General features: G+C 34.9%; 5 protein-coding genes across 5 annotated transcripts; 4 read left to right on the top strand and 1 right to left on the bottom strand.

Moving 5' to 3' along the window:
- Positions 1 to 6,751: 6,751 nt before the first annotated feature.
- On the top strand, positions 6,752 to 8,095 carry LOC132553057 (phosphatidate cytidylyltransferase, mitochondrial-like). Its single transcript, XM_060217263.1, has one exon. The coding sequence runs from the start codon at positions 6,881 to 6,883 to the stop codon at positions 7,871 to 7,873; it is 993 nt and encodes a 330-aa protein (XP_060073246.1). The 5' UTR covers positions 6,752 to 6,880; the 3' UTR covers positions 7,874 to 8,095.
- Positions 8,096 to 12,131: 4,036 nt separating this feature from the next.
- Positions 12,132 to 14,540, top strand: LOC132553076 (phosphatidate cytidylyltransferase, mitochondrial-like). Its single transcript, XM_060217285.1, has 2 exons — positions 12,132 to 12,199; positions 13,107 to 14,540. Exon 2 carries the CDS (start codon positions 13,433 to 13,435, stop codon positions 14,402 to 14,404), a length of 972 nt encoding a protein of 323 aa, XP_060073268.1. The 5' UTR covers positions 12,132 to 12,199; positions 13,107 to 13,432; the 3' UTR covers positions 14,405 to 14,540.
- A 7,383-nt stretch (positions 14,541 to 21,923) lies between these two features.
- Positions 21,924 to 23,854, bottom strand: LOC132553048 (uncharacterized). The gene is made up of 3 exons (XM_060217252.1): positions 23,660 to 23,854; positions 22,822 to 23,191; positions 21,924 to 22,504 (listed from the first exon to the last, which is right to left on the bottom strand). The coding sequence occupies exons 1-3, from the start codon at positions 23,852 to 23,854 to the stop codon at positions 21,924 to 21,926; spliced, it is 1,146 nt and encodes a 381-aa protein (XP_060073235.1).
- Positions 23,855 to 41,651: 17,797 nt separating this feature from the next.
- On the top strand, positions 41,652 to 42,788 carry LOC132553049 (uncharacterized). The gene has a single exon (XM_060217253.1). It carries the CDS (start codon positions 41,652 to 41,654, stop codon positions 42,786 to 42,788), a length of 1,137 nt encoding a protein of 378 aa, XP_060073236.1.
- A 4,784-nt stretch (positions 42,789 to 47,572) lies between these two features.
- On the top strand, positions 47,573 to 48,691 carry LOC132553050 (uncharacterized). The gene has a single exon (XM_060217254.1). It carries the CDS (start codon positions 47,573 to 47,575, stop codon positions 48,689 to 48,691), a length of 1,119 nt encoding a protein of 372 aa, XP_060073237.1.
- Positions 48,692 to 61,734: the final 13,043 nt, after the last annotated feature.

Genomic DNA, 61,734 nt, shown 5'->3' with positions numbered 1-61,734 from the left:
ATTGAATTAATTTATTGAGGTACACATATCATGTTGATGTATTTATGTTTAAGTATCATGATGTTGATCTTCATTATGAAACGATGGTAGGAATAAGTGGTGTTTTTGTGGATCCTTCTCTGTTAAATTAGTCATAGGATCTGCTTTCTGCTAGACTTATATAATTATCTCCCACATTTATAGTTAAGGAGTTACCAGTTGTAATCACTTGCCTTTTTTGATATTTGATGAAAGTTTCTAATGTTCATTCGGTAGTGCTTGATGTAGTAATATGAATATCACAACTCTGCTAATATCAACACAAAAGAATGCAATACCAGTAGTATATATATATATATATATGCATTTTAGAGATGTTGATTCACAAACGAAACTGATCAGAATTCATTGTAAAATGATAATGAATTTTCTTTACGGATGAAATATATTAGGTCAGATCTAGAACTTACTGACAGATTTATCTCAAAGTGAGATTAATTTTAGAACTACTTCCACATTCCTGTGCTTACACCAGGAAATATTTTTTGTCTGACTAGAGTATGAATTGCACTTAATTTAGCGATCATTGAAATCTTGATGATACATGTATTTATACTTTGTTCCAGTTGTTTGCATTGTTTTGGTATAAATGCGTTTTAGGTTGCAAAACATCTGAAGTATGAAAAAAATTTCTTTATTGAAGACATATTAATATTTTTCAATACCAAGCTTATTATTCTTCAACTCTCCTGTTTTAATACAGTTTTGTTTATGATCAATCATTAAAGGTTTTGAAGAAATGTCAGTTTTCGTTAGTGGTGTATTTTTTTAGTTGAATGTGGTCACCTTCTTTGAAGTTGGTCATCGCATTAATTACTTGAAATATTTATAAAATGCTAGTAATATCATTTTGTTTGATGCAAATTGTCTTTTGTCAGATACTGGAAAGAAAATGAACTTTTATCATTTCTAATTAAATGTAAAATTTAAATGAGAAGATGATACTGTAAATTCATTGAATTGGGTAATTATGTGAAAATGTGAATTTTTGAGAACCCATGATGTTACTACTTGTATAATTAATGTATATGTGAATAAATGTTTTATGTGCACTACTCTTTTTTTATGTAAATAAATAATGATATGTGTTTACAAGGTGATGCCACTATCTACACTAATCAGAAAGACGTGTGGTTAAAGGTACCGTAAATGACAATCATTGCATGGCTTTTCAGTATATCAATGTCAGTATCAATATGGGCATAGAAACAGCATGACATTTAGAGTCGTTATAAATGACAGCTCTTTAGGTAGTACTGCTGTAAATACAAACAACAGTATAAATGCAATGTTGAAACAAAATTTAAAGATCAGCAAATGTATTGTTGATGTATGTTTCAACTACTCTTGTACCTGGAATAAAATGCTTATCTGAAAAATCCTCGATATTAATGGTACAAACTCTCCAAGCTTTGTCTTATTATAAGGAAAGACTAAAGTAGCATTTCATGTATAATTTCCATTAAAAAAGGCAGGAAACACCCTGAATTATAACGAACATATATGCACGTAAAACAATGAACATTTCATGCATTCATACATTTTATGTATTAACTGACTTTCATTGTCATATTGTAATGTTTTTTTATATGGTATTACCACAGTTATTTTGAAAACAGTCTGTAACTACTTTAAAACAATATTTTGTGTTTTAATCATATTTGTTTATTACCAATACTTACTCAGAACTAGTACAATTACATACACTGAACAAGAAAAGAGTGGAAAACCAAAACCAGCTGGAAGCATATAGTAATCCCTCTGCTTGTCTTCTTTTAAGTTTAGAAGGAAATGAACGCTGAATATGTCTACATTTGGCGTGAATCCAGGATTATGGGTTAGATAGGGTGCACACGATTAAACTGAGCCATGATTTTTTTTGTTTCGAATATCTGTATGCAAAGACATGAAGTCCCTTATGTATGTCGCCTTCTTCTGAAGCCAGGGGTGTAGATGTAGGCAAACAGGGTTGCAAGGGCAGAAGCCATCCTATGAGGGCGTAGGCCAAAAAAACTATAAAGAAATTACCGGTATGATGATTTGGCAAATAATTTTGCTATATAAAGATGATATGCAGCAGCATATTTGCATTAAGGCAGCTTTGCTTCCAGAGGCTCGTCGTCTGCCTATGATTTTCTTCAAATAATTCTTATTGCTATTTCTTGGGAAAAGCTGTAAAAGGCCTCTCTTTCATATATAGATTTTCTCAATCCATTCAGTTCTAGGACTGGAGCATCAATGAAATAAAGATCGCCATTTTGAATTTTGACTGAAAAGCTTCTAACCACTGTATCTTGAGAAGAAATGACATGGACATTTTTGAAAGTTTTGTACGTGTATGTGTCGGTTTTCCTTGATTTTTGGTGTTTGATGTTCAGTTTTGGGCAAAACCAAACATAATATCTACAAAAGAATACATGTATGTTTTAACAAATCTGACCAAAATTTTTATGTAAGTTTTTGTTGATGCTGTCTTATCCATGTCTAGGTTTGAGACTGATAGAAAAGGTAATTCATGCTCGCTATTTCAAATTTAAACAAGATTTCCATGGGGCCTGTATCGCTCGTCTGAAATTGCTCCACCCAAACTGAATGAAAAGCAAGCAAAAGATTTATTTCTGTTTCCCTTATGAGGCACTATCTCTTTGTAACTGGGGAATCAGACCCATCGTTTAAACAAACTTCAGTTTTTCTTTACCGTAGGATGCTTCAAACTAAATAAGGACAAAACTCAAAAACATTCTTGAAGAACAAGAGCAATTAAATGTTTTAATGCGATTGGTCACAGTTTACACAAAACTGAATCCCTTCATCCAAGCATGGTTCAAACTCAATTTGAACAAAACCTTGGCATTCCTATAGACAAAGAAAAGTTTCCAGGAATTTGCCCAAGATCTATTTCCCCAATTTTGTTTTCACCACTTTGTGCATGGGCCATTCTTCATGCAGAGCTACTTTCAATTAATCAGAATGCATTTTGATGTAGGCCTAATGTATTTTTTTCAAATATACTGACACTGACTCCAAATTATCAAAGTAATATACAATAAATTTGACTGCGTTATGTACAACATGTCATTTCTTCTACTGAAACTAACCTTTCAGATGTATGAGGTAAATCTTTGGTCTGAGCAATGATGGTGGTTTTTTTCTTCATTTGCTGTAGAGATGAAGCCATTTAAAAGAAACAAGAATTTTATGTTTTATTGTAAATAAAGAACATGATCCATAAGCCCTGAACAGCTGATTAGATATCAAAATAAAACATTTCCTAGAAGTTATTAACTACACTGAAAACATTTACTATCAAATTCCAAGTTAACAAATGTGCTGACTGATGTGAAGTTTTATTTTGGATTTTTGAAATGGACATTTCAATGGAATAATTTACATACATGTACATAAAAGATACACATGTATATAGCCTAAATTAACTATAATAAGATTTAATTAACGTTTCAATTTCAGATATTTATTTTAAATTGGATTGCTTCTACGCCATTGGACCAGTTAAATATAACTCAAAATGAACATTTGTAATTGTATTGGATTTAGACATGTTATGTAACACTTCAGAGCAGATATAAAATGTTTGATTTTTTTAGAAATTTAATTTACGGTATAAATAATTCGTAATCAATGCTAACAAATGGCAAACTCGGTAAACCAGTTACACGATAAAAATAACACTTAAAATATATATTCACAAACTTGTCATCGCCTGTACACTGGTCCAGAAGATACGAAACTAAAGAGAAGATTAGAGTTACCTCCCATAGCAAAAACACGGGGTTGAAAAACGCAGCAGACACTCGGTACCGACATCAAACAAAAAGTCAACGTTGTGAGTCATAGCCCTTTCTAATTTGTTCATAACTCATCTGGAATGATTGTGTTATCAGTAATGATTTTACCATTAGAATAGGAAATGATGACATATAGAAATTAAGTTCTATCAAGTGTTTTTGTTCCTTCGAACTGGTGACCTTTGCAAGAGGTTTACACAGGAATCGGACATTCTTTATGTGAAATATAGCTATTATGAAACTAAAATATCAGGCTGTTTCTGTGAATCGATTTAAGCAGAGATACTTCACATAAGGAGTGGCCAATTGCTGCACAGTCGACACAATAACGTCACATAATAAATCGGTTGTTGTATAAGTAAAAGTTGCCAGCGTATGATTCAGCATATATGTTTTTTAAAGATAAAAAAATCCTTCATGTATGCCACCTAGCTATTTATTTTGTTGCTGAGATGTCATTGGGACCTACTTGACATTTCAAATAAGAGAGGTGCGTGTCGAAATGAAATGATTATTGCTTTTTACCTCTTCACTCGAACAACCACTTTAAGCAATTCAAAGATAATGTACTGGGTACAGTGAAAAAAGACAGCAAAATTCTTTTATACCTCAAATTTCCAATTCTGCCCATTAGTCTGGCATTTTACAAGTATGAAAAGTGTGTGAAAGATGGAAAAGATCCATGAGCGTGCTCTAAGATTTGTTGAAAGTGATTATGAGTCATCTTTTATTCAGCTTTTAACAAACAGTAAAACTACTCTTTTACACATCAAGAGACTTAAAGACATGAGCTGTGAAGTTTACAAAATTTTATACAAATTGTCCCCTGAATACATTCAAGATCTGGTGAAATTTAAAGAGTCTATTTATAATTTTAAGAAGGACTACACAGTCACTGTGCCAAATGTAAAGTCTACCTAGTATGGACAGAAATCGTTTAGTTTTGAGGCAGCACGGGTGTGGAACAGCCTTCAGAATGAATTACAGAAGTGTGAATACTACCCAGAATTCAGGAGGCTGATCCACACCTGGGATGGCCCGATATGTTCCTGTTCTATCTGTGCCAAAATGAAACCTTGATCTGCTTTCTGTGTGTGTTTGTCATTTGGTCTATGTTGCCAATGTTTATTTCTTACTGTTTGTTTCTATATATTTTTTATGGACTAGGGACCTGGTTTGTGGGGACTATACTGGCCCAACTTACCAGACCTCTGGGCCATCTTAATTTATAACCATTAGTGCTTTCATAACTTAAATATGCTGTGTCTTTATGTACATTTTAATCAATGGAAATACAGTAATCAAGTTACTACTCTGTGCATGTTTTATGTCCATACACGTATGTTTCACATTTTGTTTTTTATTCTTTTATATTGATATGTTTTGTCGTAATAATAGCTCCTCTGAGCTAATATTGACTTTGTTTATCATATACGACACAAAATAAAGCTTATTGTATTGTATTGTATTGTATTGTAAAGCGAGACAAATAAGTTCTTTGGGTTAGAAATTATATACTGTATATATACATGTCTATATTACTTTTGCTCGGTCTCTATTGCTATACTTTGTTATAAATATACAATTAATAGTTTCTGCTTAAATATGGTAAGGTAAAAGATCCTGTTACTTTATTTCAAAGTGCAAATGTATACGTAGTTGCATTAACTTAGTGGTTTAAACTAATGAAAAAAATTATGTCCACAAGTACATGTGTTCACTAAGGATGTGTCACAGAAGACTGGAGTACATTTCAGCTTATATTGATATGCCTCATTTTGAATGCTAAATGTTGGTGAAGTCTTCCAAAGAAATGACTAGACTGGGGCCTTAAATAAACAAATGTCCCAAAAATCTCAAAAAATTAAAAGTATGAAAGTGATCAATCCTAAAATTGAGAGTGTCTGGTATCACAGAAAAAACATGTTGAAGAAATGCTGTTGATGATTCTGTAAGATCTAAAAAAAATAATGCTAATTACCTGATCAACCATATATTTTTAGCCTAACTTTTAAATCTTTTAAGACAATATTAATGGATCCTTTTAGGTATACCGCTGATAGTATATTTCTCAAATTCTGTTGGGTTGATTCATCTCACACTTCCCCACATAATGTGTATGCTTTTGGAATGTCTTAATCCATGTCAAGAAAACATTGACTATAAAAAGAAAATAATTAATCTGATCAGCACAATTTCTTAAGATCTCTAATTTTACAGGTAGGACAGTTAATGTCCCAATTAACTAACTGGAGCTTTCAAAATGGATTGTTTTGTTCACCAAGCGAAAAGTATTGTCATTTCCATCCACGACTGCAAAATTTATATTATCATGATAAACATTTAGCAGTTCTTGCGAAGTCTTTGTATATCATGAGATAGACAAGTGTTACATTACATACTGGTCAGTATGAAATAATATGTCATAATTAAATGGTTTTGAATGTCCCTATTGAATTGTCCCAGCACTGATCGCGGGAATAGAATTGCTTTATGGTGCCTTGTTCCTCCAAAAATCCCAAGTAGTAAGACTGCCACAGTTTCAGGATATACACTAACAAAGTCTTTGTTATGTCTGATGTTTTTCAGTATCTTCACTTGTGGATGTTGGTGATAGCAGAAGTTAATGGCCGTAATCAATGGGAAGACACAGCAAGATTCAACTCCAGGTCCTTAATCTCTATAAGGAGTTCCTGAGGCTGTCTAAGCAGAAACCAGGATTAAACTCTTATATTCGCAGTGAATTCAAGAAAAACGCTCAATCCATATCCAAGACGGACATCCTCCATATAGAGCATGCTTTAAGGCGCGGTCAAAGGCAGCTCAAAATGTTTCAAGGAGAACAAGTAAAGGGTATGGACATATTTACCGGTGTCCAAGAGACTGATGAAAAATGACTTTATGCTGATAGTTTGGTTTATAGCATGTTTTCAGTGTTGTCGGGAACATTCCTTGAATCTGATCAGATTTGATTGTTATCTTGAACTCAAAAACTTGATTTGTATATTGTTTGCGGAAAATATCCATTACTCAGGATGGCTAAATTTGTATACCCTAAATTTGGAGTTACAAATCCTATCTATCAGAAAATTGTCACTAGTTTTCCAAGTGGAATGCAGATGGCATTTGCGTATGGCTCTGGTGTGTTTAAGCAACAGGGACAAACTGAAACATCACAAAAAATGATGGACTTTATTTTTGTTGTCAATGACCCAGTTTCTTGGCACAGACAAAATCTCAAAGAAAATGCACACCATTATTCATTCTTAAGAAGATATGGACCAGGTGTCATATCTGCAATACAAGAGTCCTCAGCAGGGCTGTATTTCAATCCAATGGTTCCATTTGGAGACAGACTAATTAAATATGGTGTAATAAGTAATTGGGCAATGGCTCAGGACCTGGTACAGTGGCGCCACCTGTATATTAGTGGCCGTCTTCATAAGCCAGTTGTGATGGTGAAATCTCCTGATGATGAAAAAGCTAATGATGCCCTGAAGACCAACCTTAAGAGTGCTGTCCATACCTCATTGCTGCTTCTTCCAGAAAAATTCACAGAGGTTGATCTATTTATGCAAATATCTTCTCTGTCCTATACAGGTGATATCCGCATGTCATTTGGTGAAGATCAAAATAAAGTTCGAAACATTGTTAATGGAGGTATAGACAATTTTCGAATTTTATACAAGCCCTTATTGTTAAATTCTGACTTCCTTCACTGGGATACAGAGAAGAAATGTTTTGAACAAGAATACAGCCATAGAGCCCGGCGTTATCACTTGGATTTGGTCCCAGGGAATATCCTTAGGTATATCTATAGTCGCGAAGTTGAAACCTTGGATGGTTTAAGGGATGTCCTGGCACAAGATCGTCAATGCAACAACAAATTATATGATGCTCTACAGAAAACTGTCAGTCGTTCAAGCAAGACACAGAGTGCAAAAGGAATTTTAACAGGAGGATTTTCCAGGTCTACCAAGTACGGTGCTGATAAAGTAAAGAAATGGTTTGGCAGTCGTAACAAATGATATTTTTTAAGGTACATTTCAAGAACTTGAGTTAATGTGAGTGTTAGTGGGATGAAAAATTGGTTGCATTAGTCATGTTCAGAAGTTTGTGATCCTAACATTTGAATACAAAAGAAAACCATATTTTGCTGAATGTTCAAATTTATCATTTCTGGCAGAAAGACTAACATGGCTCATTACATTGTGTTGATGTAAATGCATTAAATAAAAGATAAATAAACATTTTTTGTATGTATTCATTTAAAAGTCCCTTAGCCATGATATTGATCCAGTAGAATACTAAATGAATATCTACTATGTTGTCAGATTTTGGGGAAATGACTGTGACCTACTTTAAAGATTAACTTGACAAATGTCAAATTGACAATGTTGACTGCTTTTGTCACAGCTCATTGATCTTGACACACCTTCAAGATGACAGGGGTCAGATATGTTAACATTTTAAAATAACTTCTCCATAATCAAAAGGCCCAGGTTGTGGATATTGGACCTGTAGCACCCACTTTCAAGGTTATACGTGTCTGATATGTCGAAACCTTTAAACAATTTCTTCTCAATAACCAAAAGTCCCAAGATGGTGATATTGTATCTGTGGTATACTGGAGGTTAGGCCTAATAAGTTTATCCATATGATTGACCTTAACCACTTGTCAAGGTCGTTAGGGTCAAATGTGTTCAAACAACTTCTTCTCTAAACCAAAAGGTCCAGGCTATTGATATTGGTTCTTCAAACATAAGTTTTCTTCTTTTAAGAAGCAATAGGTCCAGACTCCTGGTATTTGTTTAGTGGCATGAATTTGGAACAGGATTTCAAGTTTGCAGAGAAAGTCTTTATGAACTGACAATGTCTTTGTAAGCTGTAATGTTGTTTAGCAATTTAGGCCTGTTTGGCCTCTTTCATAGAAATAGGTCTTTATGATCAGATGACCGTTATGGTATCGGAAAATTACAGGTCATGTTTGAGATATACTTTGTATTTATATACAGCATAACAATAACATTAATGGTAGAGAAATAAGAAAATCATTTTCAGAAATTTCACTTCCTGTAAAGCTAGTTTTTGGTGTGTAGACACAGTTTCGAAACTGCCCAAACAGTAATCTCCACCCCAGTGCAAAAATAAAATTCTGAAAAATATGAAACATTTCACCTGAGTGCTTTTACCTGTGTTTTTACATATATTACCTGTTACCAGAGATATCATACTAGATACATGTATGGTTTGTTTAAAATTGATTCTTTTAAGTTAATAAAACAACACAATACTGAATCAAATCGCCTGATATGAAATACATCTAATGATATTACATTTGACCATACACATTACATATAATTTTACATTATTTCCTTGATACACATAAAATCACAACAAGTGTACAATAAAACCACAACAAGTGCTCCACAACAAGTGTTCTTCCTGGATGTCTACAATAAATCACAACAAGTGTTCCTGGAGGTTAAAACCACAACAAGTGTTCCTGGACATAAAACCACAACAAGTGTTCCTGAAAATAAAACCAAACAAGATTTACTAAAACACAACAAGTGTTCCTGGATGTCTACAATAAAACTACAACAAGTGTTCCTGGATGTTTACAATAAAACCACAAGTGTTCCTGGATGTCTACAATAAAACCACAACAAGTGTTCCTGGATGTCTACAATAAAACCACAACAAGTAAAACCACAACAAGTGTTCCTAAAACTTCACAAGGATGTCTACAATAAAACACAACAAGTGTTCCTGGATGTCTAAAACAATAAAACCACAACAATAAAACCACAACAAGTGTTCCTGGATGTCTACAATAAAATCACAACAAGTGTTCCTGGATGTCTACAATAAAACCACAACAAGTGTTCCTGGATGTCTACAATAAAACCACAAGTGTTCCTGGATGTCTACAATAAAACCACAACAAGTGTTCCTGGATGTCTACAACAAAACCACAACAAGTGTTCCTGGATGGCTCTACAATATGTCTACAATAAAACCACAACAAGTGTTCCTGGATGTCTACAATAAAACCACAACAAGTGTTCCTGGATGTCTACAATAAAACCACAACAAGTGTTCCTGGATGTCTACAATAAAACTACAACAAGTGTTCCTGGATGTTGAGAATCCATTATTTTCGCTTTATATACAATAATATAGAATATATAGCATATATTGGTTGATATACAGGCAGAGGGCAGTTAACTGTGTCACTGTGTCATTAATATATGTTCAGGATAGGTGGGATTAAATAAAGTTACAACATTCCAATCAAACTTTGAGTTTGGGCGGTATTCTGGCTTCTCGGGCAGTCCATCCATTGTTTGCAAGTTATACGATTATTATATTATTTTGGTGTACCAGGGCATTTCCACTAGTTTATGAAATTCAAAATTTTCCCTTATTTGTTAAATTGACTGAATAAAGAAACGAAATGACATCGAGTATATCATATGCAAAATGGTAGAAAATAAGTGGACTAAGTATACACATTACAACCTCTATCTCTTTTCTCTGAAAAAATTACCTAATTGATTAAATGATAAACAAATAAAATGTAAATGGTTGAAGGAAGCCTCAATCTGTGTAGACAAATGCAAATAGCCACTGCATGATATTACATGTCTCCTAGAAACAGCCCCACCCACTCAACATCACATAACGATATTTGTATAGCGGTATGTATTTTTCGTGGTATAAATGAAATCGGACCGATAGTCTGTAACCATACAGTCTATGTAAAGTATAAAGATGGTTTACTCCAGTATACTTATTAAAGCTGTCCGATAATACGATCCACATTTTTAGCAGATTTTCAAAGCAATCCGCCAGTACAGTTTCATAATGGAAGACTTGCTAAACTGGATGTTAACTAATTCAAATAATGATAAAAAAAAAAAAAAAAAACTAGCAAAATTTAGGATATTGCATGTCTGTATGGGTGACATTAACGATTTTTAAACATATTCACCGTGATTTTAGTGAGCAAGATAGGCTTAACAAAAACATGCATGTTGTACATGTAAATAACAAAACAGTGTTTGTTGTAGTCTTGTCACGAGTTCCTTTTAGCGAAAGTCTTGATGCGAGAAATTGTCAGATTATCAATGTTATCTATTTATGCAACCATGAGCCATAACTTTATGATATATGCCTGTCGTTAAACTTACGTATACAAAAACAGTGTGTTGCCGGTTGCTTTCAACAGAAGCATTAACGTGAGAAAGACACGACGAGAATACCACCATACATGTATTGTAAGGTAGATTTCTATACAAAAACTCTGTGTGGATATTTAAACACTTTGAATTGCATAACGCATGGCTTCAATGAAGTGGTTTTTTTTTTAATTTACTTAAATTTGACAAGAATTGTAAGACACAGGCCGACATATCCACGTGTTCCGATATGTTACATCGGACTTCGATATCCGTGGTGCTACGTTATTGTCGCCCGTCCGTCTTTTTCTTCTAGACAATATTGCATATCATCATCATCATCATCCTCATCATCATCAGGTGGTGCCTGGTGGCGCAGTGGTATCATTGAGGTAACATCAAGTATATATATATATCAGACATATAGATTTATTTCATCCGTTTACATCAAACTTAAAATACATAGATAAAAGAAAGAATAAGAAAATGAAGAAAAAAATGTGCAAAACTTGAAAAACCGTAAACTTAAATGTACAGTAAGCAAACACCTATACCACTATATTTCTTTCTCTCTTCGTGTCAGAGTTTGATTAAATATATATTTTTTAAGAAAAACGTATTTCAACAAAGCAGACCAAAGGAAACGCATTGTATATGTAGACCTACAGTCACTGACGTTAAATACATGTACTGTAATATTATACTGCCTTTGAGCAAGATATATTCAGAATTTACCTGTAGTGCAAAAGCTTGTAAGCTCCAGCGCACAATCTAGTTAACTCAAGTGCATTACAATGTTAACTCCAGTGCACAAACTAGTTTACTTTTCTTGTGCACTCCAGCGCATTTGACACACAGCTTTAGTTTGCTTTCAGCTGTTGATGAAAATCCGGCAAATTGTTAGCTCAAAAATTTCTAATTGTATTTGATTTCTTCGTACAAACATACTAAATACAACGAAACCAATCATACGACGATATATAAGAGAAAATGCGTAAAATATGGCGATGTTATCCCTTGGCGAATGATTTTTAAGATATTGACATCTAAATTATTTCCGGAATTGAAAAACCGTAAGTTGTTTTTATTAGTAAAAATATAGAGTTACCTCCCATAGCAAAACCATGCACCAAGTAGCAACATAAACATGTCAATGTTCTGTGCATGCTGGTAAGTCAATAGTTACAAGGATATAGCTTAAGATCGACTCAAAATAGTTATATAATTGATACTTCAGGTACAGTTTGTATATTATCACAGCAGGATGGCAGTGCACTCTGTATTGCAGTTTCCTATATATGTTATAAGGTCCACCGTTATCAAACGGATTCGACGTTCAGCAGGGAAACATTTTTTTATATACATGTGTATGTGTAGTTATGTTTAAATATCATATTAATAAATCACATATAAAAATCCATAATTCACACAAGTAGCTGTTTTTTCCCAATCGTTTTTATTTAAAAAAAAAAAAATCACGATTCCCGGATGGCTATGGTTAGTATTGCCAACAGGCTGTTTGTTTTCTTTCGACTATCATTGATGACGAAATACTTTGATGAATGTCATTTTTTGCCTGACATAATAAACTAAAATGCATACGGAGTATTTTTTTTTAAAAAAAGAAACAGTTTCTGATGAAGACCCCTTATTATTTAATAATGTTACCGTTCCACAAAATGAGTTATCTCCCTTAATTCAGAGCAAGGTGGCTATTGGGGATTAGTTCAGTAAGACATTCATGGTTGAACATAGAAATTGATGTAACTTCTTTGAACCTGTAGTTTTCAATATGTTGATAGATAACTACATATATATATAAATGACATCTTCATGAAATTGAATATTTATATCTTTGCAGCAAAAAATGAAATAAATATCTATGGAACACATGCATAACCATTCAAGTTGCGATCAACAGCTTTCATCGACTCTTTGTAGTTTCTTTCATTTCAGTCAAAGAGTTTCTTCAATATTTGGCGATTAATAATTATTTCATAGTAATACCATTTGAAATCTGCATCAGTTTTGAAAACGAAGCGAAAGCCATGAAAGTTATGTATTTGGTGTTTTTCAGAATCTGCTACATGTGGATGTTGGCGACCCCGATCGCAAATGTGACAGTAATTGATGTTAAAACAAAGTAAGGTTGAGTTCCTTGCTCAATGGGTATCCAGGACGAACATGCTACATTTAAAGCATGTTTTGACAACGTGGTCAAAGACAGCTTATTTTTTCTAAAGAAAAAAAGGAATAGAGTACACACATATTTACTGGAATAAAACTTTTATTTCCTGCAAATTCAATTGACATCGTGAAGCGAACAGAAACGATTTTTGTTGAGTTATTCTATTGTTTTGTCGCATTCTTACTGTCTTGTTATCTTGCATATGATAATTGAAAATGGCGAAATTTCTATATCCGACGTTTGGAGCTGTAAACCCTATATATCAGAAAGTTGTGAATAGTTTTCCGAGTGGAATGCAGATGGCATTTGCGTATGGGTCTGGAGTATTTCACAATCGGGGCAAAACTAACGCAACACAAAACGTGCTGGACTTCATGATTGTTGTCGATGATCCAATTTCTTGGCACAGACAGAATATCAAACAAAATGCAAACCATTACTCATTCTTGAAAATGTTTGGACCAAATATCATATCAGGCTTGCAGGAGTCGTCAGCCGGGCTGTATTTCAGTCCTATCGTTCAGTTTGAAGACAGATTTATTAAGTATAGTGTTATTAATACCGTAAGATTAGCAGAGGATCTGGTACAGTGGCGCCATCTGTACGCCAGTGGCCGTCTCCATAAACCAGTAGTGATGGTGAAACCACCTGATGATGAGGGCATTCAAAAGGCCTTGGAAATAAACCTTCGGAGTGCTGTTCACACATCGTTGATGCTTCTTCCCGAAACATTCTCAGAGGTTGACCTGTTTATGCAAGTAGCTTCTTTATCCTACACAAACGAAATTCGGATTTCATTTAGTGACGATGAAAATAAAGTTAAAAACATCGTTAATTCAGGTATAGACAATTTTCGAGTGTTGTACAAGCCTATTTTATCAAGTACAGAATTCCTTCACTGGAATGAGAAGAAGAAAAGTTTTGAACAAGAATGCGACTCTAAAGCCAGAAGACATCATTTAAACTTCATTCCTGAAAACCTTCTCTGGGGAATTACTGTAAATGACGTCAATAACATTGAGGATTTGAAGGATAACCTAGCGAATGATAGTGAATGTGGCATTGTCGTATATGATGGCGTGGAGCAAATTGTCAGTCAGTACAGCATATCACAGAGCATGAAAGGACTTTTAACTGAGGGATGGTCGGGGGCTATTAACAAGCTGCACAGCACTCGTAACAAATAACTAGTTTTTCCAAATGTGATGATTATCATTTCATGAACTTCACGTAATTGCAATATGACTGACATTTTAGCCACTTTTGAAATTGTATGATCCGATTATCTAGAAATAAGAGGAAAAGGTTATTTTGGGTGGATATGTTTTGGTCCTTGTGTTAAGAAATTAAAAGAAATCAAATCAATCTGTATTGCTTCTTTATTATTTAGCTCTTTTTGTGTTTGGATGTTCATACGTAAAATGTGACACATACATTATTTTCTCTACTTTTGTTAAAAGGCGCTTTTCACTTGCTATTTAAAGTTACGAAATTTACATTAGTTTCTGAGAGAACTTTCAATACAATATTTTTTTTCACGAAAGCAAATTTAATATAAATGACATAGTTTGGATATATTTTATAGGAGGTAGCATTTTGAGGTTTGGTCTTATTTTAATTTGTCATTTACATGGAAATCACACAAACGTGTTACATCAAATACATGTCTTGCGTGTCATTAGCACCATTTAAGACAGTTTACCTGATAATCTGATAAAGATCTTCAGTATTGTAAAAATAATACTTCCTCGAATTTTGACAATCGGTCAATCATTGACACCACGTTATTTGGTGGTTAAAGTTAGATGGTGGGTTTTTTAAAGATAGAATTGATACTTGATGTTTTGAAAGAGTGACATTCGATGACAGTTATAACGTTGATATATGAAAATCTGGAATAACAACATGTGTTGTGTAAATTTACATTTCTTACCGCTTTACACACAATTACTATAGATTAGGTTTTAGCCCATATATATCATATGATCATTGCTGAAAAAAATGAGAGTTGGATATTTTAAGGACTTTTCTGACAATATTTCTTTGTTTCTTGTTAGTTTTAATGTCACTGCTAGTAGTTGTAATTGTTGATAAAATCTGTCACATAGACAGATGCTACTAGGATGAATTCTGCTGCATTTATTATTGAAAATATGGAATCAATTGCTTGCTCATCGAAAGGGTAGGACGATGCAAAAAGAAGTGTTGAATATTAGCTCACCTGGCCCTCCTGTAGGAATGACTGGATTTTGTCCAAATTTGGTCAGAGGCATCTTTGGGTGAAGAAAAATCAATTTTATATAAACGGTGAATCACAGACTACCTATAGTGGGAGGGGCGGGGCCCAGTAGGGGAAATAGAGCAATTTTTTTTTATAAATTCTACTCCTCCTGTAGGAATTATTGGATTTTCCCAAAATTTGGTTTGAACCATTTTAAGGTGAAGAAAAAATCAATTTTGTAAATAACAAATGGGTATAAACGATGGATCTCATCTCTCTGGGGCGGGCGAGGCTTGGCCCATTCAGAGAAATAGGGTAAATTCTTTAAAACCTTACTCCTCCTATAGGAATGGTTTGATTTTGTCCAAATTTGGTGAGAATGATGTTTTGGTGAAGGGGAATAAACTTTGTATAAATGATGGATTCCCCAGGGCAGGAAAGGAAGGGCTTAATAGAGGAAATCCAATAACCATATATAGCATTGCTGAACATAAAAGAGATAAACGCAATGACACAACGTGATGTAAGAATTGGCTCTGGGGTCTAGCCCAACCCCAGGGACTTTCTTATATCTTTGGAACCATATATGGGCAAGAATTAGCTAAGAAAAATATTCATAAGCCTACAAATTTTGTTTGAAGCATAACTGTAAATGGTGTCTTTCTATGTGTAACAAAAAACATTTTGAAACTTACTTCAGTTAAGAACAAAGAGAATTAATGAATTAAGAACATGTAACATTGACACTATTCCCAAACTGAGAAGGTTAAAGTTTAGTATTAGGTTTGTTTATCTCAAAACATTGTCCATCATCTCAACTTAAGAAATGCATTTTTCAAATTTATCATATATTCCAGATATTCTATGAAAAGAGGTTTCCTCTAATTGTTCTGTCAATGTTACATGTAATTATTAAGAGATAAATATATTCAGAATTATGTTCTTGGTAAACAAGAAAAGCCTTTTTTTTTCATTGTGCTACTGTCGTATAAAGAAAATTATTTTTGCAACCTTCTCATTTCAGTAATAAAGTAGTTACACATATGTTGCGTGTAACATGGACACAAAAAATATGAATAATAAAGCATGCCAGAAATGCTATTAAAACATATAAAAAGCTCCCCCCCTTTCTTCCCCAATACACGATCTGTATGTAAATTATAATTATACTCCCACATATCTCAAATATAATATCGTTTAAGTAGTCGCATGTAACACTGACACCGAAAACGTGCAACTATTTATTTTCGGGTCAAGGATACGTACGGGAATCGTTGCCACCAAAAAATCGCTATCGTGAGGTCAAACCTGTTTCAAATACCAGATCTACTGTTTTGTTTTTGTTTTTGTTGAAAAAAAAACATATTTTCATATTTTATATAGATCATATTTTACTTCGAATGCGTGCGTAACACTTCGTTACGTGATCAAAATTACCAGATCCGTGGTCTCCTCGAGTGCCTTTACACCGAAAGACGCTATTTTGGAAAACTGCAAAATCACGTGTTAACGTTACTGGGAGCGGGTCAAAATATCGCAAAAACATTATCGTTACGCGATCTGTTACAGAAATACAACTGTTCCAAAGAGAGGGGGTATTTTAGGGTAGTTTGGACACGGAAATTAATGATATTTTATTACCTGATATATTTTCCGAACTCCAGTTGATTGATGAAAATTACGACAATCATATCGTACCTGGTGTGGAAATTCCGTGTCGATGATGCGTTTCCAAATAAATTTACTGAGTTAAACGTGCACGTAACGTTTGTTGACACGAAAAATTACGTACATTGGTCTATTTTCAATCCTATTTTTTTTGCAGAATTAATCAAATCCTGTACAAAACAAGCGTTTTTATCGATAGACCGATCATTTTGCAGTTGATTAACAACTTTTACAGCACCACAATTCTTCAGGCATTTAATAAATACGCCTCGGAGTTTCATTCCTGTAGAAGTGTCACACTTTTTGCCTATAATTTATCCACTGGCGGCGTACAACTTGTGCTGCTTCCTTGTTATTTAATCAATTAGATCAATTTGTTTTTTCATTTGACGATAAAAAAAAACTTTAATATTTAAACAATGTTTATTCTCCATACTTGCATGATTTTGTCTGGTGTTTTTTTATTGGATAAACTACTTTGACACTAAAATGTCACTAGCGAATTCTTGCCCATATAACAGTGACAGGCATCTAGAGATAAACACAATCATGATGTTAGAATTGGCCTTTGGGTCTGGCTTTATCTCCAGGGACTTGGTTTCTTTGTTAGATCTTTGAAGCTGTTGAGATTCCCACCCAATAACCATATATAGCAATGTTGGGGATCAAGAGATAAACGCAATCATAATGTAAGAATTAGCCCTGGGGTCTGTCCCAACTCCTAGGGACTCAGTTTCATAGTAATATCTTTGAAACAGTTTAGATCCCAATACCCAGACCATATATGGCAATACTGGGCATCAAGAGATAAACACATTCACAATTTAAGAACTGGCCCTTGGATGTGGCCCACCCATGTGGACTTAATTATTGGATGCAATCCCAGTTGAAATCCCTACCCCATATATAATTTAAACCCCAGAATCGCTTGCTGCGCTTAAACCGACAGAACTTGCCAATGGTAGCATTCGTGGCAATCGTGAACCTGACATCGAATTACAGGAGTACTGAGAGAGGAAGCTACTCTTGTTCCCAACTCAAACAATGCTACTAATTCAACTGGTGCCAAAACGGAGGCATCATCTGATAACGAATCACACGAAATTTATCAGGACAACGTACATTCCATGAACATGAGTGATGCCACTTCGGCAGTCGTTATACGAAAAAATAGTGATACTAACGTGCTTTCTGTCACACTCAATGGCGACATAAGACCTGATGGAAATCGGCAAGGATATTGCGTAACTTTTCATGGTTACACCACGAAGCAACAGCTTGGGGTATATAATGACAGTTAAGATACGAGTGTCTTCATATCAGTTCCATGGTGTAAATCGTAATCAGGGCAGTGAGCAACGTTTTGATGTCTAGGATTACTGCTGACGCAACTGGTGTGAACGTCATAAGAGCAATCGTCGAATTCGCAGCTAAAGGAGGTATCAAAGTGATTTACATTATTTTCAAAAAGAAATGAACTCGTCCTTGTGGCTTTAAGGTGTCCTTGTTCTCGAAATTGGAATACGGTAATCGATTTGATGGTGTTTCATATATATTAAGCCTTGTACAGCAAGAGAGAAAGATAATTGTTTACAAATGGAAGTTGGTTTATTAGACATTTTAAAGAATAACTATACAAAATAACTTTATGTTAAAAAAAACCCATAGAACTGTTCAAAATGATTTTATGTGATTCAAAATGATTTTGTGTGAAACTTTTTAAAGTATAACTATCTAAAATCATTTTATGTTAAACATTTCAAAGAATGGTGATCCAAAATGATTTTTTGTTAAATATTTTAAAGAATAATGTCCCAAAATCATTTTTAAGCATCCTGTTAGGCGTAAGACACTGGGCATTGGGAATATTTTACGAATATTTTAAAAGCAATTTCTGGTATGTCCGTTTGTACTTACGGAAATACGGAACAACATGTTAAAGGTAATGAATGCATCAACTCTGGGTTAGATAAGGATTTTGGTTTAGATGATCTGTTGGAGCAGGTTAAGGGAAAGTCATCAGGGCTAGACGGGGTACTAAAGGATTATCTTACTGAATACAGGGATGATTTTGTACCAGTTTTATATGTATGTTATTTTTTTAAAGTTTGGTCGAAGGAATTATCAACCTTTGCATAAGGAAGGTGATAAGGTTATGTTAATAATAACAGACGCATTACAAGTCATAGCGAAATTGTCACGTTCTCAAATGAGAACAAAGTATACAACAACGGTACCAAGAGGCAAACCAACTATCATCAAACACGTCCACATCACACAAAGAAACATAATATTTCTCAAAGAGAGCACTATGATAATTGTAAAATTTTCCTATAATTCTCACTTTTAAATTAACGTTTGCTAAAGTGGAGGGAGCGAAAATGTAATATAGGATGCTCAGTCTAGTTTAAACCTAGTAAGGATACTAGAGATGCAATGTTTGTACTTTATAGCATAATTACAAATCTGTACAAAATAACAAAAGGCTGCAGTGTATATTTGTTGACTACGGAACACTTTTGGTAGTATTTTAAATGGTAAGTTTAAATTGTGGAAATCTGGTGTCAGGGGACTTTTGCTAAATGCTAAGAGATTTAGCTTCTTTTAAAGCGGTAAACACTGCGTTAGCCTTGCATGGTAAATTGTTTCCAATGTTCGACCAAGAGATCAATTTATACCAAGGAGAATCTTCATCACAGATATTTTTTTAATATACAATGACATAGATTCAAAATTGATTGACAAGGAGAATAAGATCAAGTGTTCCAGAAGAGTAAGCATCTTTTGCTTTATCGATAATACCCGCCATGAAAACCATCGTCATCCCAAGTAATGTCACGTTCTCAAATGAGAACAAAGTATACAACAACGGAACCAAAAGGCAAAGTAACGATAATTAAACACGACCAGTTTCATATTGCGCAAAGAAATCAAATATTTCTCAAAGAGATCACTATGGCTAACTTTCCCATAATTTTCATCAGCCTGCATCTTTTGAATTCCTGTAGTACGAGTTTGCCAGTCATTTGATGACTTCTTGCATGAAAATCGTGATAATGGGAATAGGTCCTTGAATATCGAATCAACTGTGACATGTAAACGTCGTGGGTTGGGAATGCACGAATGACTATCCAGAAATAGAAAGTTCACAATAGGGAAATTGAAATAATCATGCTTATCATACAGCTTGGTGGAAAGCTGTCCTTGTTGGTTTCCGTTGTAGATCGAGTAAGCGGCTGATGTAGAAATGTCTGTCGTGTCTTTGATTTCCAATTCTGGTAGGTATATACCATGGACATTGTCTATAAATTTCTTGTAATTTAAAGACGAGGCGTCATCAAGATATTTGAATGTGAAATTAAACGACTTCAAAGTTATCCTTATTTACAACTTACTTAACTTACTTAATCTGTTTTTATTTATGTATAGAATCGATTCTGTTTTGTTATCTGACGACATTATTGAGCTTCAAATATTCTTGACTTTTGATGGTTTGAATATGACTAAGAATGCTGGTAAAACAAAAATAGTGGTTTTTACTTCAGGTAAAGAATGCTTACTGGCGAATAGTGGATATTTCATAGAAACGGTTTGAATTACACTGTTCATGATATTGCTTCACATGAAACAAAGGCTTAAAACCTTCTCAATCGTATGTTGTAAGGTAAAAAAAAAATTTTAAAGACAGGACCAAATTGTCATAATTTGATACTTACATATTGGCATTTTAACATATGATTGTGACTTTTGGAGCGGCGACACTGCGCCACAGGTAGAAAAGGCAAATTTGTCAGTTTTGAAATGTTAAGAAAACTGTTAATAGTTCTATGGTTTATTTTTAATTTGGCCGTTGACGTAAACACAAAAAATTGCTTGTCCAAACTGATATGCGACAATGTTTTGAGTTTCTTTTCCAATTGATTGATTTTATCCTCGTCTACTTTTATTTATCTGGAGGATTTAGGCCTTCCTGTGAGCGTCTCAGGACTATCATTATTGAAGCGTACAGTAGACAGTTCGAGATTATATAGGGAAAAAGGGGGATCACACCCAAGGTATAAGTAAACAGACAGTAGGAGATATTACAACATGCCAAAGTCGTCAATCATTTTACCAATTCAAAATCACGAAGGCTAATCTTTTCCAACATTCAACTTATGCACAATAGCTTAAAAGACATCAACGATTATCGCCAGTAACAAACATGCTTTCTTTCGACTCTGTTTCTTAGTACATGATGCATGTGTTTACCTTTTACAATCTTCGGTCTAGTACAAGTGCATGTTCTGTGAATGCAGACTTTCGAAACCCAGTAGGAGAAAAAGCTCACCTTCACCACTTTTTAACTGTTACTTGTTACTACTATACATGTTAATTCTCTTATGATGACGTCTTAATGTTATGAAGTAGTACACTGTATCATGAACATGATTTTGAATTGTAGTGGCTGTGTTCTGCTATGATATGTATGTAAATGCTTATCCTATATAATTTGACATACGTTAAAAAGAAACTGATTCGAAATTGAATTCTCTTGTTTTTATTACGAAACTAATAATTGTGACGTCATTTACTTTTCTGACGTCATAACGCGTGTTTATACAGGTCATTTACGAAATGTGGAATGCACTAATTGAATTACAAAACTTAAAAATAGTTTTTATTAACTCTATGAATTACTATGAACATAAATTACACAAAAGCACCCACAGACGAAAAGAAATTAATGTGCATAATGGTGTTTGTTCCAAAAAGAAGGCGGATTTCCCCGAAGCACAGACAGACAATGTTTCTCATTACTCTTCAGAAGAAATATTTCATTTGCAAACACAGTGTGAACTGCATCCACTGGGTGGGGAAGAGATCCCACGGACACAGTTTTGTTCACACCATTTGTCCATGCCTTCTACAACCTTCCACATTCCTCTTCCGACACATCGGACCTTACGTTGTTTGTTAGGAGACTCAATCGTCGGTTTCCTTGCAGGGAAAGTATTAAGAGCGCGCACTTCTTCCGTTGGTCCGATCTGTAAGGCATTATTTGCCATGTCTGTTATTTCGATAATTCCCATTTTGGCCATAAGTTCTGCGTTTTCGTCCTTATAAACCTTTTTATTTAACTTAGTATATTTTGGTTTTATCCATCCTATGGTTGTGGTATCTGTAGATTGCACTTCCGGAAATGTGGTTTTCTCAAATTTTATTTTCGCTGTTGTCGTTTCGTCAGAATTATATCCCGACTTTGCACTTGATGTTTTATCTCTCTCATTTGAATCATATGATTTACTCGATGTAAGGGAATCGGTTACTATTTCTACGTCTGCACAATTATAGAACTGTTCTTGTTCGCCACATCCCATACAACAACGGAAAGACTGGTCACATCCCCAGCTGTTTCCTGAAATGTAAGAAAAAAAGAAATATTACAAAAAAGATATAAATCTGGCCATGTTTTCACGTTTTCAAAGTAAGATAGTCACCTAAAAATATTGAAGTTTTTAATGCTGGTCTTGGTTTTTTGGGAAATTATTGTTTTGAAAACAGCTCACCTACGTCACAGGTTTTTTTTCAGAAATGAAAGTTGATGAAGTTGGAAAGTTTTATGCGGAACTATTCTATTTTCTTCTGATGTTGACATGTCGGCTTTTATTAATTATTTATCTTCCAGTACATGTACGAATTGCTGTTGATATAGTAAGTACGGGAGATAAGTACCTGCATTGTATTTCCATTGAAGCACACATTGATTGCATGTTACCCCAACCGGAAGCTGCAGAGAAATCACATGACTTCTCATCGAGAACCCTGGGTAATACCTCGTTTTACCTTCAGGTGAATGAAGAAGATGACGATTAAGACACTCTTGAGTGAGGGGATCGTATTTACTGTTGCGCGCACACAGCCTAAACTCAAACCACCCACCATGATTTGCTGAAAGATCGACTTTCACTACAATCATGGAGTCTTGCAGATATGATTTAGCAATGGTCCCTGTAGCAAAGACACCGCCATCTTCATTCGCGCGTTCCCCGTTGTAGCTATCTCCACACAACCCACATTTGCCGCCATTGTAGTACCAATGAGTCTGGAAATAACATCAGAAACAGGATTACATCACATCACGCACCGATTGAAATTTGAGAACAATTTGTTTAAAAAAAAAAGAATTTAGTGACGAACTAAAAACTTAATCGCACCCGATTTTAATTTTGGAATGGTTAGAAAATGGTTAGATTGGAGGTGACTTTCTTATTATTTTCATTGGGATTCATATGGAAAAAATATTTCACCAACTCCAATGAAATATTTGATAGAAAAAAAGCAGTATTGCGTTTGCGTACAATTTTTAGAAATACAAAGTTCACAAACTGTTAAATTGTATTTGTATATCTTATAAGCAAAATTTTCAAATGCAGTAACCCGAGTTGTATGCGATACATTTAAGTGGTCTTATCAAAAGTTATTATTTAAGATTAACGAAACTTGTCAACTGAACGTTCGAAAAGATGTAACCAGGTTGAAATTAAAAGCATGTTGTATTTATCAAACTTACCACAAATCCACCGCAGTTCAAACCATTGTAGTTGTAGTTTTTCGGGGTGTTGAATCCATACGCCCACATCGCGGATCTCTGAGCCGGATTGACCATGCTTCCGTGTGCTTCAGCTTCATCAACGTATTGCGAAATCATAAACAGTGTTGACAAAATGTTTACAGCACAAACAATCGAACGTGCTTTAGCGGCCATGTTGATAGTGTGAATGGCGCTGACGTACCATCGTCTTACATTGGTGTCCAAACACTTTATCTTATAATTCAGGCGCGCAAGTGTCCGTCCAGCCCCGGGCGAAAGGTGACGGAGGAGTTATGGGGTCTCGAGGGACCCCATTTGTAATAGGCCACGAGACCAAATGATATAAACCACGGGAATACATTACAGTGCAGTCTCACCTTGGATGTATTATTCATACATCCTCACAGGTTTTATCGGAAAGTGTTGTTTGTAGCTGTTTAAAAATTATACACTTTCAAAGTGTTGACCTTACGTAAACACAACTTTACAGCCCTATTCGGTATGTGAAAACTATCGAGCTGTACAATTTTTCCCAAGCTTACCACAACATCTATTGAAAGAGACAAAGTCCACACAGGCCACTCGACTTTGAAAAAAGTAAAGTCATTTTCCTTGAAGGTATGTGATAAATTCATACTCCTGTCACCACAAGTTGCAAAACCGCTGTCATTATAGTGAACGACAGCAACGCCTTTTTGAAAGTATAAAGTTAGCTATGTCTGAAACAGTGATGAACATAGCTGCAAGTGTTTAACGCCCACGCTACTACAAAATTCAAAGGAATGAGAGCAGGACATATCAGCTTCTTGTTCTTCTCTTTGATTAGAATCAATGTTTCAGAACAGCTTTTTTTTATTGCCTTAAACACAATAATACTATGGAATATCCATTTTTTTGGTTTTATTACCTGTTCTTAATTTATGTAACATTTCGAGTCATCTAAATTAAAATAAAGATTTTTAATTATATAAATAAGATTGAAACGCAACACTATAAATAATGTTCTGCTGATACACTGATCAACTGTACCGCTGAGTATGGAGGGATTAAGAAAGCAAAAAGTTACAATAAGTGTAGACTATTCTGGTGTTATCATTGAATACGTCTTTTATGCAAACGTATACAGCATTGAAAGATAAACTTTACCTAACACCCGTGTGGTTACTGATCAATGGGTATAAGTTCACAATATTGTGTCACACCAAACTGCAGGAGTTAGCCATCGAGTGATTACATTACACCAAGTGTTAGATTTAGAGACTAAATTCCTACAGCTGGGTTTATTTTTGGAGAAGTCGAGTCTACTTTTAAATTGATCGAATTATAATTCAACGAATAAAAAATTGGATTTAATTGGACTTGGATTTAAAAAATCGTAACTAATACACATGTGTCTCATTATATCGCGGATTCAATTTTAGCGATCGCGTTAATGTATCGCGAAATAGTGAAAATACAACCCCTGTCTATAAGGAGCTTTCATATCGATCAATTGTCTCATCATACATTCGCTACTTCTTGTTTAAAACATATTTTGAAAATGTTTATGAACCATCATCTCTAAATATTTTTTCACCTGTTAGGAGAGCAGGTTTTGTAATATAGTGAAAAACAAAGCTTTGTAGTTTTACAAGTACAGTTTTTTTTAATTTAAAGCGACTATAATGTTAAAAACACTACGAGAAAGCGATATAAAACGTTCTGTTTTCCAATAGTATGTTACAAAACTAAAACTTTCTGTTAATTACTAAAATTAAAAGCCACTGCAACCATTTTTATTGATATCTAAAAAATAAAGAATGTAAACAGTGCGGTCTTGATCTAATTCATACATTAACGCTCGTAACCCTAATGCTGCGCAAGCGTATAAGCCTAGAAAGAAGCAATATGGCGGACGTAAATACGAAAAAGCGACGAGGACCTAAAAGTTACCTTACAGAAAGTACCAGAAAGCGTAAGAGGAAGGAGTCTGACCAGAAAAGAGGACAGGCAAGAATTTGTATTAGACAGGACATCGATAGATGGCGAAAGATGAAGGAGGATCTTGGACTGACTACGGATTCGGAATTTGCGAAGCTTACTGCTTGACTGGTTAGCTTAACGTTAAACCTATAATTATAACGTATCCGTTGTTATGAACAACACAACTTAAAGTGTTGTCAGAATGAAAATAGTTGTGTTATTAGCTTGAATTTACTATCGACATCGAGTGTTTGTTGTTGACTGCAAGGTGGGGCCCAATTGGGGAAATTCGTTCTAAGCGTAAAAATATGACGGTACTGGTGTTACTATAAGAATAACAACCGTGATGATAAACATAGCCTTCATAATAAACAAAGCAATATCTATTAATGTGTATAGACAAAGTATCAATTCCTGTGCGTTTCTGCACAATGCGATTTTATTCTTTTCCGATTGTAATTATCTCCATTTGGGGCCCCACTAGTTTAGCGCTCGCCATTGACATAGATAATTCTCGCACGACAAAGTCACAACAAAACGAATTACTAAGATTGATTGTTAAAGAAATATATCATAACACTATAGAATCATTAATGCAAACAAGAATTAGCAGAGAGGCGGGACAGTGGAAAAGGAAGTGTTATACATTGGGCATGTGCGTTTGTTTACCCCGTAATCCATTTTTTCTCTGCGGCGGAAGTAAATGACTTCGTCACGTGACAAGCCATGTGACCCACGGCTTTCTTCGTAATAAACCGAGTGTGAACATGTTTATAGACAATAGTCAAGATAAACATTGTTCAGATGCCGAAAATATGTACAAAAACAACAAATTTGACGTTATAGGCGCGTGTATCACTTTATCAAAGATATCTGTTATAATTCGTTGCTGAAATCTAAGGTAATAGCCGCTTTAAAATGAGAGTTTGGTGTCCTCGCTGTATGTAATACAAGTTGCTGAAGTATTGTTCATTCCTGTCTTCAATGCCAAATAAAAGGACTTGTGTAAGAATGTTAGCTGACCATGATAGAAAAAATCTATTTTTATATATAATACTATATGATAGTGATATTACGTTCTATATTCGTGTTTGAAATAATAAACTGTGGCGTTGTAATCATGTGTCATTAACAAAGTCCTTCTGATCGTCTTGATTCTCTGTAGATTTTACGAATCTTAGAAAATTGACCATTATCCATCTCAATCTCCAAAGTCTAAGACAGAAACAAAGCTAAAGCTTCATGTTCTTTCCGGCGATTTCGCTCTGATAATCTGATAACGCCGGACGCCTCTAAATCTGCAGCTGTATACGTCGTACAAAAATGGAATGAGCTATATCAGTTTGCTGAAGCGTACCAACTTGTATCCAAGATGGCGGGACTGGTATGCCTCCATTGCCTTCAAGTGCACTTCTCGTTAAAACTGGGACGCGTGAATTCGTCATTTGTTTGTTGAACTGTATGTATGTTATTTATACGCGACAAAGCTATTCAAGTGTGAATTTGAACCGATAAGGATTTTTTCTTATATACCATAATCGTTACGGAATCACTCCTTCTATAATCATATATGTATCTTGTGTCCATCATAATGATGAAAGATACAATATAGGCATAAAATTAAAATCACATAAAACTATAGATAATGCTAACGTGACTATTTCATAGGGTTTAAATAAGGGAGGTGCATTACATGGCCGTGTAAATGTTAGTTAGCTTCTACTTGCATCTATATACGGACTCTGCAGATACTGGAATAAGGGAGTGAAAGGTTGTTTGGAACACGGGTGTTATGTGTGTGATTCATAAAGTACTGGTCTAGGAATTTGAGGAAGGGCGAAAACTCTTTGCAGACTTGTAGTGATAAGCTGTCTTGAGGAACTCTTTTTTGAGGAGGAGAAATAGTATTTTAATAGGTTTTTGAAGATATACAGAGCACGTGGACCAAAACAAGAGTTGATTCAATCTGTTAATTTTATGTAATTCTGAGCTAAATTCCCCAAAACTCTGTATGGTGAAGAACCCTAACTTTGGGTCGTAAGTTTTTAAGTATGTAAGATGACTTTTAAATGTGATATATATGTGTTATTGGATTCTCGCTTCGCTGACATTCGCCGGGGCGGTTAATCCTTTCACGTTACCCGAGGATGAACACTGCTTAACCACGTGCAAAAGTTTCAACATTTTGATCATACAGGATATTTGCACATCATGTGTGTAGGCATCAATGATATTCCGATAACGACGCAGATTATTTCGAACAAAGCAAAAATACTGTGTTTGATACTATTGGTTAGACAATTTTGGAGATTGAACAACAAGTTTTCAAAACCCATATGCACACATTAATTTCGGCACCATTCTGAAGATTTGATACGTTCTATCTCTAAATCATACCTAAAACTCACACCTATATGTTATGAACATCAACGAGGGTTTGTGGCATTTGTTATGAAGTTGAACGGCTACATCTCACATTTCAACAAATCAGCGAACGAGAGTACACTTGGTCCTTTATACCGATCTACATACCACATGTCACGTGGTAGGATTTTAACATTCTCCTATTTCAAACTACATGATAGCCTTCACCCGAAACACAGTCTCCTGATTGTGTGACAGGATCAATTTTGTCTTGATTTCATAAACTAATCAATAAATAAATGAAATTATACACCCAGAGCCGACTGACTGTTTTGTTATTAGCCCGCTTCCTGAATAATCAATTAATACACAGTATTGCAAGTTACCTGTCGAAAGCCCACCAGCTGACACATTGACTAATTTCGTTCGTATGTACTATTGTGCTCATAACATTTCTATCGCGATCTAGTATTTATCACATTGCAGTAACTGGCCGAGATACAAGTATTTATCACCTTGCAGTAACTGATCGAGATCTAAATATTTATCACCTTGCAGTAACTGGCCGAGATCTAGTATTTATCACCTTGCAGTAACTGGCCGAGATCTAGTATTTATCACCTTGCAGTAACTGGTCGAGATCTAGTATTTATCACCTTGCAGTAACTGGCAGAGATCTAGTATTTATCATCTTGCAGTAACTGGCCGAGATATAGTATTTATCACCTTGCAGTAACTGGCAGAGATCTAAGTATGTATCACCTTGCAGTAACTGGCAGAGATCTAAGTATGTATCACCTTGCAATAACTGGCCGAGATCTAGTATTTATCACCTTGCAGTAACTGGCAGAGATCTTAGCATGTATCACCTTGCAGTAACTGGCCGAGATCTATATTCATATGGACCCATACCAAGTTCCCAAAGAAGAAATGCCTTCATATTTATCACATTGGACATGTTCAGAAAATATTATTTGCTCATCTTATTCCATGCAAAGTTGCTATCTCTGTCACAGAATGTTTGTAATCAACACCTACGGAGCCTGCGAGACAATAGTTTCTGACCAGGGTACGGAGTTTATGTTAACATGTACAGCCGAAGTTTATCGTTTACTTGATGTCAACTAAGACTTTACCCTTTCGCACGCCCGATTTTGTGATATGTTGAAAGAATTAGCCGAACTCTTCCAAAATGGATATCGATATACATAGTTTTAACACCCATCATATTTTCAATGAACAATACAGTGAATAGCACAGTAAGTTTTTTACCATTTGAAATAGTGTATGGATATCGATCACGTTTCCCACTGTTACAACATATTGTTGGCGCCTTGCCATTATCCGGACAGAATCCAAGGACAGCGCTATAAAAGCTGAGGTTGCCATCGAGGACAGGATAAGTGCAAAGATTAAACCTTTATATATTAGTACAGATGACTCTGTACATGGCCAATGACCCTACAGGTCAAGCACAAAAATTACAAGATCGTTATGTAGGCCCACTTGTTGATCTTAATTTGCCAAGTACACACATGGTATCTTTGTGCTCTAAGGAAACCTACAAGGTTCCATCACGACCTGTCCATATCAATAGACTTAAGATGGCTTATATCCGCACAGCGATTTGACTTCCATTGCGTGACTTTGCTTTAATCGCCAGGAAAATCTTGACACGACGCCCTCCACCACTTGTTTAGAATGGATGTTCTTGTATATCAACATTGTGTATTTACTGACGATTATTTGCATATTTAAATTTATATATTTAGTAACATGGATAACATTGTATAAGTTTTTAAACAGAATATTTAGTTGTAACATGAATGATTCGTGTGATGAACATGTTGAGCTGAAGAATGACTCATCATTCATCATTTTCTAAGAACATTTTGATGTTCAGACATCACAAATTGGATGTTGGTTCATCGATTACATACGAAGAGTTGAAGCCTCGTTTTCAGTAGATGACAATTTTAGTTAGTTAATTCAATGGACGAGATTCCACTTTTCATTTTACTGCAAGCGTGCTGTATCAGAAGATAATTACCGAAATGTTTTTATAAATGACACTGGAAATGATTTCACTGTCATAAAGATATTATCATTACTTTAGATAGTCCTCATTTGCATTTATATCTAAAATAGCTACTTAAAGATGTAAGCATTGTATGAGATTTTGATTACAAGAAGTTTTTTCCCAGTTTATCTTCTTCCCTAAATTAAGTTTTTTTTTTTGGAGGAGGGGGGATTATATTTCATTTGGATTTTAAAAAAATACAGAGCACGTGGACCAAAACAAAAGTTTATTTATTCTGTTTATTTGATCTAATTCTGAGCTAAATTTCCCCAAACTCTACAATGGAAGGAAAGTTAGTCCTGACATGAGAGGAGCAGGTAGAAGTGACAAGAGATTTTATGTATTATTCTAAAGCGACAATGTTTGTGGTGTATTTTAGAGATCACTTTTTTATTGTATTTCCTGCGTTTTTCGCGTGACATGTCAGTAATACTTGAGGTTTTCCTCTATGTACCCGTTCATTGTTTTTCATTTGGCGTTTTCATTATTCACTGTTGTTCAAGACACATGAGAGTGTTTGTGAGTCTAAGGGATTGTTCATACTGTGATATATTATACAATTGTCAGTTTTTAAAGAGGGTAGATCATAAATATAGATTTTAAAGAAATAGAAACGGGCCGCTGTCTGATCCCTGTGGCACATACTCGATACAACAATGTCTAGGGCAACTTGCTAGGTTCCGCTTTTGAAAGGTGAAACCCAGCACAAGGTACTTCCACGTATACCATAATTTCATCAGGAGAAGGTGGCGAAGTACGTTGTCAAATGCTTCAGAGAAACCGAGGATTGATATATCAGTTTGGAGGTCGATATGCAGGCTGGTGGTAAGTTTATGAATTTGAGTAGGAGGTTGTATTTCACAGCTCCTGTTTTGATCGGAATCTGTGCTGACAGTCACATCTGAATGTTATATTTGTTTTAGTGCTTTATAAAAAAAACAGTGTGTTTAAGGTTTTTGCAACTCACCTTTGTAAGAGAGACTGGTCTATAGTTGCTAGGCAAGACCTTACTGTCTTTCCTAAGGACGGGAATGATATATAATTACCTTATATCTACAAGGACATTTCAGGCATTAGGGCAAGGTCAGCACAAAACATATTCAGTATGAAGAATGAAAATCCGTTAGGACCATTTGCCTTGGAAAGGTGAATGATACTTAACAGTTTTTGCTACACCTGGAAGTGCTATTTGTTGGCAGTGTAAGGGAGTAACGGGGTTAATTTTCCTCAGTAAACTATGTCAGGTTTGTTTTTAAGATTTAAGGTCCTACTCTGACTTTCATTTCATCAGACTATTGATGCATTTCCAAAACTTTTTATTTTTGAGTGTTTTGAGTTGAATTGCGGTCAAGGCACAAAGTTTTATAGATATATCCAATAGACAGTGCGTCTTTCAATTTGGAGAGATCGTTTTGATTACATTTTTCAACATATGCAGGGATTTCTTTTTGTATCCAGAACTTCGTGTTTTTATTGAAGTTTATCATTTTGTTTGGGATAGAGAGATATATTTGAAATGATGCAGGTTGATGAAAAAAAATGTTTCACGGCCGTCATAGTGATCTCTTCGGGAATTATTCTTTATCTTTGTGCTGTATGAAGCTGGACGTTTTTGATGCTCGTTAGTTTGCGTGTTGGTACCGAATTTGTTTATCTTGTACTTATTTGAGAAAAAACATTACTTACTAATATTGACTAAGAGTTACATGAATGTCGTCGATGAAGAAGGCACTCACTCTTCCGGAACATCTGATCTTATTCTCCTTGCACTTTTTCATGAGTCTTCGTGTAAATCATTCTGTTGTTGATATTATGCCATAGTTTTATTGAATTTGGCTTTAAGTAATGATTACGTTAACATGCTGGTATTTTCTTGTTTTTCCAGTGATGGTTTTCCAGTTACCATCATATATATATATAATGCAACTCTTTTGGTACAACAAGACCTCCAACACTCACTGCACATGAAAAGCAACTATGTATTTAGAAGAACGTTGCTGATGCTAGGACCCCAAACATGATATATTCATACCCATTAGCCAAGCTATCTTTATAGGGTATACGTATCTTATAGTGAACCGTTCACTTAGATTAGATTTTCATGCTGATTTATATATGAGACGTCAATGTTAAAAGATACTATTTAAAGAGTAATGTTTTCCAACTCTATGCGAAACAGCAGGGACATCTACAAAGTCCACTATCATCCAAACAAACATTGAGCGTTACTCATTTAAAACCGTAAAACTCATCAAACACCGTGCACTAATTTAGATTTTTCTGTTGTATTTAGGTAATAAATGAAGCTATTTACCATTCAAATGTTTTGAATAGACTTATTTAAGAAGGCTGTTAAAATAGGTCGCTTTCACAAAATTTCTTCTTTTAAACAAAATATTGTAACATGCTTATACACAAAATATGTTGTTTCTCAATGAATGATTTTAAAGTTTATGTTTTTACCTTTCATATTTGGAAGAAAGAAAAAGAATATTTTGTAATTTTAAATGCGTTTATAGTTTTATTCTTAAATTACGTAAGTGGTAGTATTAGGTATTAGGCTTAAGAAACATTAAATCTTAATGAAATGAATGATCGGATGTATTTTGATAATACAAATCAAAGAATCGATCATCTGTCTCAAAAGGGTAAAAATGTAAGGTCGACCACTACGGGAAATTAAAAACCAGGTCAAACCTATGATTATTGTTTATGATGACACTATGAACGGTGCACTTTGTTTACATTGTTTAACGTCACACCCAGTACAGCCAGTACCAAAGCACAATACTCTTACTGTGCCATGATAATGCCTTAAATGATACAAAATCATGAAACAATATCACACAAATTTGCAATGGAAGATCTTTTGCGGCAGAAAAAGTGTTGCTATGAGGTCTTTTTTTAAAAAAGGAGAAATAAATCCAATTTTCATTTATTGATGATCATTGCCTTTTATCAAACGTTGATTTTTATTAAATCGTGTATATAATTCCTTAACTTTTTCCAAGAAAAGTGATTTTAGGAAAAAGGGATTACGAGTAACTGACTATACATTTAGTGTCCACAAATGAAAAATATATTTTTTTAAAAACATTGTTAGCGATAATTCATTAACACTCACCGTTAAATATTTATCAATAATGAAATTTGACAAGGGAGATAAACTATTAGATACTAGGACACAGATATTTAACTTTTAGAGCATTTGGAAATGTAATAGTGAACCCAACGTTTCCTAGTCCATTTTAAAGACATCGTATAGGCCAATAACACGATGTCCGTAGGTGGTATTCGATTTCACACTCCCGTTCAAACCAGTACAGTGTAGAAAATTTGTGTCGAAACGAGAGGTCTTTCATATACATTCTATAACATTATTGGCCGCAGGGCCTCTGTCCATGACACACATTCTTTTCCACCATTTATTATTTCAATCAGATGACAAAGCACATGTGCCCCCGAGTGGTCTCATATGAAATGAATTTCAGTGATAACATGACATGACCAAAACTGCCCCAAGTAATTTATGTATATCGGTACTGTACTCAATTACAACATTTAAGATATTGTAACGATATTGCACGAACATCAAGAAAACTGGCGATGTGTTAGTCTATTAAAGAGCTTTCTTGGTCGAGACACAATATACTCATTACGCCCCAAGAAAAGTTCTGTATGTTTGATGAACTGGAAGCAGGTGTCATTGCCGCTTATGCAAATCAAAATGAGTCACTTAATTGATAATGCAATAAATATTGATGTCAACGAGCGCAGCGACCTTCTTATGATATTTCCCGTGGAATATGAATGAAACCTAGCAGAATCAAACTGCACACGTGTTCCATCGCAGACAGGACTGAGAAGTTCCAAGTCGTTGGTTGGGTAAAACATCTTGCCTAACCAAATATAGAGTAATACATTCATGTTGGAATTAGAATATTAACGAATAAAGATAAGAACACATTTTGTTTTTTTTTCCACCTGCGAAACATTACTGTTAGTCTCCTTTTGATAATGTCGAATTGGTGCCGACTTGTGAGAGTATAGATTTGATGTCAACTTGTGAGGATGTGGAATCGATGCCGACTTGTGATGGTGTGGAATCGATGCCGACTTATGATGGTGTGGAATCGATGCCGACTTGTGATGGTGTGGAATCGATGCCGACTTATGATGGTGTGGAATCGATGCCGACTTGTGATGGTGTGGAATTGATACCGACTTGTGATGGTGTGGAATTGATGCCGACTTATGATGGTGTGGAATTGATGCCGACTAATATTAGATAATTGATTCCAATTTCATATTGTTAACACATTGTAATGCAATGCCAAAGACCTCCATCATCATAGACAACGCACAAATCAATTGAACATTACATCATTTATATATCAATAGCGGTAAACCCAAATTTTCGGTAAATTTTAATATGCTAGTTGTGTGTGAGGAAAGCCAGTCTTACGCTTTGAATATAGTCGAGTCTGAACTACCAATATGACAACATAATCATAATCCAAACTCAAAATCAATATAGCTAGGGGAAATATCAACATAAGAAAGATTTATATGGAGACTCCTGTGAAAGTACAAGGAGCATAAGACCAGGTGTTCCGGAAACGTAAGCATCTTCTGCTTCATCGACGATGCCTCCATGTAATGAATATTTGTCAATCCAAGAAATTAATGTGAATTCCTCCAGTGAGAACAAGGCATACCATAACGGAATCTCTACATCAAATTAATTCTTTGCTGTCGATTTTTTTTTCAAATTGTCGTATCTATGTAACGTGTTATCGGTGTCTATAGTAGTAAAATTAATGAAAATGTTATTTTTTGTATTTCTTTTTTAAATTAGTTTTTCTTTCTGTTTTGCCATCCTCAAAAAATAGATCAATTGAACGCAACGTCTACACAGTAATAATCCTTGCATATAATATACATCGTTGTTAGATATACACTCGTTCAACTCGACAAATCTATGGTTAAAAAAACTTACAAAGGGCATTAATGAGCCTTGAGCACAAAATAAAAATCTTCTGTATAATTCATTTTATAGTTATCACAACTCATGAGTCACAAACCCCTCTGTATTGACCTTAGAAATTGTGACATCATCTGTTGCTTCAGTTTGTATGACCTTTGGCACTGAAAATAAATCTCATAATAGTCCAAATCATCCATGCGTTTTAGCCAACACTGATGTAGAGAACACATTTTTCTTGACAAAAAACCCAACGGGAACTAAATATCCAAAGGTCCTAGGTCCGGTTTCATGAATTTTTTTAAGTGTAAGCATGTGTGTTTTTAATGTGTTAGAAAACTGCAATGCAGAAGTACGGTTGGTCATAGTTTATGTAACTTTTTGCCTGGCACGGTTTTGACATGTGAGGCCAATGACCTAGCTTCATCGCCTAAACACACCTGGAGGACAATGGACATTTGACATAAAGCCAGCTGATGAAATCATTGCTGGTAACGTCTGTAACCTTTATTTTTATAACTATTTTATAAAACCGAAAATTACTTTTAAAACATCAAAAACGATCATTATTAATTCCGCCCATGAGCTGAACATATGAGACAAAAACTTAAGAAGAAATATCTGATTGGCAGTAACATTAATCACTGTGGTGTCCCTGGTGGTGTAATTCTATTCGCATGAAAAGTGACAAGCAATGCGAAGTCATGGTGTGCACATCACTGCGGCATATTCAAAGACGAACGCCATAAATGTTATAAAAATGACAATGAAATAAACATATGTTACGCACATGTGTTTGATGATATATTTTAAATTGAAAGATACTTCAATGCATTTTAACAAATCTTATTGCGTTGAAAATTACAGACATGAAGAGACACGTGAGATGATTTCCGTAATTTGAAATATTTTTGTGACAAATTGTCATATACTCACTTGAAACATGTTAGACTTTGCATTTTTCCCAATGGACAGTTTTTTTTAAAAAATATTGTTTTATTTAATTTGAAGCATGGCAAAAACAAATTGATAGTCATAAAAATATTCATTTAATGCTAACGTTTGATGAAGGCTTTTTCATTGCAAATGGTCCGAACGCTCTAATATTAAATTCCTTGTAGGAGAAATTCATGAGACATGCATTACATATTATGAAACTTATTGAATCTGACACCAACCGCAGTTGTCATTTTAATGAGGTACCATTATCACAAATAATTAAGACATTTTTAAATATTACAAATTGTTTAAAATATTGCTTTTAGAAGCACGCTGTTCATTTTAAGACAATTTCAGGTGATATTAACAGCCAAATAAGCGTCCAAGTCTTAAATATAACGTTATATTTGTTCGGTTAAGCTCATGTGGAAGCAGACGCCGCCTGTCCTTCCGGAACGTATGGTATTATTAAGGCTTTCCCCCAATCTGATGAAAACACCTATTGTTATTGTTGTTTTTCATTCTACTTCCGAAATGTGTGGAGTCTAAATATGTTAATCGATATTTAATACTTTGCAGGCACGTATCTGAAGATGCATGATGCAATATTTTAAGTAGGTCATAAATCCAATATGGGCGCCATGACGTTATATTTCAAAAACTTGTTAATTGTACAGAGTTCATGCAATAATATTATTTGTAGATAATTCTCTCTGTTTCGCGTACATGCTAATACAAAATTTGCAAAAAAAAAAAAAAAAAAAAATAAAAAATAAAAATAGCTCGCTGTTGAGTCATTAATTTTATTTTTTCTTTTCATTTTTTCTTTTTTTTCTTTTATTTTTTTATTGAAAAATTCTTTAATAGACCAATGCAGAAAGACATTCAGATAAAGTTAATGTTTTCAGTTTTTCTTTAACGTTTACCGTTAACGTTGGACGCCATTTTGATTTTTTTTAAATGTCGACAAATTGGTAAAACTTTTTTTCGGCCTGTATCAATTACTTATATTTAACAAAACTATTATGGAACAGGTTTCCTCAGATCTTCTCTACCGGTTATGGGCATTTTCAACTTCATCAGAAAAAATGTATGGCCACCATGACGTCATGTCCGCTTTTGCCCTTAATTGCAATATTTCGTTAACGGCTGAATGTATTTAATTCATCTTAAAATATATTCTGTAAGATAACAAAAATAATATTACTCAGGAAAAAGTTTTTTTGTAAAACGTCAACTTCCGGTTTTCGGGAGGGGTAAAATCTAACTTTGAAATTTCTAAACAAATATTTAAAAACTTCTCAAATTTTCCAAGAGCTAGAGGCAAGCTATATTTTATTTAAGATGTTCAGAATAATTGCCTTTCATGTTTGTGAATATAAATGAATTTGACCTAATTTTTCGATCACAGGGGTCAATAATGTCAAAAAATTCAATACCATGTTCTCAATATCCAAGTAGCATATTGTGATGAAATTTGGCTGTAGTGTACTATGCTCAGTTACTATTAATTGTGATCATCAAAATCTGTCTAAGATTTCAACTTCCGGTTTTCGATTGGGGTAAAAGTTGTAAATTTGCTAATTTGGGTAACAAACTTTAAAAAAAACTTCTCAAGTTTCACAAGGTTGATATTTCATATACAGGAAGCTCATTGGCTTTCAAGTTTCTTAACATAAATGACTTTGACATATTTTCAAGTGATACACTTGTTGGCTGTGGTTAATGGCTTTATTGTAAATTCCTTTTACTTCCTTGCACGTAGTCATAACAAGGCATGTAGCCTTTCTGAACTGTCAGGGAATCTACGTAAATAAGTAGGCTATGTGCACGGGTCGAGTTATTTGTAACGTTATACATTTAATAGGGTACAATGCAACGCATATGAACATAAAAAATTAACGTCCTTTCAAAACCAGATAGCATGACAAATGCATAAAATAAAAACAATATTGCGTGTTTCTTCGACCTTATCAAACTACATGTCATGTTTGACAGCTTGTTTTTGTTATGATTGTGTTTTGATTTCATATCTAATTTCAGTAAATATTCTTTAAAAGCATGGAATCAATACATGTTTCCATGCTGCTTCAGATTCAGTAAAATTCAAGGATAGATAAACTCAATATTTACTGTCTTTTAGCATGTGTGATATAGCTACATTATGTACATCACTTCACCTGTAACATATTATTCGTTTAGGCTAGTTTGATATTAAAAAGTAATATTCTTAGCGCAGATGTTGCAATTATTATCTTCAAATAACACCTGATCTTGATTTTGAAAATACCATTGTGCAATGTATAATTGAATGGCAAATCAGGGTCAAGTTTGAAAATTATGATAATTTATTGTCAAATATATGGACAATTCAAATAATCATTCTCGAACCTGTGGTCTTCCCATAGCATAAAAATTTGATTCAGTGTCGAAACAGTTTATTTTTAACGTTGGAATATCAAGTAGTACAACTTACCTTGTATCAGATGGCACTTCTTTCGTTTACCTTCAAATTCAAATACCACGTTGTGTAATTTTTTACATTTGAATGTGATATTGAATGCCCAGACAGACGACATACACAAACGTTCGTACTACTGCCTTTTCATATTAGACTCATATAGCAATATACATTGTTGGCTAAATGTAGTATCAGATAAGGGCCATTTCTTCAAAATGTAATACTAGCCAGATTTCAATGATGTAAATTCAAAAGAAAAATATTTTCTTTTTAATAACAGAGTCGATTTTAACTTCTGAGAAATTGTATCCTGTGGTACTGGTAATATTTGCTGTCACCATGCTGTTCCGATGGTTCGCACTGCACGGTGAAATTGTTTTGTCCGTAGTCTCATGGGTAAAAACACTGATTTGCATATACAACGAGGTAAGAATGCTCCTTATAAAGCGGAAGATAAACGGGTTTGATATCTCGTTTGGATCGCGTTTTCCGCTCAATGTGACATGACACAACCAATTTACAATGCAGTGCAATACTGCATTTTGTGTCATGTGACTCGATGTTTGCTCTATCCTGTACATTTGCCCTCGAATTCCTAATGAGAAATGTGACCGAAACAAAGAGCTTATAACAGGCCGGAGCACATACGACAATAAGAAATAACTTTTGAGACAGCCCCCACGAATACGTTGATAGATGGTGTTGCATGGGAAAGACCCATTACAGGTAAAACCTCCAGCAAGGCAGGATATTTAGCGGACAGTGTATGGTATAGGTGAGTTGTCTTTTTGTTAGTATCACTAATAAATTATTTACCTTTTGAATTATCATGTTTGTTTAACTCAGTTAAAATGATGAAGATTTTGTGTTATTCTCACTTCTTGTCTTCGCGACTACGGTATGTCGTAATTCACTGATGTAGTAGAAATGATGCAGGTATACCCTCAGGCGAACATTACTCGTTCGCCTATGTGTGTGTGAAATGACCAACTAGTATGTGTGTGAAGCGACAATGCACATTTATACATTTAGCATCAATCGGAATTAGAAGTAAAAACAGGTTTTAATAAAATCGAATAAAGAAAACATATATATTATTCTAATTTGATAGTTTTCATGCTGTTGCCTCAATGTGCTATTAAGTTATCCGTTATTTCAGTTATCATATTTGTGATGTCTGGGTGGGTGAAAGTTTTGTATCTGCTGTCAGAGCAGGTGAAAAAGGCCAGTCTGAAAATCTACCAAGCCAATTAAAAAGCAACTAGTGAAAACACGAATAATTTACCTAAAACCGAAATGGCTTTGACGCAGTTTTTGCATAATATATTAGTTAAATTTGGTTTATATTAAATTTGAGGAATGTAAATAGATTACTGACAAGAAATTAAAGCAATTAAAACAAAATTTGGCAAAAATATAGAGTAAATGAAAGGTATGTATTTATCAACATCAGATTACATAACATTTTAGACAGGTTTACACCCTTTATTTACACTTAATGTATTTAAAATGTATTATAAAATAATATTGTTTTCTAACATGAGATCAAAGCGAACTCTCAGTGCAGTAAAGAGGAAGCTTTACCGGTGAATAATTCAGTCATTTGTAGCTGAAATGTTTAACTAGTGGGTAGATGTATAATGATTGGTGTCAGAGATCATTAGACGATACGATCGGCAAGTATTGAAGTAACAAAGCAGCTTCGGAGAACGACATGAAAACATTTTTTTTCTTCCTCTTCGAAAGCATAATAAACAAATAGATTTTTCCTTCTCTTATCTTCTCATCTCAACACATGCAAAAAAACCGGCATTAAAGTACACTGTGACGCATATACGTAAGGTAATTGACACATATATCTACCCGATGCACTTTATGCAGGTATTTGAATCAAATTCAACAAAAACCTTTAAATGTATAATTTAGAATTAGGATCTCTACAAGTAGCATTGGTAGAACGATGATCTGTAATTTATTTCAGAAGTTTGGTCAAAAGGTGAAAATAGTTAACAGCAACATCAAGATACAAGAAACATGATACAAAAGTATAATAGGACATATAGATTATAGTGTAGTCCGTGGCGTTGATTCAGGATACTGTTGGCACTAGGAACAGACTCGGAGAAGCTTGCTTCGCCTAGGATTAAACTAGGTTGTCTGACAGTATACAAAGATTGTACGAAAGACACACAATCCAACACCATATTTTAATACTGGCTTAGAATTAGATATAACCAACCTATGAATTAAATTGCATCATATAGCTGTTTTTGCCTTTTACAACTTGTCAGTGATGCACATGACCTAAAATTTATTACACCTGAATAAAGTGCATCAGGTGGAAATATGCGCCATTGAAGAATGCTACCTGGTACAACAAGGCTGGTGTCCATTACCTTATGTATACGCTTGCCAGAGTGCTGCATGATTTAAAGGCAATTGAGAAAAATCTAGATGGGAAGGTCCAGTATCCCCATGATTAAAAAATAGTAAATTTCATATCTCAGATATTTTTAGAACAACGTCTAGTACTTGTGTATATTCTAAACCGTGCCACTATTCGTATGAATTAAAACATGGCAGGTTACGATAATATCGGTGTTCTACCCCTCGCAATCTCGAAGATTTTATACAAGACACAAATCACTAACTCAGTATTTAGAGCTAGATATAGCCGTTTTTCTAGTAATTTTTTACACTATCTATCATAAACCAAACAAACACGTGACAATTATTTTGGACACAGATCGATATATGATAAGTTTAAACCAGTCAGATTAATTAAAATGTGGGAAATATTCGTAAGTATGAAGAGGTGTGCCTTCGTTCAAATTGCAGAATTGTGGCTCGTTTTTAAAATTTTTTTTTTCAAAGTTTGTAACTAGAAGAGGATCATATTGTTGCGTGTGCCTAAAAACGATGAAATAAGCATGGCTATGTACAGAAAATATTCGTGTCACGTATAGATAGTATTTTTTGTATTATATATTTGTTGGAAGATGGTTAGGAGAATTACTTATACCTTATCCCTTGTTTACAGTTGGACAAGAAATAAAATTATACATTTTTCGAAGATAATTTATCGTTCCCATTTTTGGTATCTTTCAGACAAACATAGTACTATGGTGCTATCGAAACAAAGACCTTGACAAGAAAATTCAACGAGACTGGGTTAAGCACCATGTCAAAAGAAGGGCTGATGCGGAGATTTGTAATGGTTGTTGCAGCGCTTGGTGCTATAAATATGTTTGTATTTATTGTATCATGGAAAGGACTGAACAATAAACCTGAATGTTCATTAAATAGTTTCCTCCGATGGTCAGCAGACTTCATTGCAAGCAATGGACGACATTCCATTGCTGATCACATACCCGAATCATGTTCTATGCCATTTCTAGATCAAAAGACAACCTTCCTTAATGACTTCCGTTACGCCATCAGAAGTTTGATTCATGAATGCAATTCCAGGAGGTTATTGCTTTCTCCACACAAAGCAGTCTCGCCTCAGCCCATACTTACTTTATTTACTTCATGGAAAGACGAAATTCACGTGCGTGATGTTCATAAGAAAACATTAACAAACTGGAGTCGATTTTTACCGAACTTTAATTTAGTGGTGTTTACAAACGACAGTACTGTATCAACGCAAGCACAGGATTACGGTTGGATTACATATCCCATCTTGCATCATGCCGCCGGCGGGGCTCCGGTGTTAAAAACGATGTTTCAGACTGTAATGACTGATATGAATTCAACATTTTACGGCTATGCCAATAGCGATATTTTATTTACAGATGCATTATCCGAATCTCTTTATCCGATTGCGGAGAAATTTAAGTCCCCAACATCCGTGTTTATATCCGGTATCAGGACTAATGTACCGAATGTGTCCCTCAAGGAAGCAGCGTCGTTCCCAAATATAGAGACAGCAGCCGTTCAACGAGGCAAGCTTTTCGAAATCCATTCTGCTGACTATTTTTTCACGACAAAATGGTTCCCTTGGGATAATGTACCGCCGCTTGTGATTGGCCGCCGTGCTTATGATAACTACATAGTGTCACATGCGCGAATGGCCAAGGCCATTGTCATTGATGCGACAGAAACAATTTCTGCCATTCATCAGACAACATCAAAAGGCAACTGGGAGGGAAGTACACGACCGGATGCAGACTACAATCATAATTATCTCGTAAAACAAGGAACCACTCCAAATTATGAAAGAGGTTTTACACCCTGTGCTGAGTGGAAGTTATATGAAACGCTATGTGGTGATATAGATGTAGTAAAAAGACAATCGTTACCAAAGTATTGTTTATAATAATCAATTATTTATGATCTCCCTTGAAAATGGATTTAGCAGTTTTTGCTGAACAGATCTCCATTTTGCTTACTTTCATTAGAATATCCATTTATGTTCTTTATCATGTTGTTAACAATATTTAAAAAAAAAAGTATACGCCACTACAAATATATTCATGTCTTATGAATGTATTCAGGTGCGACACAGTCCAAACTCTGAATAGCAAACCTTTCGTTTAAATTTCGATTATACTAAGAAAAAACATATAATTACTTCTTGTTAATTACATTTTTCCTCCTCAATAGCCTCGAAAAAATTCTAAAATTTAAAATTTAAAGAGTAGCCATTATACACTTGCGTGTCTTTGGTAATACAATTCAAATGTTGAAAAGATATATGACACGTTATAAATATGTTTTTTAGACTGGGAACTTTAATTAAGGGCTGTTTATATGGTTATGTTAAGAAAATAATGCCAACGTTTCTTCGCACGACATGTCATCCTCCATATAAAACTAGTTTATTGGAATATCTATATTGAGGCATAATTATGTTTTCTGTGCGTCATACCAGATCCAAAGCTGATTGTCATGTAAATGTTTCAACTGCCACAAAATAGAACGTCCCTTACGAGATTGTTCAATAAAGTTTTCATAGTTTCATAAATGAAGCCTCGTTGATAACAAACCATGCAATTCTTGTCTGTGATATTTCGTTTCAATCAAGAGTTTTCGAACAATAAAAATTATGTAACTTTCATGTATCAAACTGTGTATCGTGCATTTCCAGTATCGATTGATTTTAAAACAGATTTACAACAGGTGAGATGGTTTGTCGTGGACAGAATTAAAACACAAAACACACGTATACCATATCTCCCGAGGTTATCAGTATCCTAGGTAACCCTGTAACTTTATGGAGAGACCAAAGATGTAAAAATGAGATGAAATCGGCCATAAACATCACATCAATCTCGCTGTTTAATCCTTATGGTGGGGTTTCCCTATTCAACAACATTACAAATGTGTTTAGAATATCAAACATCTCATGCAACAAAAGGTGTCTGCATTTTAATAACATCTGTCTGAAGACCAAATACAAAGCTCTTTTAGAAGATATTTTGAGTCTTGGTACTGGAGGGGTCGGGTTTGATTGTCCGTGATAGCTCTGATTATTATGAATCTCACTCGTTTTTACAACTAGTCCTATAAAGTGCTTAATACGATAAATCGCTAGAGTTTGACTGCGCATATAATATTAGGCTTCTCGCATTACGTGTGCTGCATTTGTATACGAAATGAAAATCTGATTGAATCTTAATTTAATGTATACTCATTTCCTTTTTTAGATGTGTCGGGTGTGTGTGTTTAATCTGAGGACTTTGTTTTGATAATAAAAGGTTTGTATTTAACATATTGTTATTCACATGATTCTAAATGCTTTCATTTCTTACCAACATAACTGTTATCATATTATCATGAAAATATATAACTCGTTCAATAATTATTATGATTGTTGGTTCAAATTTAAGTGAAATATAAATCCCAAGTCTCTCATACGATTTCAATGTACAATTCAAGCATTTGACCCCGAAACCATTCCCGTCCGGCCAAAGAAACGAGTAACAGTCTTTACAATGGCACAATAAACTTTAAAAGCTAATTGAAATTGATTGTATTAATTATAATATAAAGATATTTTGGTGACTTTAAATATCAGTAATGACTGGCTATAATGATTGGCTATATCAATACTTGATAGCATGTTGAGTATATAGCTCGCCTTACACCTGGTCAAGATAAAATATAGATCACATATACGATATTTACAAATAAAGAGAATATAATGTGAATACAGACACATAAAAAACAGGCACAGGAAAAACTAATTTCATAAAAAAGAAGACTTTGCTGATTTCTTAAAAGACAAAAATGCAGAGTGCAGAGAGCGAAAGCGATCGTAACCTCAAGAGTATCGAGAAAGCAGACATTTAGGTAAAACATTTCTAATTTTGTGAAGCTAAAATCATGGGTATATTGTTTGTAAAATTGCCTGATTGTATGAAATTCGTCTACTGAAAGGCAACCATTTAAAGAATTTGAACATATCACAGATAGGTTTAAAGAAATCACAATTTCACTTGATTCTGTCTGCCTTCTTTTGGAAGTGTTCTAAGTTGACAATATATATTTTTGCTCTATTACCCAAAACAGTAGCGCAGTAATCCACGTGTGGCTTAACGAAAAAATTATAACAATGATATAATCATAAAGGTCCCTCGTCCATTTTTATTTGCAAAATAGATACATTTAAAGTGAGCCACGTGGAAAACTGGAAAAAACATCAGCCAATCAGGTCACAGCAGCCTCATTAAATTTGCCGATAATCAAACTTGAACAAGGGGATAAGGTAACAAATCTACTAAGCAAGTTTCGTCATAGTTCATTTGTTCCTTCAAACGGTGTGGAAAGCATTCAGTTTGAGTGCAATAAATATCACCCAATCAGGTCACAGCAGTCTCATAAAATATGATATTCGACACTGAGCAAGGAATTAAGGTAGTGAGTCTGCAAGTTTCCTAAAAATCGTATCATTCCTTCATAACATAATGTGCAGAAAGATTTCCCAAATAGTGATTAAGGAAATCGGTCAATCAGGTCACAGCAGCCTCATTAAATATGTGCGAAATTTGCCGTTCACCGAACTTTGGCAAGGGATTAAGTGCACCAACCAAGTAACATCAAACTCTGACCAGTCCTTAAAAAATATCATGACGTAAGCATCAACCAGACGGACAGAAGGACGGATGGACGGAACCCATTTGAATATCCCCGACTCAAAAAAGATCGTAGCTTTTTCATTTTGAAAAACCTCTGACTTGATATTTTTTTGTCAAACATCTTAAAACTGGTCTTCCGAGCAGGACAATTATCAATACATAAACATTTTTCTTTATTGAAAAATAGATTCTAAATTTCTTTCTATTAATTCATGCAAGATATTGAATATTTGACAATTTTTTCTAATTGAACAGATGTTACCGCCATGCTCGTTTAATGTAACAACGGTATAGAAAAGAATCAGATATCAGTGCAACGGATATATCAGGGCTGTTCTACAGACATATTTATGTGTGGGCGTCAATTATCAAATTGTTGTGGTATCCGAAAAAAACCCCCAAAAAACTATCAGATTTCTACAACTTCAGGGTCTTTTCCCAAAGGCGTTCGGTATTCACTCCATCATATGAATCACGGGATATACCTAGCCCTTGGTATAGTCCCACTATTGATTGACCATAAACAGCTTTCCAGACATCCCCTAATTAGAGAGGGAAAGACGTCAAAGCTTACGATGATTGACAGGTATCTCCGTCTGCCCTTCAGGTGAAAACTAAGTCGGTCACAATAAGATACGTAAGCTCATTACGGGAACACAAGCATCTGAATTGTCTCAGAATTACTTTGTGTTGTTAAGCGATCTCTGGTGTTTTTCGCTGGAAACAATGAAATATTATCAGAATTTTGGATCTGTTTGGATGTCCACAAGGACGAAATGATGCTGTAACACGTTAACAATGAAGGTGTATTCGTGTTAATACAGAAAACCACTGCAGGGCAAGGTGTACATCCGGTTTAAAGCAGGTAATGTATATGAAATAGAAAATGCATTTCAATTTGATACGAACAATGTTATGGCATATTGTGTTTACATAATTCACATACACGTGTTCAAAATCATTTTCCATTTCAGGAAGTGATTAAAAATATTTGCAAGGCGTCTATTATTTGTCAGGTTTTCCATACAATTTATACCATTCATGTAACTGGGGATTATTCAAATAAAAACAGCTGCTCATGTATAAGGTCAATATATTTGTCTGCCTTTGAGATAATTGTAAAATTATTCGATAACAAGCGTAAAATACCCCTTTGTTGATCCCACTCTGTCAGGGAGTGCAAGACTGACGTCTGATTGAACCGTAGTTAAGGGGATATTTTCCAGATTTTTACCCACGTTGTGGGGACGCTCTTATGTTTTTCGGGATATTAGCATTCTTTGTTTAACATGTGTGGTTGTGTATGTGTGTATATTGTACAGGTATGATCATAATTGAAATGGTTCACTTAAAAAATATTTATTTCTTGATTTGAAAGGAAATTATACGATGTCATGATAAATCATGTGTGTGTTATGTTTATAGTTGATATTGATTATGTATATCATAAAAAGTCGTTGAGGATGATGATGAGGATAATATATATATATTGTGTGGTGACTTCTGGACGAGGGTTAGCTTTATGATAATGATGTTAATATGATGATTATGAAGGGGGATATATTGCTGTTGTTGTTGTTGCTGCTACTGTTTAGGGGGAGTTGCGATATGTAAAAGGATGCCGAAAATGCGATAGTTTCAATAGATAAACGTTGACTTTAAAAACCAATTGCCTTGCTGTATACTATTTATTCGTAGACAGAAATGGTCTTTAGCGTAAGGAACGACAACTCTGGGTCGAAATTGTCGGTGTATCGTTGGTTTATATTTGTTCTGAATCAGTGTTTCTCATACTGACGTGTTGAACCGCCGTCATTTTATTATTCCGTATGTCCATCTGTTCATCCTACATTTAGTTCGTCCATTATTAATGTTTTCAATGTTACTACTGAAATAGGTACACTAATTCTGAAATATATATTTTTCAGGTCACATCAGCTTACATATGAATACTACACTGGAGTAACTATTTTGGGGACGTCATCAGACACAACGTAATAGGGGTACAGTAATTTGTGTTGATATGGAAAAGTTTGTAGTCGCCTTTGCTGTTTTCACTTTTTGTACGATAGTCATTGCAGTAATGAGTATAATTGCAATGAAACAAAACCCAGAAGTCACCAGTAGCTGTAGTATGAGCGACTACCTGAAAACAATGACGTCATACATATCACATAAAGGCGTGAAAAAAATTGAAGAGGAACTTCCGGGGAGGTGCCTAAGGGACAAGCAATATCCGGAGGAAGTAAAGAAATTCCGTCTTGCTTTAACGAATATCATGCAAACCTGTAACAGCATCAGAAGAGATATAAGAAAAACAATACAAGAACCAATACTTACGTTGTTTACATCTGTAGATCCCGACCCTAAACATAATGAAGTAACAGTTCGTACATTACAAAACTGGGGATCATTTATGCCTTACATAAACATTGTAATGTTTACAAATGACAGTCGTATTAAGAAACAGTCACGTGATCACGGATGGACTGTATTTCCAGTGATGAGTGTTGGTGTGGAAGGAATTCCAGTTCTTAAGGCCATGTTTCAGAAAGTCATACAGAATTTCAGCACCCCATATTACGGGTTTGCCAATGGTGATATACTCTTCACAGAGACCATATTAGAAAGTATGTTAGCTGCTCGGAAATATTTCAATCACGACGAAAATGTAATGCTAACAGGAAGAAGAATCAACGTTCCTCATCTTACTAATAAAGAATTAGTTTCCTACAAATTCATGGAAAAGGCTGCAAAAGAAAGAGGAAATTTGTTCGTCATTTCTTCAGAAGATTATTTTATCACAACAAAACATTTTCCATGGCACAGTATTCCTAATTTTGTGATCGGAAGACCAGCCTACGACAACTGGCTTGTTGCGCATGCGCGATGCAATCATATAAAAGTCGTGGACATGACCAACTCTATCCTAGCCATTCACCAAACAACTGAGACGGGAAACAAAAATGGGCATGCGCACAGCTCCGCAAACTATAACGACGCATTACTGGTTTCAATAAATGCCCCTCGTGACTACGTGAAGGGGTTCATTACCTGTCCGGAGTGGTACTCATACGAAAATTTATGCGGCGATATAGAAATTGCAAGGCGAACAAATATTCCTCCGTCATGTAAGTGTTGAACCAATATGGACGACAGTGATACATAGTAGTGAAGATCGGAAGTGATTATCGGATGGGAAGATGAATAAGAATGTGTATTTAAATGAAGCGGAAACAAAGTAAAAATGATTTGTTTTCGGAGAATAGTATTCGGGGTTAAGAAAGCTGTTTGTTGCTTCCACTGTAAAATAAACGTATTAAAAAAATTGCTTATCACAAGATAAGAACTGAACAACTGATTTGGGTCTCTTTTTTCATGTCACATTAAAGTAGTAAGTGAAAGTTTCATTTTTTTCAGTTTCAAACGTCACAGTGATGATATCAAATGTATAAGGGTGTTTTAGATGCACTTCATTGATAGAAACTTAAATTGCTGTATGCCAGAACTGCTATGCTTGACCGATTTTCAGTTTAAGTCATGTGTCAATGATACATGACTTAAGTAACAAGTTGGTTTGTTTCTTGTAGCATTAACAGATGGATAAAAAATAGTTACAGGAATGAAAACCAAAATTTTAAATTGAATATATGATGTTTGAAAAATATGACTGTGAAATAGAGTCTCTAAACCTGACGGAAAGTGTGAGAAAAACCAATGAAAAATAAAAAAAAAAATAAATAAAAAACAAAAACAAACGAACAGAAATCAGACTTTATCAAGGTGGATAATAACGTGATTTGCTTTGATATCAATCATGGCAAAATGGCTGAAAAATCGTTCTCGCTTCGGCAGAAGTTTCAAAGGAAGTAAAGGAAATCAATTCCTTATATAACACACCGCCCATGCTGTGACGAAGCGGAATGCGTTTCACCAACCCAGAGATATGTAATCAATAATTTCGAAGAACATTCGTGCATAATTTGTTGATTGCTCAAACTCTCGTCTGATGCCCAAACGCGGTACGCTACGCATGACCAAGGCAATTTACAACGTTTGATGGTTTTACTCGCGAACAGGAATATGTCGAAAATCAAAGTTTAAATATACTAGTTTTATAATATCTACCTCCTAAGTAACACTAGATGGCAAAACGATAGGAATTTTAGACCAACTAAAAAATTGATACAAAAATATATCAGAACTATTGCGTTTAAATATCAAAGGATGAATAGAGCGAAAAAGCATTTTGAAGGCTACAATTTTTGGCTTTTGATGTCTTTAAAAATGTATAAGAAAAACCAAAACTCAGTATCAATATAAGCTTGAAATAAATGTATTGTGATATGTTATGCGTATTGAAATCTGTGTGAGAGCCCAATCTTTTATGAGATTTCAAAGTTAGCCACAGGGACTTAGTTAGCTCTATTCGAAATTTTAAAAATAAACAATAGTCTAATTCATTTAAATATCACCGAGGGGAAATTCTGAAAGACTAATTTATAAACGTTCTGTACATCATTATGTCATCTTGGTGTTGATATCTGGTTGGTCAAACCCTCATCTCGCGCAAATGTGACAGAAACCTTAAAAACCCCTCATTTTGAGAAATAAAATGTTTGCCAATGTTTATGTTATTTCCGCGTGCTCAAAGTTTTCACAGGAATTACTAATATAACACAAACATTTTAACCAATAGGATTTAGGATTCAAATTAAATTTCCTACTAACAAATTGTTTTTGTTATTTCCATTCATAGAAAAGAGTGGAGGAATACCATATTTTCAATGAATTTTCAAATTCAAACATTTCATAAAAACGTCCTTTTATGATGACTTTTCTGGACTATTTATAAGAAATAAAAAAACGATGTTAAGAATATTTGGCTTTACAATTTTTTCCGCTTCAGACAATATTGCATGGGATGATTTATTGACGATCAGAGTTTGGACAAAATTGTTCCACCAAAACTAGAATTTTCATTTTTTTTTACTTTGCAGGTTGTAAAAATAGCTATGTCATTCAATTTTGACATAAACGATTAATATTTTGTAAATGTAGCATAGATCTAGATGAAAAAAAAACCTGATATATATCTCTTCTTAATAATTATAATTTCTACATTTAAAAAATCTTAAAGTTAAAGAGCCAGACCCACTCCGTTATAGATATTTTTTCGTATTTTATTGATTGGAAATGTTGTTGTATACTAATAGATAGTATATAATTAAGACTTGTATGAAGTTTCGAACTTGAAATTGAAAGGGTACCGGAGATATCGGTGTCGGAATAAGTCTCATTAATCAACACCAGGATAGGAATATTGATGAGGAAAGTCACATGATACGTTCAGACGCGATCAGAACCAAAACAAAAATGATGGAAGAGGTGAGTAGTACGTCCATGTGACATTGCTTGTAAAGAGATTTTACCAATAAATGCAATAAAAACACATCATACAGCTGTTTCGTCCTTCTAGCATTCGTCAGAAATGCTAAGAGCCTAAATTAAAATTCTACATTTCATCGGTTAAACTAAGATGGCGGTTCTTAGTAATTGATCAGATGTCATTCAAAGACTTTAACCTTTTTTATGCGGAAGTGAAAAGGGAGCCTGCTTTTGGGAATGCTGGGATATCCGCATTAAAACCTGATATTTCTTCTTCCGTTTTGTGGAGTAAGGGCTATTTAAACATTGTTAGACTCATGAGTGAACATTAAGGAATCGCGTTCCAAAACTATGTCGGTCTTTTGAAAACAAAGCATAACATGAAACATCACTTTGAATATGGTTATTCTCCTAGTTTGTATATGTGTACCATTTTATTGAATCGCCTTTCCCACACCTGTAAATGTACCACGAGTAGGTCCCCAAACAGCGCCAACGTGGCGATTCCACTCTTTATTTCCAAAACTGTACCCTCTGGCTCACAATTCGGTCCGTACTTCTTCACCCGGTAGCTCTCGTATTCATGCACAGCATAAAAAGTGCCATTTGCACTCATAACTCCTGTTATTGCCCGAGTAACATTTTGTAATGAGCAAATAGGTCCTTTCGTAATATCGATTACGGTGGGTCGATTCGTAAACATTCCATCTACGACTGGTGTGTCAATGAAAATTCGTTTTGAGCCTGGTTCCGAATTAAACACTGAAAATGGCTTTGGCTCTGATGTTGTGAAGTTTCCGAGACGTGTTCCGTTTACATCATACATGAATAGATATGGTGTACAGCCGACGAATATTACGTTGTTCATGACCGTTAAGGGACTAACACATCCGTAGTCCCAGACAAAATATTCAATAAATTCTACAATCGTTCGGAGAGTCATATTCCACAAGTCAACTTCTGCTATTATGTATTTTCCATTAAGGTTTTTCATTCGTACAAATAACTTTAAATCCTTGAAGTACGTCATATGTTTTGGTTGCAACGGTAGAACATCAATTTTTCTCAGAAATACACCTTGCATACTAAAAAGTCGTATTTCATAGTTCTTGGAATCAGAAACAGCTACTGAGCCGTCAGGTAGAACTACCATATGAACGATAGTACACCATTTCACGTCTGGGCATACATTAAATTTACTGTATCTGTATACGCCAAGTGCCCAGTAATCTGCAATAATTGATATTTTCCCTAAATTTATGTAAATCATCAAACGCAGTGTTGTTACATTAAGCTATAATTGAAAATATGAGAAATACAACAGATAAGTAACAGTAGACATTGTCCTTAAATGTTATTCGTACAAAAAATCTAAAAAAGAACAAATATAGTAACCAAACAATTTAAAATCATAACTTATTTGAACGATAAATTTTCGACAAAAAGGGGAAAACCCATTATTTTATTTTAATTTTGCCTGAAATGGTTTGTTTGTTTTATATTCTTTAATTGTAGCTCTCCGTTGCCATTAGAAATTAAACAATAAAGAAATGACATACCTTTCCGAAAACCGTTGGCATTTTCATCTTCCCTCCATTGTGTGTTATTCGCCACTTCTTGCTCTCCGATTGGCTGTAGAGTAACACACGGTGAAACGGCATTCTGCGTTATGCCTTCTTGAAGTGTGTCGTCTGCTATTGCATCAATTTGTGACAAGGTCATTTGACGAAGGTCGACTTCGTCCTTTAATGCCCTCGTCAAGTTCTCCAAAAGGCTTTGATAATACATCATTTCTTCTCCAGTTAGTGTGTCCAGCGTGTTCAATGTATCAAGAATGTTTTGGACACTGATGACCACATCTGACACATTGTCACTGTCGATTTCCAGATCAACGACTGCATCTGTACAGTCGGCAAGTTCAGATAACGTCTGTGTCTTCGTTAGAATAAATCCTGAACCGTCGTCTCCAAATACTGGTGCTAACACAATCAGATCAATCACAGTAATGATTATCATGATAGTTTTCATGTTCGACATCCTCTTTGTCTGCTTTTATAGATATGATGTAACCGATAATTTTGTTCATTTCTACACGATATTTGGTGTGTATAAACAAACTTAGCGAAGGGAAAGCAACTTAAGATAAATAAGTAATTTTGCTGAAGAGGATACAGCTTGCATATTGTTGTTCATATAAACTGCCGTCGTTGTAGATGTTAAACTAAGCAAAATGTAAACATATCTGACAAGTAATTTCTAGTTGATGAAATAGATGTGTTGCATATCCTGTTTACTTTAATTGGATGTAACTTGTATAATGTTGCGGTCAAGGTTATTTAAACAGGTTATGTGGAGATGTTTCATGTAATAGAATGAGATGAAGCAGTTCTAACTAGCAATGATTACTTTACTATAGAATATTCAAATACAAATATATATCGCTTATTCTTTAATCTAAGGAATATTTTATTTATAGACAATTTGAAGGTCTCTGTAGCCAATGGTGTCTGTACAGGTTTTACAACAGCTAAAGCCTGGTGGTCGCTGCAGACAGGGAACCACAACAGACGGAAGATAGCTGTACACAGGTAAATTATGGGCTGATAAAACTATATACTGATGTATGCAGATGTACGCTAGAACAGCTAGAACACGTTTTAATATCATGATTATGCAGCTATTTATCGGAGATCAAATAGCCAGTTTATATAATTTGGAGGAGTAGACGTTTGGTTCATGAGATAAACAAGTGCTACATGAGCTTCAAACTGTATACCTCTATATTCACAATGATTCTATTTTTTTTTGTTGGGATAATAAGTGCAAAAGATATTTCTTAAATATTTAGTTTAAACAATATTTTATTCAATGTTTAACATTTAGATATACATATAATTCAAATCTTAACTAAGAGGATTTGGTAACAAGCTTAAAGCTTATGTAAAACCATCTCCTAAAATGTTATACCATTCACATATCGACAGAGTGGTCCAACTAAAAAGGAATGCTGGTGGCAGCTATAAAATTACAATCCGAGTACTGATCATGTGTTTGAAATGTAGTCGCGTGCAAATTAGATATGAGTTGTTTTTAATTCCCTATATTACCTCTGAACTGAAGAGTGCAGAGAGTATAGAATATTATAACATAACATAACATTTGGTATAATTAAGCATAGATACATAGTAAGTACAATAATAAAGTATATATGTACATAATAAGATAGTTGTACATGCACATGGAGAAACCGACCTTATAATGTGTGAAGCATAATGATAAATTGGTATTAATACATTTGAGTAAGTAAAATATTGTGCAAGATATGCACTGTAATGATAATTTTGTAGGCCCACAGCACACAGGGGTTGGGGATACCCCTACCAGCAAGGTGTTGCAGGCTCTCAATTTTTTCACAAAAAATATAAATACATTATGCCATGCACATATATCATCATTTTAAAGCCCAATTGATGCATGCATTGGGTATAGTCATATTTGCAATTTGTAAGAATATAAGTGTAGTACACTATACAACATCATTATGCAATATAATAAGTTTGTAGGCTCACAGCACACAGGGGTTGGGGATAGCCCTACCAGCAAGGTGTTGCAGGCCCACAATTTTCACAAAAGATGTAAATAAATTATGCCATGCACATATATCATAATTTAAAGCCTAGTTGACGCATACATTGGTTATAGTAATATTTGCCATTTGTAAGAATGTAAATATGGTACAATATGGCGACATAGCAATCATAAAAAATAATAGGTACAGTATTTGTAGTGAAGGTAAATCATTATAAGTATATAATATGTCCATACTAAGGGCAAGTATATTATATTAACTAGGGACTAAATTTCATATTACTGATACATGCAAGTACTTTGCGGATACCGTTAAAGTACGTATATGTTACGTTGGTAAATAATGCGTGAATGGATATCTACATTCAACTAAAGACAAATATAGTATTTCTACGCAGTTTAGAGCGAGTATGGGTAAGTAATTTATGATTACATTGGTAAGAGGTACAAGATTTGCAATGAAAGTACATCGTGACCAAGTGATTGAGAACGAGATTGTTGTTAGAGTAAGCACAGTCAAGTTATTTTTACAAATGGAAATGGATACGATCATGCAAATCGTTCACTTTTCATTATATATTCTTGAACAGCTGATACGATTTCCTCGTTTTGCTGTATAGTTAAATCGGGATTTCCCCAGAGCAGACATTCAGTATTTAAATCATAATTGAGTGCCCAAATGTATTGTTCTCTTATGCTTGTGTATTTTTCACAAGCAAATAAATGATGAAAGTTGTCTTCAATATAACCGCATGTACAAAAAGGATCGTCGCTAATGTTTTTCTCAAAGAGGTGTGCTTTTAAGCTGCTACATAGTAGTCTAAGTCTCGAATGGTATATTTGGGCTGTTCTGTTTCCATAGATATTTACATATGAATTCAGCAGTGCAATAGATAGCGTTATGTAAGAAGCAGACAGAGTGCATTAAATCTTTACGATAACATTATGTAAAAAGGTAATTATCATATGAATACTAGTCATTTACCAGTTTTTACATTAACGACAGTCATCGTGGCTACAGACTCGAAAACAAAGAAATGGATCTGGTTAAATAGCACTCACGATATCGATAAAGGATTGGAGGTCCTTTTAAATGAATTTTTTAAAATTATTAATATTGAAATTTGTGTAATTTATTCAATTTTGGAGTTAGTGCGTATCTCAAGGCGTGCTTTTCGATATTGATTCTTATCAATTTTATCAGTCGCTTATTAGGTTTCAAAAATTCAAGCCTTTAGCATAACTGAGAGTCCTGGAAGGACGAAATAGCTTTATTATGTAGCATTATTGACGAGTCCTGAAAGCACGAAACAGCCGTATGACGTAGCATCACTGACGAGACCTAGGAGGACGAAACAGCTGTTTGATGAAGTGTTACTTACGAGTCATATAAGAACAAATCAGCTGTATGATGTAGCATCACTGGCGTGTCCTAGGACTAAAAAGCTGTATGATGTAGTATAACTGTGAGTCCTAGAAGGACGAAACAGCTGCAGAGTTAACGCTGTAGGGTGTAGGTGCTAATCATACGTGTCTTTTGTAAAGTTATTGATATCACAAATAATAACATCAATATAAAAACATTTTGTATACCATATATTGATATAGCACAATATTTCTTTTTCAAAACGATTCTAGTATTACTCTTGTGTTATAAAAAGTACAAACAAACATGACGAAAATAAGAATTGACATATGATTTTGCGCCTCCCGTCAATCCGTGCTTTATGGAAATCTGCGGTTATACAATGCAGATCTGATGTTTTTTTCTATATGTGCATCAAGGTATATTTACATACAGGACATGAGCAGAGAGATAAAAAGTTATACAAAGCCTTAGTTGTCCAACCGACATTGAAATTTACCTGTATTAACCGGGAAGTGTTAAGGAGGCTTTGATTTGGGATTAATACTGAGTACCCGAGCACGTCTGATTGAAGAATCAATAATTGACTGCCCTTTGTGAAAGCCGAGTCTGCTATCCCCTGTGCATGTTTATCATCTATAGTCCACGTAATTCGTATTTTTTTTTAAATTTGCCAAACTTTACTAAGGTTTATGAAATAAATCATCATTTCGATTTTAAAAAAAATTAATTAATTTATTTCTGGCTGTACAAGACGACACAAGCAAAGAATAATGGACATTCGGTTACCAGGGCAGATGAAAATCCGTTGGTATTCATCGGATATCACTGATATGCTGCAACTCAATATTTCATAAACGTGATTTAGATGAGGAGAGACATCATCTAAGACAATAATCATTGATGCATGCGTTTGCATGTAAATAACTGATTCCCTCACATCTCAAGTTGAGGAACTCGAACAATACGGCCTTCGTTTTCACAATGTCCGGTTAACCGGAAATCAACAGTCCTTCACTGACCCAGTCATTATTGACATTTGTAAATCCAAACTAAATGTTAATTTCCGACCTGAAGATATCCAGAGGTCTCATGTCATTGGAAGACCCAACCCAGATGGAAATCACCAAATTATTTGCCGATTCAATAGTTGGAATCTGAAAAATTCTGTGTACAAAAACAAAAAACTATTAAAGAATAACCCCTCTAAACTCTTCATCACCGAAGATTTGACCAAATCCAGACAAGCAACAGTAAAGGATCTAAGTCGAGCTAAATGGGCTAAAACCATCGACTCTTACTGGACCAGTGATGGGAGGATCTTTATGAAACAGTCTAGAGACTCTGAAAAGATTCTCATCAAAAACATCAACCATCTCCATACCATCATCCCAACTCTCCGCAATGCCTCTGCATAAACTGTAAAGCAGTACTTTCAGTACTTTGATTTCCTTTTACGCGAGTCGCAGCATCATCAGCATGATCCCACGTATTTCCATATTTCCGTTGGTACCTCGGAATTGATCATCGATTGTACGAACTTTTTAATCTACAATCATGTTGTAATACAAACAAGGCATACTTATCCTAAGTTGAATCTAAATAGCTTGCATAACCAAGCTGGAAAATAGTAATTAATTAATCTCCTGAACATGTAAGCCTATTGTTTGTTATCAAAATGTATTTTTTAAGGAAAAATTGAGCTTGTGAATGATGACAAGAATATATATATATATATATTATTTTTAATCCAAGTATTATTTGGGTCATTGTTTGATTAATGCCACAACAAGTATCGGTTTTCGTTTGATATCCATAACAAGTACATGTACTTGAATACAAATACCATGTGATGCCTTTGCTTATTATATGTTGTTATATTTCATGTATGTAAATGGGTTGGTTGATTGAACAACAGGTACAACAGGTATCATCTGTTTTGTTTGGATTTGAGATAAAAATCTGTGATAGTATCATGACCAAAACACCTTCTGGTATGGTCTGATATCTAGAACATTTATTTATTTATTTTTTTTTATTGATTTCGAAAATATTCCCTCCATATCTTGAAACAATAATTCTTCATCGACATTTATTGGTCGATATCTAAAACATACATAAATCATTGTTTGATACCTAAATAAGTACATTTTTTTTTCATGTTGTTCGATAGTGGCTATCCTTCAGCCCCGATTAATGGATTAATTATTACCTGTGAAATCAAAATGTATACATGTATGCCCAACCTTTACACAGGATAAAATCCAGTTATACATGTATGATGGGTTTTTGCCAACATCATGTCTCATAATAAAACCAGTCAGATATATTTGTAACAAAGGTTCTCTCTAAAAAAAAGTCTGTATATGTTATAAATTCAGGTCATATTCTGGTAACAAAAAATGACCCACCCATGAATTCTTCAACTGGTAGACTGATGCTAATTTTAACCGAATGTTATAAGCTCACCAATCCCTTTATTGCCTGTGTCTTATTTCATATTTGACAAAGAAATTTGTCCAGTTATAGTCTATAACTGCTTGTCAGCCCATTATTCTATCACAAATGGTAATACTGACCTTTTCCCGTCCGTGTATATACCTTACTTTATTAATTGATGCACTAGTACTGTACATGCACACCGTCCGGTAACCGTATCGATTGATGTATAGTCCCCTCCACCCTCTCTAGTACATACTATACTGTATCTACTGATGTATACCTTCCACCCTCTCTAGTACATACTATACTGTATCTACTGATGTATAGTCCCCTCCACCCTCTCTAGTACATACTATACTGTATCAACTGATGTATAGTCCCCTCCCTTGCCCATACTATACTGTATCTAATGATGTATAGTCCCCTCCACCCTCTCTAGTACATACTATACTCTATCTACTGATGTATAGTCCCCTCCACCCTCCCGTGTCCATACTATACCGTATCGATTGATGTATAGTCCCCTCCACCCTCTCTAGTACATACTATACTGTATCTACTGATGTATACCTTCCACCCTCTCTAGTACATACTATACTGTATCTACTGATGTATACCTTCCACCCTCTCTAGTACATACTATACTGTATCTACTGATGTATAGTCCCCTCCACCCTCTCTAGTACATACTATACTGTATCTACTGATGTATAGTCCCCTCCACCCTCTCTAGTACATACTATACTGTATCTACTGATGTATAGTCCCCTCCACCCTCTCTAGTACATACTATACTGTATCTACTGATGTATAGCCCCCTCCACCCTCTCTAGTACATACTATACTGTATCTACTGATGTATAGTCCCCTCCACCCTCCCTAGTACATACTATACTCTATCTACTGATGTATAGTCCCCTCCACCCTCCCGTGTCCATACTATACCGTATCGATTGATGTATAGTCCCCTCCACCCTCTCTAGTACATACTATACTGTATCTACTGATGTATACCTTCCACCCTCTCTAGTACATACTATACTGTATCTACTGATGTATACCTTCCACCCTCTCTAGTACATACTATACTGTATCTACTGATGTATAGTCCCCTCCCTTGCCCATACTATACTGTATCTACTGATGTATAGTCCCCTCCCTTGCCCATACTATACTGTATCTACTGATGTATAGTCCCTATACTGTATCTACTGATGTATAGTCCCCTCCCTTGCCCATACTATACTGTATCTACTGATGTATAGTCCCCTCCCTTGCCCATACTATACTGTATCTACTGATGTATAGTCCCCTCCCTTGCCCATACTATACTGTATCTACTGATGTATAGTCCCTCCACCCTCTCTAGTACATACTATACTGTATCTACTGATGTATAGTCCCCTCCACCCTCTCTAGTACATACTATACTGTATCTACTGATGTATAGTCCCCTCCCTTGCCCATACTATACTGTATCTACTGATGTATAGTCCCCTCCACCCTCTCTAGTACATACTATACTGTATCTACTGATGTATAGTCCCCTCCACCCTCTCTAGTACATACTATACTGTATCTACTGATGTATAGTCCCCTCCACCCTGTCTAGTACATACTATACTGTATCTACTGATGTATAGTCCCCTCCACCCTCTCTAGTACATACTATACTGTATCTACTGATGTATAGTCCCCTCCCTCTCTAGTACAAACTATACTGTATCTACTGATGTATAGTCCCCTCCACCCTCTCTAGTACATACTATACTGTATCTACTGATGTATAGTCCCCTCCACCCTCTCCAGTACATACTATACTGTATCTACTGTTGTATAGTCCCCTCCCTAGTACATACTATACTGTATCTACTGATGTATAGTCCCCTCCACCCTCTCTAGTACATACTATACTGTATCTACTGATGTATAGTCCCCTCCACCCTCTCTAGTACATACTATACTGTATCTACTGATGTATAGTCCCCTCCACCCTGTCTAGTACATACTATACTGTATCTACTGATGTATAGTCCCCTCCCTTGCCCATACTATACTGTATCTACTGATGTATAGTCCCCTCCACCCTGTCTAGTACATACTATACTGTATCTACTGATGTATAGTCCCCTCCACCCTGTCTAGTACATACTATACTGTATCTAATGATGTATAGTCCCCTCCACCCTCTCTAGTACATACTATACTGTATCTACTGATGTATAGTCCCCTCCACCCTCTCTAGTACATACTATACTGTATCTACTGATGTATAGTCCCCTCCACCCTCTCTAGTACATACTATACTGTATCTACTGATGTATAGTCCCCTCCACCCTCTCTAGTACATACTATACTGTATCTACTGATGTATAGTCCCCTCCACCCTCTCTAGTACATACTATACTGTATCTACTGATGTATAGTCCCCTCCTCCACCCTCTCTAGTACATACTATACTGTATCTACTGATGTATAGTCCCCTCCACCCTCTCTAGTACATACTATACTGTATCTACTGATGTATAGTCCCCTCCCTTGCCCATACTATACTGTATCTACTGATGTATAGTCCCCTCCTCCCTCTCTAGTACATACTATACTGTATCTACTGATGTATAGTCCCCTCCTCCACCCTCTCTAGTACATACTATACTGTATCTACTGATGTATAGTCCCCTCCTCCACCCTCTCTAGTACATACTATACTGTATCTACTGATGTATAGTCCCCTCCCTTGCCCATACTATACTGTATCTACTGATGTATAGTCCCCTCCACCCTCTCTAGTACATACTATACTGTATCTACTGATGTATAGTCCCCTCCACCCTCTCTAGTACATACTATACTGTATCTACTGATGTATAGTCCCCTCCACCCTCCCTTGCCCATACTATACTGTATCTACTGATGTATAGTCCCCTCCACCCTCTCTAGTATCTACTGATGTATAGTCCCCTCCACCCTCTCTAGTACATACTATACTGTATCTACTGATGTATAGCCCTCTCCACCCTCCCGTGTCCATACTTTACCGTATCGATTGATGTATAGACCCCTCCACCCTCCCTTGCACTATACTGTATCGATCGATGGATAGTCCCCACTCCCTTGTACATACTATACTATATCGATTGATGTACAGCCCCCCACCCTCATCCACCCTTATTAAAATCCCTTACCCACTCACCCCAGGTCCGCCCTTACTGTAAATCTATACCATCTGTAGTGCTCCTGAACCAATTATCGGGTCAACATTGATCTACGGGAGTAACATATGTGAATATATTGATAACAAAAAAGTTCTCGCTTACCTGTATATATGTTTAGTTTCTGATCCTATTTTGTGTCATTGTACATGCTTAAAATACTTTGATTGTTTAAAATGTCTTTATAAG

Source organism: Ylistrum balloti, unplaced genomic scaffold, assembly GCF_031769215.1.
Source record: "Ylistrum balloti isolate Yb309-2 unplaced genomic scaffold, AGI_CSIRO_Ybal_v1 Utg370294, whole genome shotgun sequence".
Taxonomy (NCBI): domain Eukaryota; kingdom Metazoa; phylum Mollusca; class Bivalvia; order Pectinida; family Pectinidae; genus Ylistrum; species Ylistrum balloti.
Note: the sequence above shows the minus strand (reverse complement) of the source record. Positions and strands in the feature narration are given on the sequence as shown.

Coding starts and splice junctions, on each gene's coding strand:
- LOC132553057 (XM_060217263.1), top strand. CDS start 6,881: ATGGCTAAATTTGTATACCCTAAATTTGGAGTTACAAATCCTATCTAT.
- LOC132553076 (XM_060217285.1), top strand. CDS start 13,433: ATGGCGAAATTTCTATATCCGACGTTTGGAGCTGTAAACCCTATATAT.
- LOC132553048 (XM_060217252.1), bottom strand. CDS start 23,854: ATGGCCGCTAAAGCACGTTCGATTGTTTGTGCTGTAAACATTTTGTCA. Junction 23,192..23,659: donor TGAACTGCGGTGGATTTGTG/GTAAGTTTGATA, acceptor TGTTATTTCCAG/ACTCATTGGTACTACAATGG. Junction 22,505..22,821: donor TCAATGGAAATACAATGCAG/GTACTTATCTCC, acceptor CTTACATTTCAG/GAAACAGCTGGGGATGTGAC.
- LOC132553049 (XM_060217253.1), top strand. CDS start 41,652: ATGTCAAAAGAAGGGCTGATGCGGAGATTTGTAATGGTTGTTGCAGCG.
- LOC132553050 (XM_060217254.1), top strand. CDS start 47,573: ATGGAAAAGTTTGTAGTCGCCTTTGCTGTTTTCACTTTTTGTACGATA.